The 57476-nt window shown below is 41.2% G+C and overlaps 3 protein-coding genes across 3 annotated transcripts; 2 read left to right on the top strand and 1 right to left on the bottom strand.

Moving 5' to 3' along the window:
• Positions 1-10891: 10891 nt before the first annotated feature.
• On the top strand, positions 10892-14173 carry ren (renin). The gene is made up of 9 exons (XM_086212636.1): positions 10892-10968; positions 11274-11421; positions 11785-11908; positions 12015-12133; positions 12222-12418; positions 13057-13179; positions 13269-13410; positions 13508-13606; positions 13687-14173. The coding sequence occupies exons 1-9, from the start codon at positions 10892-10894 to the stop codon at positions 13846-13848; spliced, it is 1191 nt and encodes a 396-aa protein (XP_086068762.1). The 3' UTR covers positions 13849-14173.
• Positions 14174-22501: 8328 nt separating this feature from the next.
• Positions 22502-36373, top strand: csf1b (colony stimulating factor 1b (macrophage)). Its single transcript, XM_086212637.1, has 9 exons — positions 22502-22696; positions 24311-24430; positions 24508-24570; positions 24666-24836; positions 24997-25186; positions 25278-25414; positions 32580-32623; positions 32721-32758; positions 35337-36373. The coding sequence occupies exons 1-8, from the start codon at positions 22667-22669 to the stop codon at positions 32755-32757; spliced, it is 792 nt and encodes a 263-aa protein (XP_086068763.1). The 5' UTR covers positions 22502-22666; the 3' UTR covers position 32758; positions 35337-36373.
• A 1469-nt stretch (positions 36374-37842) lies between these two features.
• Positions 37843-40943, bottom strand: LOC147255768 (fibromodulin-like). The gene is made up of 2 exons (XM_086213861.1): positions 40055-40943; positions 37843-37994 (listed from the first exon to the last, which is right to left on the bottom strand). Exons 1-2 carry the CDS (start codon positions 40941-40943, stop codon positions 37843-37845), a joined length of 1041 nt encoding a protein of 346 aa, XP_086069987.1.
• Positions 40944-57476: the final 16533 nt, after the last annotated feature.

Consider the following 57476-nt stretch of genomic DNA (forward strand, 5'->3'; position numbering starts at 1 on the left):
AGGAAGCACATTAAATCTATCATGGATACTTCTTTATACACAAATGGACAGTGTTTGGAGTTTACGTCATCATTTTGCTGTACAGTTTGATATAATGCACAAGATTAAACTTTCCAGAGGCTGAATGAATATGTAATAGATTTTATACAGTATTCCGCATAACGTCACAATCCTTTTTAAGATTTGGAGAACTCAAGTTTATTTGTTAAAAACCAGAGCATTCTGTGTGCGTGTGTTTATTTGTTCTCAGAAATGGGCCCCCTGCTGTTCCTCCCAAATAAATTTCAATCCAACCTGGAAGACTCCATCCATGCTACACCTGAATCCATCAATATTAGAGAATTCATTGAAAAGTCCATATTTAGATCATTGAATATGCTTGTCATAAGGATTCCACTTCTTATGCTGACTGTAGTTTTCAATTCAAGTCAAGTCAATATTATTTGCAAAGTGCCAAATCACAACAAAAGTTCTCTCATGAAACTATCGGTTAAATAGGTCAAGCACCATCCACTTTCTATTAATTAACACTCAATAATTCTCCATGAGCAAGCATATCTTGCGACAGGGGTGATGAAAACCTTCCCTTTAACAGGCAGTAACACTGAGCAGATCCAGGCTCAATGCAAACAGCTATCTGCTTTGGGGGAAAGTGTACAGGAAAAGGGAGCAGAGACAAAGGCAGATAAGGAAAAGGGACAGATACAGATAAGGAAAGAGAGGGATGGAGAGAAAAAGAGAGTGCTAGAAGGGGAGAGAGAATGACGGACAAAGGACGTGAACAAGAAGGAGGGAGGAAGATGTGCAGACAGGACAGGGAACAGAGAGAGTTAAGAAACACAACAGACTGTAACACCACTAGTATAATAGTAAACTAGCTGCCAAGAATAAAATCTACCAGCTACTTAAGCAATCAGCTTAAGCATTGTTGCATCTTTAATAAAAACCCAAGGTTCACCCACGTATAGTGGGTTACAACGGTCTTTTTTTTTTTTACCTGTCCTGTTCAGTAGCTGAGGCAAGCACCATCAGTGTTCCTGGTGCCTTGTTGTACTGAAGCAGTTTTATTCTGCATAGGAGGAATCTGATAAACTCCTCCTATTGCCATTTATGTTTAACTTTATTAGGAATGGTGTTGGTTCATTGATGAAGCTACTGGACTGAGGTTCAGGAGTGGACAGGAAGAGAGAACAGGGACAGGACAGTGAAGACAAGGGGGAGGGGGGAGACAAAAAAACAACAACAGCAATAGCAGAAAACAACAACAACAACAACAACAAAACACAAAAACAAACAAAGACAAACACACAAAAAACAAATAAACAAACAAAGAAAAAGTAACAACAACAAAAGAAAAAGAAAGAAAAAAAAAAACAATGGTTGCAGAATTTCCGGTGCAGGCTTACCATTTGGTTTAATATAATTTTAAAATAAATGTCTGAGTGTGTGTTTATGGGTCGGTTGTGCGCTCCATGCGTGTATGTGTGTATACGCATGTGTACGTGTATGTGTATGTGCTACGGTTTGTCTTGGATGCTGTGCGTAGCTGGCTGTAGCTGATGTGGGGGGCCAGGACATCGCACCCCCAGTCCAGGATGGCAGGTAGGTCAGGACCAGGTCACCAGAGCACCCCGAAACCCCCAGGACACGGGGAGCCCCAGGCCAACCCTCCCCCAGGAAACAGCCACAGGCCCAACCCATGCCAGGACCCATAGGAAAGCATAGGAGCAGCAACCCCCACCCAGAAGCAACCCACAGAGAGACGGGGCAGAGATGACCCCGGTCCCGCTGGGCACTCCCCCCCCCACAGCATGAGCAGAGCCCCCCTCAGCACAGGGCCCCCCCAGCCCGAGACCCGACCAGAGCCCCCCAAGGGGTCCGCCAGCGGCGAGGCCGACGCCCAACCACACCCCACACCCAGGCGGGGCAGCCACAGCCCACCACAACAACCAGGCCCACCTCCCCCGAACAGAGCTACCCCCCCCCCCCCAACCCTCTATCCCCATCCCCTCTACTCATCCCCTGTTCTCCCCCTCCCCCCAGAGCAGGAGGGCTTCAGGCTATAGGGCACCACCAGCCAGCCAGCCGGGACCCCCCACTCCCCGGAAAGGTCCAGCCCACCCGCCAGGGTGAGCCGAAGGCACGCACGCCCTGGACCGCCAACCCCGGACAAAACAATCATACTCTCATCTTCCTCCATACAGGGGCTGAGAACACCATAGATGCTGATACGGTCCAGGGCACCTCAGACTTAGTGAAACTGCCAGTGAGCGATCCACCGTACAACAGCAGGGCCCGTGACCAACCCCAGCCCAACCACCATGCCGGGAGGAGGACCCCCCCCGAAGAGCCCCAGCCAGGTTCCCAGGCCCGCAATGGTGCAGTTAGCAAAGGAGGCAGCACTGGACCCACTCCCTGCCCCAGCTGCCCCAGCTGCCCCCCCCCCATGGTTACAACGGTCTTTACTGAACACAGCATTCACTTTACATGCACTCTGCTTCCGTGCCGTCTCCGTCTGCTCCCTTCTCCAAGCTTTACCTTGACCGTATAACGCTGACAATTGCGGTTCGCCCTCTGCTGGCCTCTAAGGTACTGCACATAAAAACGGCGGGACTAATAACTCTTGGCAGATAATGTAATCCACAACTTCTATAATGTAAATATGTAAATAACTGTAAATATATAATTAACACAAATTATGATCCACTATACCACATCTCCTCCCCCTTAAGGTTACAACACGTTATAAACAATAATACAAATATAGGTATGCCAAATAATACACATGGGTTGAACATTATGATTATTATTTTTTTTAACTTTGTGACCTATCTTGGAAGGGACATCCTTCCAGTGAGATCCAGAGCGCATTGTTGCTCTATTCCTGGATAGATCTCACTCTTATCTAACAAAGTCCTTGAGACGCACAGGAGAAAGTCTCTCTCACTGTGAGCGGCGCACTTCTGGTGCAACTTGTGAGTCTGGTTGAGTCGGATGTCCAGGCGCCGGCTGCAGCTCTGGTTGGTCACTCGATGAAGGCTGAGGGGGTTGCAATGTTGTGTCCAGCACTGGAGTCAAGCAACTCTCGACGCCCCCTCCGGTGTCAGGCAGTAGCTCCGACTCGGTGTCAGCTTGGCTAGTTACAGTGTCTGTCATCCTGGCTCGAATCTGATCCACATACCGCTTCATGGTTTGACCACTTCCGATGGTGACGGTGTACGACATAGGTCCTGATGAGCTGGCGATGACAGCGGGAAACACTTAGAATGAGCATCTACAATGATCAGAAACATCTCACCAAGGAAGGGCCCTGCGTAGTCCACATGGATCCTGGACCATGGCAACTCTGGCCATTCCCAGGGGTGTAATGTTGCAGTGGGTGGTGACTTGGAGTGTTTCTGACATTCTTCACATGACTGCACTTCTCTTTCAATGTTTTCATCCATACCTGGCCACCATACATATGACCTTGCCAGACCTTTCATTTTTGACCTGCCCGTACGAGTCTGATGCAGCAGCTTCAGTATGTGGTCTCTGCCTTTTGTGGGAATGACTACTCTGGCTCCCCAGAGCACACATCCATCCCGCACACTCAGTTCCATTTTCCTCTGTCGGTAAGGTTTTAAGCAATCCTCTGTTTGTGCTGGCCAGCCCTTTAAGGTGTACTCATGTACTTGGGATAAGATGACATCCTTAGCTGTCCATCGTTTGATTGTGTGGTGTCAACTAGTGTGTCATCCAGTACATCCATCATTAAGACTTGTTCAGTCATTTCCTTTTCAGGCGCTGCTCCCGGCACAGGCAATCTGCTGAGCGCATCCGCATTTGCATGGTGTTTGCCTGGCTTGGACACAATGTTGTACTCATAAGCACTCAATGTCACAGCCCACCTTTGCACTCTCGGTGAACCCATCTGCGGTATGGGCTTCTTCATGTTGAAAAGGGAGATCAGCGGCTTATGGTCCGTGTAAATGGTGAAAACTCGACCATACAAGTATTTGTGAAATTTCTTGATACCACACATTACCGCTAAGCCTTCTTTGTCAAGCTGAGAGTACCTCTTTTCAGCAGGTGCGAGGGTGCCTGACATGAATCCAAGGGGTCTTTCACTGCCATCCTCCATCCTGTGCGACAGTACAGCTCCTACACCGTACGGTGACGCATCACAGAAGAGGAGTAACTCACGGTCGGCAGAGTAGTGAACTAACACATCAGCTGAGTTGAGGAGCATCTTTGATTTCTGAAACGCATCCTCTTGTTTCTGTCCCCATTTCCATTTCACATCCTGTCTCAAAAGTTCATGCAAGGGAGCCAATAGGGTTGCCAGGCTTGGGAGGAATTTGTTGTAGTAGTTTAATAACCCTAAATACGCTTTGAGTTCTGTGACATTTGTGGGAGTAGGGGCATCCAGAACAGCTTTAACTTTCTTCTCCACAGGGTGGAGCCCCTGTGCATCCACTCTGTGCCCCAAGTATTCCACCTCATTTTCCATGAAGGGGCACTTACTCCTCTTGAGTCACAGACCCGCCTCTTCCAACCGGCGCAACACCTCGCTTAAGTTTTGTAGATGATCTGCCTCATCCTTCCCGCTCACCAAAATGTCATCCAAGTACACTGCCACCAGAGGTATCCCTTTTAAAAGGCCTTCCATCGTCCTCTGGAATATGGCTGGTGCAGACGCCACTCCGAATGGCAGTCTATTGTATGTGAATAGACCCCGGTGCGTGTTAACTGTCACATACTTCTTGGATTCCTCGTCAAGGAGTATTTGTTGGTAAGCATGGCTCATATCAAGTTTGGAGAATTGCTTTCCTCCGGACAGCGCTGTGAACAGATCCTCCACTCTTAGTATTTGGTACTGTTCCAGGGAAGCCACTGTATTTACCATAAGCTTGTAGTTGCCGCACAGTCTAACAGTTCCTATAGGCTTAAGGAGGGGAACAACAGGAGCTGCCCATTCTGCGTACTTCACTGGCGAGATGATGTTTTCTTTTAGTAGGCGGCCTATTTCTTCATCCACTTTTGCTCGCATAGCAAAAGGAACAGAGTGGGGGCGAAAGAAACGTGGGGTGGCATCCTGTTTAACATGAATGGTAGCTTTGGTGCCTTTTAGTGTGCCCAACTCCTCTTTGAACACATCCATGTACTTGTTTAACACGTGCTGTAGTGTGTTTACGACTGTCTTGACTTGATTTACTTTTTCAGCTTTGCGTCTGTTTTTAATTTCTTTCCAGTCCAGATTTATATCCTCCAGCCAGCCTCGTCCGAGCAAGCTGGGGCCGTCCCCTTTGACCAGAATGAGGGGCAGTTTCTTTCTTTGCTGCTGATATTTGACTGTGACAAATGTGGCACCAATCACCTTAACAGGATCCCCCTGTATAAGTTTGCCGCTTGATTTTGATGGGCCTCAGTTTAGGGAGTTTGGTGTGTCCCCAAGTCTTTTGAAATGTCTTTTCATTCATGACGGTTAGGCAACATCCCGTGTCGATTTCAAAGGTTGCCTTGTGCTCATCAAGCTCCATATCCACAGTGTAGGGGTCTACTTTTCTCAGGTGCACTGCACTCCAACGCCCTAATTTGTACACTTTTCCTTGATGCTCTTGTTTACCTTTGATGCAGTTCAGAGTGAAGGAGTCCTGTTCAGAACTATCACTTTTACTTTCATCCTCTGTCTCCACTACTTTGTGAGAATGGTAGCGTTTCTTTTCTCTCTTTTCATTAGCATTTCCATGTTTTTTCTGGTTCAGTTTAGCTTTGCTTCTACACGCTCTTGCGAGATGTCCCACTTTTCCACAAGCATGACATTTTTCTTGTTTGTACTTACAGTCTGCTGCTGTATGCCATGTCCCTTTGCACCTGTAGCACTCTCTGTTGTCTCCTCTCACGGCGCGAGCCTCCCGCTGGCCATTGTTTAGGTTGAAACATTTTGCTGATGCCCCCCGTCTACAGGTCCTGTGCATTTTTATTAGCAGTTTCATGTGATACAGCGATCAAAAGGGCCTTTTCAAAAGTAAGGTCTGATTCTGACAGTAGACGCCTCTGAATCCTGTCATCATTAATTCCACAGACAATTCTGTCTCTCAGCATTTGTTGCAGGGTATTGCCATAGTTGCAATCTTGCGCAAGGCGGCGCAGCTCTGCCACATATTCCATGACAGTCTCGTTAGGTTTACGGTTGCGAGAGTCAAATTTGTACCTTTGTACAATTTCACTGGGCTTTGAGTCATGATGATTTTTCATGAGGAGTACTAACTTGGACCCTTGGAAGGATTTATCTTTAGGCTTGTCCGGGCTGAGAAGGTTGCGCATCAAACTGTAGGTGGATGCTCCTACCACACTTATCAGTATAGCTTTCTGTCTGTCCGCATTATCAATTTCATTGGCCGCAAAAAACTGCTCGAGTATTTCAGTATACTCATCCCACGTTTGACTCTTCGGAGAAAACGCTGCTAGCGTGCCAATTGTAGCCATACCTCTCTTCTTAGCCAAATGCTAACCACAGCTAGCCGCACTTCACCGGACTCTTGTGTAAGCTTTGCTTTTCTTTGCAGTCCCTCCGAAAGCTGTCCTCCCCCAGACTAGTCCTCGTCGCCAAAAAGAAGTTGCATCTTTAAAAAAAAACTCAAGGTTCACCCGCGTATAGTGGGTTACAACGGTCTTTACTGAACACAGCATTCACTTTACATGCACTCTGCTTCCGTGCCGTCTCCGTCTGCTCCTTTCTCCAAGCTTTACCTTGACCGCATAACGCTGACAATTGCGGTTCGCCCTCTGCTGGCCTCTAAGGTACTGCACATAAAAACGGCAGGACTAATAACTCTTGGCAGATAATGTAATCCACAACTTCTATAATGTAAATATATAAATAACTGTAAATGTATAATTAACACAAATTATGATCCACTATTCCACAAGCATAATATGAGCATTTAAGTGTTGGCACTGATACCAATACAATGCAGATGGAAATGTTAGGACAGTAATGAAAATACTGACATGAATTCTACTGTGCCTGTGCCTCCTCAGGTCTGTAGCCTCCAGCAACAACATCAGTCAGAGATCTAGTTTTAACATGTTTTCATTTCTTTACATTTCACTTTCTGCATTGATCACAAATTGAATTCATAAATCTGGAGAATTGTTAACCATATGGTGAGGGTCACAAAATAAACATTTTTGTGAAACAAGCTTACAATTCAAATTAGTATTCTAGAACTGTATTCCACAGACAGATACAAAAAAAAGTTCAAAATTAAGTTAAATCAAAACAAAAAGTAAGGTATCTTCCTCCCCTTACTGACTGAACATCTGAATTCTCCCTTTTGACACTGGGAGGCGCACTTCACCACTAATGCACCCACAGTACACTTACGCGACAATAATCATTTAAGAGCATTAAAAAAAAGTATATTTTCATGGCTCCAATTAGGGCACACAGCTTTCTTTTTAAATTTTAAATCATTTTTTATAATGATATTACAATTGTGATATGATTTGTAAGATTAGGGAGAATGGTGTGAATTTTGTGGGGACTTCTCTCCAGCACCACAACATTTAAACTAAAATGGAATTTTGACAAATAATTAACTTTGAACAAACTCTGTGCCTTCCTGCAATTTGAACTTTGCAGAAGTTCATATTGCCATTAACTCTGTAGACCTATCTCCAATCGTATTATGCATCCTGCACAAGCGCATGATTTCATTTGAGTGCATTTCCTGGTTGTTAATGGTTTGCACCATACTAATGTTTGAGCAGGGCACTGTCTGTGGGATTATTGAGAGAATCATAATTTGTTATACAGACGTAATCAGAAATATATCAGGTAAAATGTTTTTTTTATAATTCTGGAATGTACCGTAGGGATCAGGCTCTGAAATTACAACAGAAAGGCTGAAATGAAGAGAGGAGTGATCAAAAACTGGATTCCTAAAAATACCGGTTGATTTATACCATTTATAAAGATTGCCCATGTATCTACATGATTCTGAGTGCCATTATTGTCAAGTTGGGTAAACTACAGAGTAGAGGTAAGGTCTGTAATTTCCACTGCTGTTGAAACTGAGCTGTCATTTAAATACAAGCTAATAAAACAAGACAAAAAACAAACAAATAAAAAACACTATATGGAATGAATTGGAATACTAGAGCTGTGCTTTTCTGTTTGTAAATCCAATGCTGCATCCTGCTGGCCAGGAAAAATACAACACATGTTATCCCTCATAAAAAATCTGAGCAGACAGAACCATGTGAGAAAATAAAACCTTAATTCATCATAATAAATCAGTTTACGACAAAATGTAATACTTGGAGTGCTCTTGGGGATGGATATCATGTGGTCACACAAAATATTTTTCTCTTTCTATTCTTCTCTTTTGTGATTGTCCCGCATTTTTTCATGCATGTTGTCTCCAGATGGAGGTAATTTACTTCAAATTCAAAAACATAACTGTGTATAAAATCCCTGAAACCATTTCATTGTTTTTTTCCTGAACTTAATTGTGTGAAGCTGCTTAGCAACAAGTAACCCCCCCCCCCCCCCAAAAAAAACAAACGATACACTAAGCGTTTTATTGATCATGGCAGCTGTTCAGGATTTAAGTTTGAGTTTGTGTGGGTTTATATGTACGGCTTGTATTTTTCTCTCTTTTTTTGATGTTGTTTCATTTTTTTGAGTGATAACTTCCTCCAAGTCTTATTTCTTACAAACAAATGTTGCTCTGCTTCATATCGCTCTTATCATGATAGATAACTCAGAACATCTACAAGATCCAGTTACGTGTCTCTGATGTTGGCAGCAACTTGTTTCAGCTTTGGTCTGTAGTATCTTTTTCAACACCTTCATTGTCAAAAACAATTTTTTCACTTTATTTGCACATCAGGCACTAATCTAAATGGTTTTGCTAATGTTGGGCTAATCGAGGACATCCCAACAGCTGTTGAAATTTTCTCTTGATGTACAGGGCTCCAAGGGAATATGAATAACATGAAAAATCATATATGTCAAACAAATCATCTTAATTTTCCCATGTCCAGCCGTGGCATGGACTTACTAGAGAGGTGGGAGGCCAGCCAGAAGTGATGTATGAGTCTCTCTCAGCTGTGTGGGAAAGAGACCAGTAGGTATCAGTTTAGTGAGGCAGGAGGAGAAGGGCAAGAGTTAGATGTCTGTGAGATTTTCCCCAAATATCAAGTCAAAACCTATGTCTGCAGCCTGGTTGCAGGCAGGTAAAAGGTATATGGGCTTACTTTATATTATGAGATTTGAGGCTGCGGTGTTTTTTTTTTAAATAACAATGGCTGAAATGATTGAATGCTCTTCAAATCTATTTTATCACTTTGAATGTGCATTCCATCATTTGAGGCTGCAGTTTTCAGTGTTTTTTTTTTTTAAATGACTATGACTGAAATCATGGCGTGTGCATTAAAAGTGATAGCAAAAAGATTCTCTCCCTTGCAAGACAGTTTTAATTTTGCTACCCACCACTTGTCAGCTTTTCTTATTACTTTAGAGATTTCAAACAATAGCAGGCAGCTGTTTTCAGCCAAATAACTTTAATGAAATCTCTGCTCCACCAAAATTTAGCAAAGTAAACACTGGAGTATTGAGCGGCTCATAAACAGACATATCTCCATGAGTTTGTAGAGCCAAAGCCAGGAATGAAAGCACAGTGAATATTTGATTTACATTCATTGCATATCCAAAAAAACAATTACAAATAAGTCCGGATGTTTCTAGCTGTGACCGTGATGGTTTGCTAACATGTTTCAGACAGCAACTTCATAAGGTGATAATAAGATTCTGTTTCTAGCTTGTTCCGCTTCTCCCAGGTGGTCAAAAATAAGTTGTTACTGCTTTAACAGAGATGACAAATCATGACCAAATAGGACTTTTTTATTTGCTAATGTTGCACTCAAGTAAACAAATACAAAATTATTGCCACAATAAATTTGTTGTAAGTAAACTATGCCTGGATTACCCAAGAGTATCCATGCTATCATTTCCTTGAAACCCTACCCTCAGGGAGTGTATTTTCTTTGCAGCTGACCTCTAACCTCTGCTATGGCTGTCTGAGCTTGTGTCTGACATGGACCCTTGCGTATCTCTTCACTTGACTGGGTGGTCAGTACAGTACCACAACATGACCCTGTCCTGACAGCCCAGATACTGTGGGAATCCTCCCTGTGGTAAAAACTCAGTGAGAACAGAATGATTAGGTGTTAGGCATTGTTGAGTTTGAGCATCTCAGCAAGGTATAATACAAAAACGCTGACTGCTGCCAAACTCCTGCAAAATATAATACATTCTGATGATTGCCAATAAAGCTCTATCCTCAAATATGAACTGAATTTATATTGTGTATTGTCCTTTGCCTTTAGTCTGTCAATATGTTAATAATGGCCCACAAACTGTCTTGACCGTCTTCTGACTTGTAACTGAGTTTAGTAAGGGGCATGCAGCTAATCAGCCCTGGTAGTCTAGAGCATCTTTCAGTCTCTATGAAGCTTCTCACAGCCAATCAACGTCAGCAAGAGCTCTGCACCCCTGCTTTCTGTCTTTAATGTTTTGTAACAGGTCAAAGTTCAGACCTCTCGCTGGGGCCTGTTTATCACAGGAGGGGTTGTGTGACCAAGACCCAAGTGGGGTGGTGGTGGTGGATGGGTGGTTGGTGGTGGTGGTTGTGGTGGGGGTTGTGGTGGGGGTGGGGGGTAGACATCTCCAGGACAGCTCCCAGGCAGAGCCTGTGGCCCATGGGTGAGAGCACAGTGAAGAGGACATGGTATAAAAAGAGTTAGGGGAACAGAAGACACAGAGAGAGTGTCGGCTTTTATAAACTGACTCTCCATACTGCTTCCATCACAGCTCTACAGTTACTACCTGGAAGTCACAATGGCAGTCCTGATGTGCTATTGCATGTGTTTGGCATCTCTTTTGCTGACACTGCCTACGAGCCATGCTTTGAGAAGGTAAGAATTTAATTTATTACACCTGTCTATATTGCTAGAGGGTTATAGCACAGCTGTGAATTAATGTATAAAAGGAGGAAAAAACATGCTTAAGTGGTAACAGAATACAATAAAATAAATTAGGTAAGAAAACAAATGAGGCTCAACATGTGTTTTTATTCATTTTTGTGGTTTGGCACAAAGTCTGTACATAACCAAGCGCATGCATCCAATATGAAGACAATATAGTCCACAAACTTCCTTAGCCTTTCTGCTCATCACAGGTCATTGGGTTTGCCTCTGTCACTCTTGTGATCTGTTTTTAGAATAGCCCTGAAGAAGATGCCATCTATCAGACAGACTCTGCAGGAGATGGGTGTTTCTGTAGAGCAGGTGTTGACTGAGTTGGCCCAGAAGACCACAGATTACTCCAGCAACGGGACTGTTCCCACGCCTCTAACTAACTACTTGGATGTGAGATATGTTGTATAATATATTTATAGAACCATTTCCAGCACCTCGTGTTGAAAAGGTTCTGAGTTATGACAGTGAATCCGATGGACGAGGACAAAAACAGACATTAGTTTTGGAGACCATGTCAGCCACTTATCCAAGCTGTCACCAGTCTAGAATGAATGCCTCACTATTGTCAAGAGTCAAACGAGCAGTTATCTTTGAATTGTCACTGATAAAAATTCTCATTGTATGAATCATGCTATTGATATCCTGGTTTGTGCCCTCAAATTTCCTCACCACAAGGAAAAGTTATCAAGTTGTCAATTTGGGTAAGATTACTATTTGCATCATGAATATACTTTTTTTTCCTTCTTTCCAAAGACACAGTACTTTGGGGAAATTGGTATTGGCTCTCCGGCCCAGATGTTCAATGTTGTGTTTGACACAGGCTCAGCCAACCTGTGGGTGCCATCTCAAAGCTGCTCCCCTTTCTCCACTGCCTGCTGTGAGTGTTACATGCAGAAACAGCAGTGGATTATGATTGCTTTGACAAATAAAATAATCCAAACAAGAAGTTTTTTTTCTCACTCAAATGAATTGTGAACTTTTAGTTACTCACAACAGATACGATGCCTCCAGATCTCACACTTACATTGAAAACGGGACAGGATTTTCAATCCAGTATGCCTCTGGACATGTCAAGGGATTTCTGAGTGAGGATGTGGTTGTGGTGAGTTCAGTATCACTGACCCATTCTGAATTTCATTCAGCAAGTTGCACTCATAACTTTTGAACTTCAGCCTGTCTTATTCCTGCAGGTTGGCAGTATTCCTGTGGTCCAGGTGTTTGCTGAAGCCACCTCTCTCTCTGCCATGCCTTTCATCTTTGCCAAGTTTGATGGAGTCCTGGGGATGGGTTACCCTAATGTGGCCATTGATGGCATCACTCCGGTGTTTGACCGCATCATGTCTCAGCATGTCCTCAAGGAGGAGGTCTTCTCTGTCTACTACAGCAGGTGGGTTGATGTCAACTTGCTTCCATGTCATGTGGAATCTACAGAAAAGAAAATGAATCATTTTTATTTTCATCATGCACATGAATGGATAAGAACATTCAGGCCAGTGGTAAATGTGTCAAAGGTGATGCTTGGGCAAGAACAAATTTACAACAAAACACGATACATAACACCAACATATTTACAAAGGTTGGCTTTTATAAAGATAAATAATGTAACCTTATACATAAATTACAAATACTGATTATGTCATTCTCTGAATATGACAAATAATAACAAAAGAAGTACATCAATTATGGAAAAACATCAACCAAAAATCTGTTTTTTGATCTGGAGACATGAGAAGACATCACAACTAAATAGAGATAAAAAATGGTTGTCTAGCATTCTTTCCATGACACTTCTTCGTTTATTTGGCTCAGTTATGTCCAGAGGAAACCAAGCAGAAAACAGATGAGCGCTTCTTCTTTTTTCCTTTGAAGGACGTCATAAAAAGTAGAGATCATAGGATTTAGTTTCAGCTGAAAAGTATTTTATTGTGCAGCTAAAGAAAAACATGAAAAAGAGAAAAAAACACTAAGAGTCAGTACTGCAGTTATTCTTTAATCAACATTTTGAAAAGTGATTTATTGTTTCAGGGATCCAAAACATTCCCCAGGTGGAGAGCTGGTGCTTGGTGGCACAGACCCAAACTACTACACCGGAAACTTTAATTACATGGACACCAGAGAGATGGGCAAATGGGAGGTTACAATGAAAGGGTAGGTTTTTGTTCTTTGCTTCACACTTTCCACAGTATGTGAGCACTCACATTCAGTAACATGTTTTATTTTCCCTTTCTCTCTTTCAGTGTGTCTGTGGGGACAGAAATGTTTTTTTGTGCAGAGGGCTGCACAGCTGTGATAGACACCGGCTCCTCCTACATCACAGGGCCGGCCTCCTCCGTCTCTGTACTGATGAAAACCATTGGCGCACAGCTAGATGAAAGTGGAGTAAGTTTTTTTCTTTTACACAGGCAACATGGTTTGGTATGTGTATCTGTAAAGATGCTTTACACATCACCTTCCACTGCTTTTTGTTGTTAATCAGTACAAAGTCAACTGTGATACTGTGAAGACATTGCCAAGTATTGCTTTTCACCTGGGTGGCCAGGAATACTCACTGACTCAGGAGGATTATATCATATGGGTAAGCAGGATGACAAATGCTGAATCACTCTGCCATTAGTGTTACACTTCTGTTAATTAGATTGTTCATTGTGGCTCAAGCAATCACAGATTGAAGGGGACGTCTGCACTGTCACCTTCAGAGGCTTGGATGTGCCGCCTCCTACAGGCCCAATCTGGATTTTGGGAGCCAACTTCATCGCCCGCTACTACACAGAGTTTGACCGTCGCAATAATCGCATAGGTTTTGCTACAGCAGTCTGACAGTTACATAAAAGTCACTCTATTCTTCTCTGCCTCTGGCCCTACTGCCTTTTCCCCATATTTTTGTGGACACATTTTATCCTATCATTCTTCCAGTTGCTCTTTATGATCACTCAAGAAAAAATTTGGGATGTCTTAGACATAGTTTTGAAGCAGTTTTGAATATGCAGTATTAAAGAATATCCATTTCTGCTTTCTTTTTTGTAATATGTTGCACTGAACTTCTGATCTTTATTTATAAGCATTTACCAGTGTGCAGAATGGAGAATGTGTTTAACGCTGTTATTATTATACTATAATCATTAAAATGCATACTGTACTGACATGACAAGAATAAACTTGTTGACTAAGATCTCAATTGGATGTGATACTGATTGCATTAATGACCACAATGACTCCTCTTAGCCAAATTCATTTTTGCCCATGAAAATGTGGGGGCTTAATTCAAAACATATCACTGTAGTTTATTTATTGGTCAGAGGCTTGACATTGTTTATCATTGACTGCATTTAAACATTTCTGCTATTAGAGTAAAGTGTATACAATCAGATACACATTTTCCTCATGTGAGGGAGTCATGAGTGCTGCAAAGTGTGATTTGAAAAATTGTTCTCTCACTGAAGCTGCCTTTGTACAGTGGAGCCTAAGGCAAAACCAAGTGAGAGCGTGTGCCTGATAAAATGTGTCACAATCATATTTTCTAAATCAAATCTTCCATCTTCCAATTTTTTGTGGAGCTTGTGATCACTGTGGAAATCTGTTTTTCTATGGCAACAAAGTTGTTCTTATTTGATTTGGCGATAATCTTGAATTCCTGTTGTTGTTTTTCTTCTAGCAGAGTAAAAGCTCACTTTAAAAAGCCCTCCTTTTAAGCATGGAGTCATTTTAACTCTGACCCCATAAAGACAGTTATTTTTGCTTATGTGGCAAGCAGAAGAGACACAAAGATAACAAAAACAATGAAAGTACACACATTCATTAAGTGGTCTTGTCAGATCTTTTTGTCTATTTTTTCTTCTATATTGGTCAAAGAAGCCCTCACATGCTACAAAGTGACAGTGGGAATGTTATGCTTCCTTGATTTCATATCCATGAATTGTCTGTTCTGGACTTTATCGGTTGTCAGTGCGCAGTGAGGTTAAGGTGGATGTCTCTGCTCTCAGTCAGCAGTACAGCCAGACCAATTCACATTTGCAAACAGGCCTGGAACTTCTCAGTTAATTTTCAATTTCCAAAGGGATACAGACTGAAATGCCTCTGGACACAAATGAATAGATCTAAAACCAAATCAAAATGTGTGATGTAACACACAGCACTGGCAGACGCCGTTCTTATCAATAGCTTTAAAGTTCTCATGAAATCTAGTGTTAACTTTCTAAGAGATAGATCATCAATGAATACGCAGTAATCAACCTGGATTTGTGTTGATTTTCCGGATGTTCCAGCAGCTGTAAAAAAAAAAGAAAAAAAATTCTCACCGGCTATGATAAAAATGCAATTTTACACTCACACCATTTCTTCATAGTAGAACTAGGAAAACATATGAATGAAATGCATCCATCCATAAGGGACACGGGGGCAGCTGACATTTGGCGAGAGGTGAGGACAGGTGGCCAGTCCGTTGTAGGGCCATCAGGAACAATCAGGGGCTCAATGTTTTGTTCAATGATACTTCAACATGGTCACGAGTGAGAATCTATCCAGCAACCCTTGATTGCTGGACAACCACGCTACCTCCAAGCAACGCAACCCATGTGAATGAAATGCATTATATTATAAATCAGGTTGCATTAAACATAAAACATTTAACATTAAGCGATAACTGAGGGCAGACAGGCTAGATTGAGTTTGAACACTGAATAACTGCAGTGACAGGTCAGCTGAGGGTGCAGGAGTGAAGACAACAACTTTCAGCAAGCTCTATCACTGGACACAGCTTTTGAAATAAAAATAAAGGCAATGTAACAGCATGGGCTGCAGATATGATCATATATGCATTGTGTATTTTATCAGATGACAGTGCAATGATAAAATAATTATTTGTCGGCAGGCTGTCGGCCCTTCTCTTTATTAGTGCCTTTCCCAAAAGGGAATTTTGGAAGCACTTGATGTAACATAAACACAATACTTCAGGAATTAGGTAGGATCCTGTAGTCTGCCATATCATCCCTGCTGAAAGCTTCATGAAAGTCAACTCCAGCCATTTTATTTCTTCTCAAGTGTTGAGCAGAAAGTGAGAAAGAATGCAGGAATTAGCACAAGAAAGCTGGCACAGTCGGGTCTATGTTCTATGTATGTACAGGTGAAATTTTGTTGCATTATTTTCAACAGCAAATGTGCATGGCATGAAAATAGTCAATAGTTTGAGAATGGTAATTACCGTATGCTGTCGCTAGCTAGCTGATGTGTGCTTGTGTGCATGTGTGCTTAAATCAACATTACCACAAATGCTATCCTGAAAGTTTGTCTATAAAGATTTATGTAAAAGCAGCAACAAGAATTTAGTTAAATAGTTATGGCTGGGAAGGCCACTTTCAGGAGGAAAAGAGGGAGGGGACCAAGCCCATCTGTGAGACTAAATATCCAGATCGGTCTGGTTTTCATGCTATCAACACGATATTAATTGCAAAAACATCTCCCACAGTATGAGTCAACAAAGCTTTTCATGGTATGATACAAAAAGGAAAAAAAAATCCAGATGATAATTTTTCATACAGTTTAATGTATATTATTTCCATTAGATACACTGGATAGCTGGTGTTGAAATGGACATTTTCCTTCCCTCTTAAAAAACTGCCTGCATGTGATTAACAAGACCGCAGTCTGCAAACAGATGGAACACATTATATCCTACCATTTTCTTAATCATTTTTTCTTACGGTGGCACAGTGGTGCAGTGATTAGCACTGTTGCCTCACAGAAAGAAGGTTCTGGGTTTGAGCCCGGCTCGGGCAAGGGATCGTTCTGTGTGGAGTCTGCATGTTCTCCCTGTGTCTGCGTGGGTTCTCTCTGGGCACTCTGGCTTCCTCCCACAGTCCAAAGACATGCAAATGGGGACTAGGCTGATTGAATACTCGAAATTGACCATAGGTATGACTTTGAGTGTGAATGGTTGTTTGTTTATATATGTTGGCCCTGTAATAGACTGGCAACCTGTCCAGGGTGTAGGCCGCCTCTTGCCCAAAGGCTGCTGGGATAGGCTCCAGCCCCCCGCGATCATTAACAGGATAAGTGGTAGAAAATGGATGGATGGATATTTATCAATTTATTCATAAAACATCTTAAGAAATATGACCTAAATGTAATATTGGGTGAGTTTAATACAACACAATATCATTGAAAATAAGAATTATCTTAAAGCATTCTATCCTCAATGAATTCAAAATTGTTGTTTTTTTAGTGATAACGCATGGCGGTGTTGTTAATGGGGTCTTTTGAGGGTGCTCTGTTTGTGCGCCAAGCTCCAATGCTTTTTAATTTTCCTGCAGTACCAACAAATCCTGCTTTATTTCCATCATGCAAATGTGTCACTCATGACCGCTGAGCAGTGAACATAGTTGAGTATGTGGGTTAGTATACTTCCCCCTCTACCCTTAAAACTGTCAACCGGTAAGATGTAGTCATTCATAATCTGGCACTTCAGGACCGTCTGTCACTATTTTGTACTAATTAGGCAGATTCTCAGCACCTGGACATTTCCTATCGCTTCCTGGAAACCTGTCTTTAATTTCACTGATGTGGTTCACAGTGTGGTGAGTTTTTACAATGTCAGCTGTTTGTGGTGGCTGATACATCCCACCCATCAAAGAGGTAATGACTGATGAGTAGATAGGTAATATGACCAACAACGAGAGCTTAAGTTTTGAGAACAATCTCACTTTGTAGATCCTGGATCCTGAAGACTGTACTAAACCATTTGCAGGATATAACGTAGTGTTTTTTTGGATACGTCATAAACACCTTTATATGAAATTCCACAAGTCTACCCAAAATGTTTTAAATAACAACATTTCAGTGTCTGCATATCATCTTGATTATGTTCTGAATCTGTGAACAAGACGTCACAGTTTCAATATAACTTTCAGTATCAATATATTCAAGAAATCTGGTCATAACTCTTAATTGAAGGGATAAAAATTAAGCTTCTAGAGATAGTATCCAGGTAACACAATTTATTGTACAAATGCTTGGGTCACATATTGTTTCATTGGGGCCCAGTATCAGCTTTACATTCCAGTGTTGTGTACATCTGCAGCCCAGATCTCACTCTTATTCAGTTCAACATTATTGTGTGATCAAACTTAAATGATGTGGCTCAATATGTACAATAAATTGTCTTATGTTGGCACAGTAATATGATACCAAATTATTAGTATGCTTCTGTCACATCTGGACAATTATGGGTCATCACCTGGCTGGCTTTAAACTGCTATCAGGGGATTATGGTTTTGATCAGTTATCTGAAGGAACTATTTTTCGTAGTTGAACCCCCCCCCCAAAAAAAAAAATTATGAACAGGTCTTAATGATACTTTGTTCATATTTTGTATCTACACTGCCTTCTTGACAAAGGCATACACTTACTGAATGCTTTCTGATTTGGATACAATGTTCTCCCTGACCGGGCTCCCCTGTTGCTGTTACATAGCTTTTTTACAGCTTGTTGTGACATTCAGAGTGTGCGTTATTGGCATTATATCTGCCTCTGCTCCACGGCTTTGCAGCATAGTTGCTTTGTTGCCTGGCTGCAGAATTGGAATGAAGTTTCCACTTCAGGCTATTTGTAGTTCTGCTTCCTCAAGGTAAGCTGGCTCTTGTTATTCTGCAGCTGTTTTGGCCTCTAGCTAAATGTAACTCCTTTTCTTTCTTCGTCTCTGGTTTCCTGTTAATTGATTGAGCCACAACTTGTTGCTCTCACTCTCCCACTCTTTGGAAGCTCACTCTACAGTCTGTTTTTTCTTTGTATGTTTGCATTACTTTGTAGTTGAGCAATTCAATAGTAGTTCACAATTGCTAACTGTATTATTCACAGTTGCTAACTGTGTTATATTAGTGCACCTGCAGGCACACCCAGGCCTGTAGAGGTGGGTGGTCCTTTCCAAAGTTCTGGCCTGCACTGCTTGATAGATTGCTATTCAGTGTTTGCCAAGCTGTTTCAACATCGTGTGTATCAAGGTGGCCCCCACTGTGGTAACAGCACCACCTACAAAATAAAACTGGTCATCTAATGCTTTATCCAGTTGGTCCGGGACACAGGGGCAGCAGCCTTAGCAAGGAAGCCCAGACTGTCGTCTCCCCAGTCACTTCCACCAGCTCTTCCGAGGGAATCCTGAGGCGTTCCCAGGCCAGCCGAGAGATATAATCCCTCCAGCATGTCCTGGGTCAGCCCCAAGGCCTCCTCTCAGTCGGACCTGCCTCGAAAACCTCCTGAGGGAGGCATCGTCACCAGATGCCCGAACCACCTCAACTGACTCCTCTTGACATGGAGGAGGAGCAGCTCCACTCTGAGTCCCTCCCAAGCTTCTCACCTTATTTCAAAGGGAGAGCCCAGCCACCCTGCGGAGGAAAAATTTCGGACGCTTGTATTTGCAATCTTGTTCTTTCGGTCATTATCCACAGCTCATGACCATAGGTTAGGGTTGGAATGTAGATAAACCAGTAAATCGAGAGCTTCGCCTTTTGGCGAACCTCCCTCTTTACCACAACGGACTGGTTTAGCACCTGCATCACTGCGGATGCCGCCCCAATCCGCCTGTCGATCTACCTATCCTCACTCGTGAATAAGACCCCAAGATACTTAGACTCCTTCTCCTGAAGCAGGACCTCCCCCCCAACCTGGAGTGGGCAGGCCACCCTTTTCCGGGTGAGGACCATGGCCTCAGACATGGAGGTGCTGATTCTCATCCTCAGCCTTGGCGGAGTCCAACCCTCACCAGGAGCAGGTCAGACTTACTGCCGGCAACGCAGACCAGACACTCGCTCCTCCAGTAGAAAGACTGAACGGCCCTTTGTAAGGGGCCATCCACCCCATACACCTGGAGTAACACCCCCCCCCCCCCCCCCCAGGGTGCTCCTCGGAACACAGTCATAAGCCTTCTCCAACTGTCTGTGTAGGTTCTCATTCATCCAGGTCATCGTAGATCAAAGCAAAGTCAAATCTGGTCAACTGGACGTAAGTTTATCTTGAAGACGTTTCACCTCTCATCCGAGAGGCTTCTTCAGTTCTAGTGAAGAGTGTGGAAACTCCAGCTTATAAACCTATGTGGGAGTGGTCAGTGCTATTGTGGTGGAAACGACCCTCCCGAGACTCACCTGGCCTCCCCAAACGACAGTCGTTGTGCGGTGTCAGGGAGTTTCAGGGGTGGTCGTTAGGGAGTTTCACCGACCACTCAGATGCTAATGGGCTGTGCTGGCATCAGCCGTTCCACATGGGTCTTTCAGCTGAGCTCTTTGGGGAAGTTTTGAAAGGACTTGGTTGTAAATAGGTGAAAGGAAATGTCGCAGTCCACCTCCTCTGGAGGAGAGGAGGTGGACTGCGACATTAGCATCTGAGTGGTCGGTGAAACTCCCTAATGACCACCCCTGAAACTCCCTGACACCGCACAACGACTGTCGTTTGGGGAGGCCAGGTGAGTCTCGGGAGGGTCGTTTCCACCACAATAGCACTGACCACTCCCACATAGGTTTATAAGCTGGAGTTTCCACACTCTTCACTAGAACTGAAGAAGCCTCTCGGATGAGAGGTGAAACGTCTTCAAGATAAACTTACGTCCAGTTGACCAGATTTTTCTTCGCTTCGATCCTTCTCCAACTCCACAAAGCACATGTGGACTGGTTGATCCACGGTTCCAGAACAAAAACCACATTGCTCCTCCTCAAACTGAGGTTCCACTATCGCCCAGACCCTCCTCTCCAGTACCCTGGTGTAGACCTTTCCAGGGAGGCTGAGGAGTGTGATCCCCTGATAGTTGGAACACACCCTATGGTCCCCTTTCTTAAAGATGGGGACCACCACCCCAGTCTGCCACTCCAAAGGCACTGCCCTGATGTCCATGCATTGTTGCAGAGACATGTCAACCAAGACAGCCACACAACATCCTGAGCCTTGAGATACCCATGGCGGATCTCGTCCACCCCAGGAGCTCTGCCACCGCTTCACTGCCTCGGTGCCCTCTGCCCCGGAGATTGGACACGGAGATGTTTCCTCCATGGAATATATGCCAGATGATATCAAAGTGAAAAAGGACATTATCTGTAATATATCAGTAGCAGGGGCAGCACAGTGGTGCAGTGGTTTGCACTGTAGCCTCACAGCAAGAAGGTTCAGGGTTTGAGTCCCGGCTCAGGCATGAGATCTCTCTGTGTGGAGTTTGCATGTTCTCCCTGTGCCTGCGTGACCGTAGGTATGACTGTGAGTGTGAATGGTTGTCTGTCTATATGTGTTGGCCCTGCGATGAACTGGTGACCAGTCCAGGGTGTACCCTGCCTCTCGCCCAAAAGCCGCTGGGATAGGCTCCAGCCCCCCCGCAACCCTTAACAGGAATAAGCGGAAGGAAATTAATGGATGGATGGATATCAGTAGCAGTGAAATGTTGTGTCTTAAATGAAAATATGGTCAATGCAGGGAAAACTTTAAACTGAATTAAGTCAAAACATCTCCCAAATGTTGGCAGCATTGCAGCAACACAGAAAGTGAAGTCACATTTTAGCAGGTCTTTGATGCATTGACAACAAAATTTATAGAGACAGTCTTTTCTCACTGTACTGTATCAATATTCTGTTCTCTGATTTGGGGCTGGGTGATGCAGGAAACCACGCATGAATTTGAAGGGTTGAAGATGATGTGCAAAAAGGCTGAGGTAAATAAACCCCTTGTTTTGAATGTTTTGATGGCTTGATCATGCTTCAAATAAAAAAAAAAAGTGTGTCAAAAGCTTCAGAGAACAGAGTGTATATATACCGTATATAAATGAAATGTGTATATATATATGTGTGTTTGTGCGTGTGTGTTATGCGTATTTTTGTGTTTCTCTTGGGTTAAGTCGGCAAATCAAAGTACGCACCCACAGTCCTAGTCAATACAACTTTCTTTTATCGCAACATGACATTGATAATAAACAAAAAGTTGAGGATTCTACAAGCAGCATGGAACAATACCTGGCTCTGCCAGCTTCACAGACACCCACAGGGATCTGACTGTCTTGTCCACGTGTTGAGTTTATGTTATTTTCTTTCTAACTTTGTTTGCAACGTATCCACGCATGCAATAATACCATCACTTTCCTGGGGGAAAGCAAAGGTGTTTGGCCTTGTATCAAAACTGTTACTCTGGGAGTTCATATATGCATCAGGATTTTAATGAAAATTGCTTTCAAGGGAAACAGTTTTAAGAAAAAGAACAAAGTCACCTAAAGTTAAAAGTTTCCTGTTCTGCCCTCTTCAACATATGATTTACCTTTAGAATATAAAACTGGTTCAAACTGGACATGTGTCTGCCAAGTTAAAGAAAAATACATTATCCAGTCAATCTATTATATACTCACAAAAATGTCCTCATTGCACATCTGCAGACCCAGGACACTATAACTAAGAGGTGGGAGGTCTTTATAAGGGCTGTCTGTCAGCTGAGACAGTTAGTCTTGGTTTAAACTCAGTCAGTGCAGGAGGAGCACATCGGGCAATGCTTTTAAGAACAACGCCACATGACGAAGTGTAAAATTAGCTTCTGTGGAGTGAAACTGAGTATATGAAAAGAATCTCTTTGCTTCAATGTGTGTGACAGAGGAGTCTGGTGTTTTCCATTGTCAAACACGTACCAGATGCCAACCCTGATTCAGAGCAAAGCTAAGGTAGGTGAGAACTTGTCTTTAATCACCGCAGCAAAAATGCAGCATGGCTATGTTTGCATTGCATGAAAATGACAGAGCATGCTTGTAATAGTCTGTAAATGAAGTTTGATGCTTGATTGCTTTTGCTGACCTACATACAGATATCATGGGCAGCATGAAGAAAACAAATCATGTGATAGGTGACATTTGCATCATGTGCTCCTGCATTTGCCACATGCCAGTAACATCAGTAGTTAGATTAAATTACATTAATTTGATTTTGTTTCATCATCAGACATTAAGTGAGATCTCAGTAAAAGTCTCACGCTGACATAATGGTCCTTCATCTCACAAGCTAGGTTTTGCCCTGACTTTTCTTTGATGCTTCAAATGTCATGTTCACTCAATTATTAGTATTTTAATTAACTGTAAAAGTTACAAAGATATTGACAAGATTTTTATTTTCCTTCTTCAAAGCAAATGACTAGATGCACATAAAACTTAGATTAATGCTAAATCAAGACATGCAATCTTTGAAGTTTATGATAACAAAAAACTTTCAAAAAGTTCAATTGTAAAACTTCGCGATATATGAAGAACAGAAAACAAAATATGAAAAGAATACTTCTTGCCCCTTGTGACATTCAAAGAAATGTCTTTTATGTCTTAATACATCTCAGATGTCGGTGAGGCAACAAATAAATCACGATTTACTGTTTCAATTGAATGTTTGGCTGCCGTCCGTCTTGAGTGTTGCATTGATTTGTAGCGAAAGCTGTGTGAAACTTATAGGTCAAGTGTTTTTTGGGGACAGTTATCAATAAAAACTTCAAGTGCAAAGACATTGCCCACAGTTTGAGGAACATATGCTTATCACCATGTGAGTAGAAGATTAAGTCCATCTGGAGCTCATTTCACAGTTATAGTTGCCAAAAGCTGTTTGGTAGCAGGCATCATCAGCCATAGGAGGAGTGTAGGCATGTTGTTCTGTGAGGCTGTGCTTTTATGGTAGAGGGCACTATTTGATCACAACTGGAACTTATCTAGCACCAGGCCAGTTTGTTATGAGGTCAAGCACAGTAAAACATAAGTCAATGAAAGTCTCACAGCAAAACGGCGCCACACATATTATCCAAACTTGACCCTGAAACCTGATACTCCGTCAGGACACGAGTAGAGTAGCAGAGCCACATTAAACAGAGAACGAGCAAGAGTTGACAGAGTGCTTTTTTTTTCACAGTTGTTGAGCAATTATACCATATTGCTCACATTGTAAAGCTGATTCTGGGTGAAAGACAAACGTTTTTCAGACAGCCACTCCAAATACAAGGAATTCAAGACAAGTTTGATTTGGTTTAAAAAAAAAAGATTGCTGAGGATTTGAGGGGATCACTGACTTACAGAGAAGCCATGTAGAGAATTTCAGTTAAAATTGTTGAGATCAGAATCTGACACCAGATCTTCCACAGTGTCGTGGTTGAATTGACTTGGTGGTTAACTTTTTGTTCAACATAGTTGAAATTTGAAGTCAAAAATCTTGAAGGTTGTCGTGTTCTTTCTTTCTTCTGTGAATAAACATTTACATATTTATATGAGCAACTTCCTGACGGGTGAGGTTTACTTTGGTTATGTCAGTTGCAGGTAAAGTGTCTGTGTGTGCTTATGTCCCTGAGCTTCCTGCTGACTATGGCTGAGGTCCCTGGACCCTGCAGACACTCTATCACCAGGGAGCACCTGCTAACAGTCAGGCATCTGGTAGGTGTCAAAAGAATTCGTTTTAAACTTCAAGCTTCAAGGGCAGACCAGAAATCTCCCTTTTGTTGTTTCTGCAGATGGATAACCAGCTGAAAAGTGGGTGCTCAATTACCTACACATTTATAGAACAGAGAACATTAGTAAGTAACTTTTTTCGGAGCCCATTTCCTCCTTTGATTCAAACTTTCCGTATTTTACTTCAGTGTTTATTACCTTGTGATCTCATGTCCCACAGAGCAAATGTTGCTTCGTAAAAGCTGCTTTACCCTGGATCCTGGAACTGCTCACCACCCACTTCAAATATAACCGGGGCTCAGTCAACGACGGCTATGTTCAGTCCCTGCGAGCGCTTATCCTCAACATCTACTCCCAGAAATGTGTACCTCAGATTAATGAGGAGGTTGAGGTGCGTTTGAGAGCTGACTGTTTCACAGGACTAAAAGATGTCTTTAATATAAAACATGAATAAGAAGTATGTGGTATATGGAACTGCTTAGCACAAAGATATAAATCAGGAAATGTCTATGTGGAAATATTTAAGGTATGTTTTCATGAATCTACCACAGAATAAGCCAGAGAGTTTTGAGATGCTCTACAGAGGTTCTCCTACAGAAGCACTGCAGAGAGCTTCAGAGGTGCTGTCGGTTTACTGGGAGCTGGTGACAATGAGCGACACACCAGTAGACTGGAGATGCCAGCACGAATACACAGAAGTTTTCGACTCTACCACAGACTCACCCATGCCACGCTTTACAGGTGTGAATATCAAACTTTTGGAAAGTTCTTTGAGGAATTATTCACACACTTGGAGCTTCTGACATCAAAGATTTTGTGTCCTTTTCTACAGACAGTTATGGGAGGAGGTCAGTGCAGGCCCCTCAGAGAAGACCGGTACGAGACCTTTACAAGCTAGGCTTCATTGTGGCTTCCATCTGCGGAGGACTGCTGTTCATTCTTACTCTCTACTGCATAATTTCACAAAAGGTACAAGAGCTTCTATTTTGTTAATTTCAAAATCACATGTGCACAAACAAAAGTTTAACCATGTATTCCAGTCATTTTCCAATAAGTAGACCTTGGCAGCTCTGACTCTGCCTTGCTGGTAAATGCTGAGCATAAAAAGACAAGGCTGAAGTCATTGATGAAAGTAAAATGCACACATGGGTAAAAGCTAAAGACTACCTAATGAAGATTGCACTATTTTCTGTATTTGAGGCTATTATCACCATATCGTTTGATGTCATACATATGGCTTTGAAGTGCCTGAGGCTGAAGCCAATGCTTGTCCTCATTCATTAGGCATATGACCTTAACACGATATAAAATTTAAAGAACTCCTATGTTTTCTGCCACAGTAAAACATGAAACAGACAAAAACATGTAATAACAACTTAGGGAGCCAATAAAATAATTAAAAAAAAAAAACTAGATGGGTACCACCTGCAGTTCATTTGTGATAAAAACATTGGTTCTCCAGAGAGACATTATACAGGCATGCTAATAGGTTTGCAAACAACACATAATGGGTTAAAGATCTGAGAGTGAGTATTCTGATTTTCAAAAACTGAAAAAACAGAAACATCAGTTTCTAGAGTTCTGGAAGGAATCCAAGTTTCATGTGTACTCTATAAATAAATGTTTTTTTCCCCAAATTTTTTTTTATTGGAAATCATAAATGGCAGCATTGTGGTGCAGTGGTTAGCACTTTTGCCTCACAGCAGGAAGGTTCCGGGTTGGAGTCCCAGGATCTTTCTGCGCGGAGTCTGCATGTTCTCCCTGTGCCTACATGAGTTTCTCGCTACTCCGGCTTCCTTCCACAATCTAAAGACATGCAAAGGTGTGGCTGTGAGTGTGAATGGTTGTCTGTCTATATGTGTTGGCCCTGCGATGGACTGGCGACCCATCCAGGGTGAACCTCGACTCACGCCCAAAGGCTGCTGGGATAGGCTCCACCCCTTCCGCGACCCTTAACATGGATGGATGGATGGATTGATGGATGGAAATCATAAAATAAGCATAGGTCTTTGCTTCATATAATCAAGAGATTTATAATGATTTGGTGGAGTTAGGTTGTATAATAGCTGGTAATGTTTCTGAAAACTTTTTGGGTGATGAGAGGCAAGACTGCTCTGTGATTGTGCACAGCTTGTCAGGTTTTATTTGGAGGAATATGTGTTCTGTGTCTGTCTTCTGCATTGCACATAGATTTTTGAGACTGCTGGGCAAGAAAAGCTAAGAGCTTGGGGATCAATTCTGTTGTCAGTGTTTTGGCCAAGTAATGTAAAAAAAATATTGCTAATGCTGGATGAATACATATATGGTATCACATTAACAGGCAGATTGCATGTAAACTGCACACAGAAGGTCCCTGAAGCTGGATGACCATGCTATGTAGGTCAAAGTGCAATACTGAAGTATATTCAGATTTAAACAGACTATCCACTTTTGCAAATGTGTTCGGTTGAATGATCCTGATTTACCTTGCAAGGCAGCTGGATTCACAAGTTCATGTTGGCACAAGATTTTACCAGAAAACTTCTTATCAGGTTTCAAGTTTTGTGTTTGTGTCAGACCAGTCAGCATGCATTGGTGAGATGTGTCTGACCTATGTGTAATGAAAGCAGCAATTGACTGTTGTATCAAAACAGCAGTAGTGGCTCCTGAGGAGGTGCATGTAAATGCTGATATGGATCAGCTGCAGCGAAACTGTATTTCTGTAACTTTAAAAGGCAAGCTTTTCTCTGATGAAAAATGGTTTTGCTCTTCAATTAACTGGCTTCAGCAAGTGTTGATCTAATCTTTTCAACTTATTCTGCGATACGTGATGATGAACAGATTATTCTTGCAATCACCTGTCAAGTACCTTAATGTCTGCCCTTTTTCAAACAGTTTCTGCAGCTGACTTCTCAGCTAGTTACACATAGAAGGCAATGAATGGATTCTGAGATTTTGCATCACATTATGTGAACGAGAGAACCGAGTTATGCTAACGTCAGTGACATCTAACTTTTAATTACATGACCACTTTAAGGCCAACAAATTTCAGATTCTGATCAATTTAATTATCTTAAACAATATCCTCAATATCCGTAATGTTCTTTGAGTTAAAAAAAAACTGATTAAGTCCAATTAAATTTGAACAAGCAACAGTACGCTGCTACTTGCCAGTTACTAGCTTGTTTTGAGACAGCAGGGAATTTTTATCTATTTATACCCATGTCAGGGTATGCTACACTTGCACGTGGTGATAAAATACAAGCAGCACAATTGGAGGGATGCTGCGTGTCTGGCAATAATTGAGATTGAAAAATACAATAAAGTCCTTACTTTGAAGTGTAATTCCCTTATTTTTAGCCTGCTAGTCAGGCTCAGTTCTGTTGCTGTGTGGTTCATTACTAAGTACACAGTTTACAGTCTTTCTTGCTTTCTACCACGGTGTGAATAAATTTTGTCCTTCCAACTTCCAGTTCTGATGGCCAATACGATGAGTAATGAACATTTCCAGTCCTGAATTAACATCATGAGTGTGCACAGTGAAAATATGTTCGCAGGAGAGGGTGCATGGGTACAAAATACTGTGTAAGGAAGTGGACAACATCTTAGGAACTCACCCATTATATTCATGGCCGACGTAGCCTTTTCTGTGGATAGCTAAGTGTCAATCAGTTTGGCGCAGATTTTTCCCCTGAAAATTATGGACTAAAACTGCATCCATAAGTTTTTTCAGCTACTTTTTTTCTTTTTTCTAGTGATGCCTGAATTAACAAACCTTGCCATATCGTGTATGTTTTTTTTGCATTTATTATATTTTAAAAAGTCATGAATTAAAGATTCACATTTTTTTTTATTCTTTTAAAAACCATCCAATTTAAAGCTATAGTGCGTAACTTTTTTCTCCCTCTTCTGGAACTGGTGTTAGACAGTGTAAACTTGATTATTTTAGCTTGTGTAGAGTTTGTGTTGACTTTTTTGACAATGTGAGAGATTTAAAAATTACCTTTTTCTCAAAGTAGTGTCATGAAACCGCTAGCTTGCTGATCGATGAACAGCCCTAAAAAAAAAAACCTGGTTCATGTTAAAGAATAGCTAAAAACAGAACATCATCATTGGTAGAGTAAATGTAATGTCTGTGGAGGAATTGCATGTGATGAAAGAATTTGTTTACATCTGTATTCGATATAACCAGTAAAAAGCCTAGTGTAAGCCATCTCTGAGTCTCCAGCCTGTTTCTTGTGTCCAACAAATTCTTCAGTCACTTAAAATTCCTCTACACTCTTCAAGTGCAGTCATGTTATATCTGTATCTTCCCTTAATCCCTTCTTTAAACAAGGAAGAAAAGTTAGGTTAAACATTTGTTAATCCTTGTTGTAGCTTTTTGAATTAAATAATATCAAGTGTTACCACAGACAAAAAATGCTGAAACTCCATATAATGTAAAATGCATACAGATGTACCTGCCAGTGATAAGCATTGAGCATTGTGTGAATTTGCATGTACAAGTATTGCATTATCGTTAATAATTTAGCCACATCAACCCAGCATCTCAAAATTTCTTATGCACATGCCGCACAAAGGTATATGCTGTTCATACATACATACGTAAATACATACATAAATCCATGGTTATCATCCATCCATCCATCCATCCATCCATCTATTTTCTGCCACTTATCCTGCTAAGGGTCGTGGGGGGGGGGGGGGGGGGGGGGCTGGACCCTTCCCAGCAGCCTTCGGGCAAGAGGCGGGGTTCACCCTGGACAAGTCGCCAGTCCATCGCAGGGCCAACAAATATAGACAGGCAACCATTCACACTCACAGCCACACCTATGGTCAATTTAGAGTATTTCAGTTAGCCTAGTTTCCAATTGCATGTCTTTGGACTGTGGGAGGAAGCCAGAGAGTTGGTGGAGAGAACCCATACAGACACAGGGAGAACATGCAAACCCTACACACAAAGATTCCGTGCCTGAAGCTTCTTGCTGTGAGGCAACAGTGCCAACCACTGCACCACGTGTTGCTACATGGTCAATATGTTGGTTTTATTTTGGACATTACTAAAGCATTATTTACATTAATTATTAATTAATTATCATCTCTGTTATTAGTTGAAGCCAATCTGTCAACAATCTGTAAACCAGTAAAACTTTGAAGGATGTGGCCCTGTCTATTTGTGCACGATAAACTGAAACCCTACTTCAACTACAATAATACTGAAATGATACCTCTTGCTTGCAGTATGAATTCTATGTACAAGATTTGGCCTCTTACTTGTAAGGATTCTGGATTACTGGATTTTCTTTCACAAAAAAGATTCTCAATACCACCTTCCAAAAAGGCAGTACCTGGGGCAGTCTCAAAGAGCAAGGAGGAATGTGGCCATTTCATTCTTGCATTTTATTTATTGCCCTGGGATTCGACTATTTAAAACATGTTCAGAGGTGTAAAATAACATGAGCAATTTAAAACTTATTTCTCCCTTGTAGCCTGACCCACATTTGTGATCACATCCTGTCATAAGTCTTCCTCACAACCAAAATTTAGTACATGTACAATAGTACATATTAGACTTCACTGAATATTTTCCATTTCCCCTATAAAATAATGTGAGTAATAAATTAGAAACTCTTGATTATCCTTGCTTAGATAAGACAATTTCCACATGGCCACTTGGCTGTAAAAACCCCTGGAAATCTCCTCGTTGAACTCTAAGGTCTTTAAAGGACAGAAATATGTGATCTCCATCAGGATAATTGCCAACAACTGATCCCATAAAAATTCCCTTTTTCCTGTTCAGCTTTAGGGGTTAATACAAATCTTACAGTATGGCTTGTTTGGATGAAACTCCCCAAATCTTGTGAGGCTTGCCTATCGCTATTGGGAACGTAAAAGGAAGTGTCTCTCCTCTGTCTGCTTTGTGGTAATCATGTGTGTTAACACTCCCCCAACACCAGATGGAGCTGCATGAGCCCCCTGTGGAGCAGCCACCAACTTAAAGTAATATCTTTCCCCAAAAGGCAAGATGCATCAATTTTATCAATCCAATTCGGACTCAAACTATTCGGTGCGCTCAGCCACGAATAAGAGCATGACATGTCTGCAAAGTCTTGCAAAACTCAACTGCCTTTTCAAATCACTAATTTCAGTTTTATTTTATTTAATTTTTTATTCAAATTTAAATACTTTTTCGTGAATTACAAGAAAGTAAAATGATTTTTACACCTCAAAAAATATTTTCAGAAAATGAAAACTTTCACCGGCAGTTTACAAATTATGCAACTCCTTTCTCTTTGGATGCTTAATTACATTAATAAATCAGTTATGGTACATTTGGAAGCATGAGTTGCGTTGGGTGGGAAAGTCAAGGGACCTTGGATGGGTTTTCAGTTAAATTTCTGAAATAAGAGACTGTAGAGACTGTAGCAGAGATTTATTGTCAACCCAGCAGCAGAGGAAGCACAAAGCTAGCAGACGTCTCCATCTGTGGTAATGTTTGTTCTTAGCTTAATGTTAGCTTATTATAGGATGATCTTCAAACAATTGATCCATAATGGTGTTCACTTGTAATCTGTAAGTCTTCATAAGTGTTTGTTTGCAACAGAGTTTATTTTCTGTATTGATCAAAACTCAAAAGTGTAAATCCCATTGGCTCATATTCAAGCCAACATTCTACTTCTGCAACTTTGTTGGCGTGTATGTTGCCATGCAGTGCCACTGTCATGCTGTTTTTAAGGGTGCTGAAATGAGGTTTTTACAGTTATCAGCTAAATTATCTGAGTATTTACAGTATAAGATTTTTTTTCTGGTACACTTTAAAGAAGGCAGCATGGTGGTGTAGTGGTTAGCGCTGTCACCTCACAGCAAGAAGGTTCCAGGTTTGAGTCCCAGCTCAGGCACGGGATCTTTTTGTGTGAGGTTTGCATGTTCTCCCCGTGCCTGCATGGGTTCTCTCTGGGTACTCTGGCTTCCTTCCACAGTCCAAAGACATGCAAATGGGACTAGGCTGATTGGATACTCTAAATTGACTGTAGGTATGACTGTGAGTGTGAATGGTTGTCTGTCTATATATGTTGGCCCAGAGATGGACTGCACACTACCTCTTGCCCGAAAGCCGCTGAGATAGGCTCCAGCCCCCCCACGACCTTGAACAGGATATGTGGAAGAAAATGGATGGACACTTTCAAGTCAAAATCCTGCAAACCCAAATTAAATAGTCTTTTTAGTTAAACTGCAACACCCAGACCATAGTCTGTGCCATGAGATGCGCACTAATGTACAGTGAGACCTATGAACAAGTTTGCATCCATAACTAAGCCATTCGCAGCAGACTCTCTGACATGTCTTAGATCTGCCCATCTGCATACCTTTTGGGCAGTGTTGATATCAAAGCTTTACTAGCAGCAAGCCTATAACAGCACAAGGGTCTGAACATATGGCTGTTTTTAGTACCCAGAGCCAAATATCTCTCTCATAGTACTGCACAGTTTTCCTGCAAGCATAGTGTCACAGTCATGAAGTAAGTATTCCAGTGTTCAAGAAAAAATGTAAAAAATACATTAACACTTCAAGAGAATGGTTTATTTTGGCTAGGATCCTCTTGAAAATGACCTTGGTGACCCACCTTGGAAGCTATTGCTTTATTTACGTATTATAAAATTAATTATTCTTAATTACTTACAACATATTATCATGGACTTTAAAGTGATACTCTGGCCAAAAATCTTTTGACTGTATACAATTTGTCTGCTTTAAACCTAAAGCTGCCAATATAAACTTTGTACATTTTTCTGTAAAGGAGACTGTGAAGACTGTGGTTTAGCTTGGAGACAAAGAAATTATGATGGTTTCTGGTAATTACTATAATAAAATTTTCACAATGGAAAGATATTTAAATGCACATTTTCTATCCCTTGCAACTTATCTGCTGCATTCATGCTCATTATTTTCCAAATCTTTATGACTAAATACACCTTTGTAATAATTTTAATTTCAGTTTCCACACATGCAGAGTTCAGTTGCCTGGCCCTACATTTTTTCAGTCAAGGCTCTAGCTTATTGTTAGCAAACTACATTTGAACTGCTAGTAGTTGCTCACCACATGTGTTCTTTGGTTTTATAACTGGTTTTATGAATTCTTTTCATTCCTCGACAGAGGACTCACATCCCTCACAGATCAAGGACATATACAAACTCAAGGTAAGAAATTACTGAATGAAAGCTTTAAATGTTATTTGTAATTCCATATGTACTGATTTCATCCTCATATTCTTTATGTTTGGCATTTGACTTACAGCAGAGACCAGCAGGACATAGAGATGGAGCCACAATAATGTGAGTTATCCCTCTAATCTACAGTGTTGCTGCAAAGGAAAATGTAAATCATTTACAAAAAATACTAATATTAATTTACATCTTTCATGTAACTTCAAACAAGTTGAAATCAGTTTAATAAAATCCAAATTTTCCTGCACATATTTTTTTCAGTCCAGTTGATTGTTGAGATTGGGTTGGATTTTCAAAATTTTGCAGGTTGTTGTTCCAAGCATCTTCAGAACTTGCAACATTTCATCAGTGGAATTAGTTGTTTTTGTCTCAGACTGACTCAATGATTTTGGAAGTGGGACTCTGAGGGGGTCATTCCATCTGGTGCAAGGGGGGTCAGGATTCCTTCATGATGATAAATGCAATTTATGATTCTCTCATGGTGCAATTTATTCAGGATCAATCAGATGCCTCCTTCATTTATTGCATAATGAACAGGGATCTGGCACTCTTCAGCCTTGAGGAGACCACGGATTCTTTCCAAATACCCATCCATCCAAATGTGCCTCTTTTTTGCCTGCAGACACTCATATTTGTTGATCTTCGGTCTCTCTGAAAGCAACCTGCATTTTTTTTTTTACATATTTCTAAATTTTGACTTATAAGACCAAAGCACCTGCTGCTAATTTCCTGCACTCTGGTATTCGTGCATCTTTGCCTCTATATCAGAAGAATGTTTTCTTGGCTGCAAGTCACCTGTAAAAACTAATTCTGAGCAGACCTCTCTGGGTTGTAGATGAGTGTTTGCAGGGTCTCTGTTGATCTCTGCCAGCTCTGAGCTGATGGGACTACAGGACATCCTCTGATTTTTAAGGGAAGTCAGCTTGATGTGTCTTTTGTCTGCTGCACTCAGTTTTCTTGGCTGACCACAACATTTCTGCCATCCCAGTTCCTTTGTGCTTCTGCAGAGGAACAACACATCTGGAAATACCTCTCTGCCATGAAGTTAATGCCAGTGTGTCTGGTATCTATGGTCATCTTTGCTATAATGTTACATTTTACTTCAGTGACCTCACTTTTTTAGTATTTTATTTCCTCTACACATCTGTATGAAGACAGTTCTTGTAAAGCAGCAGTGGAGCCACTGTTCATCTATCAGAATCCTTTCTCAACCTCTCTTCCAGTAATAACAGTTAAAAGTGTTTGGACACCTCATATTTCATTTCATGATTTTGGTTCAGCCTTTATATTGTGCTGTTTTTCATCTGCATCTGTTTAATATATTTATTTTTTCATGCATTGGAGTCTTTTATTTAGAAAGTGAGCTGCTATCATATTCACACAACTTTTTTGTTATCTTACACAGGAATGTTTGGAGAAATTGAATATGGCACATTAATGCAGAAGGAAAAAAATCCTAAGACAGCTGTTTTTGCAAAACATCTTAAGTGCCTAGAACATTTGCCCAACATAGAACATGAACATGTTATGGAGATGAACAGCTGGAGCTGGCAAACAATGACTAATTTTTTTTCACTTTTTTCTTACCTATATACAAAAAGCGATGAGGAACGTAAGGGAATAAATGGAATTAATTAAATCTGTTTCATTTGATATGTGTGCCAGGCAATATATGATGAGCGCAAGGAAACACCCTAATACCATGTAGAAGTCATAAACCAATAAACAATTTGACTGGTAAAGTTAAAAAAACAAAACAAAACAAAGGAAAAGCCACCTCAAGTCAGCTAAAATAAACTGTTCATCTGTCATTTCTTTTCTGCCTTGAGTATATGCCCTGGGTATTTCACAATAAAACAAAGGTGATCTGAAAGAAATCAAAAAGTGAAATAAGGCTCTGTTGAGGCTCAATGGCATACCTTTGATCAGATGAATGATTGCGCAGAATGAAGCTGCTCAAGGTTATATTGCACTTTACAGATGTGTGTCAGAATAGACACATACCTTTCAATAATGTGCATCCATCTTAGCAAGTAGGCAACCAGTTTCTGGATGGAGCCCACATCATGCTGGGCCTGAAGGCTGCACAGTCTTGTACACTCTTAAGGCACAGAAGCCCATACTATTTGAATTAATAGTTAATCATACAACCATAATGGGCTTTTTGTAGTTATAAATATATCCCAGCACAAGTCATAAACCAGCTTTTGTGCATTTTGGATTGTGAGTGAGTCAAGAGGACCATACAATTTGATCATAGGTAAGAAGTAATGTGAGGTTTAAAAAAAAAAAAAAAGAGGCTCAATGAATGCCACAAAGGATCTGCCACAAATAATTTGGAATCCCAACTTGATCAAATCCTCTGAAGGTTTCATGCATGACGATGATACTATCTTATATCATAACATAAATATATCCCAGCACAAGTCATAAACCAGCTTTTGTGCATTTTGGATTATGAGTGAGTCAAGAGGACCATACAATTTGATCATAGGTAAGAAGTAATGTGAGGTTAAAAAAAAAAAAAAGAGGCTCATTGAATGCCACAAAGGATCTGCCACAAATAATTTGGAATCCCAACTTGATCAAATCTGCCCCTGAAGGTTTCATGCATGATGATGATACTATCTTATATCTTAATGATGACTGTGGTACAAATTTGTCTTCATATTCTTTGTATTTGCAGAATGGATCTCCTTCCAAAGAAGAAAAAGAGCAAAGCCCTGTGGCAACAGATGGAGCACTTGTGAAGCTGTACATTTTATCCATCATGAAAAAGTTTTCATATCATTCATGTGTAATGTATCATGCTGAATTATTTAATCAGAAGCTTCGCTTTGACTGAGAGCAAAGACGGAACTTTTTTGTAATAATATGCTATGTAAATTATGTTTATGCATTATCTATTGCAGATATCTATTCAAGTTAACTAAAAAAAATATTTTTACACTACATATGTATGTTGAATAATGTGTCTCAATTTGCTATCATTTAATCAGCTGTATTGTTGTTTGCCACATTTCCAGAAGTTATTTATTAGTTTGGCTCTATTCAATCGTCATATTGATAATAAAAGTTAACCATCTGTATCAAATCCAAACTATAATCATGTTTAGCTGTCCAGCTACCATTGCATCTCACATCACTTCTGAAGAGCAGGTTGTAACCTCATTAAAGGATTTAGGCCATTTTATAGCTTACTTCCTTTTTATATCGCACTTTATGAGGAGTCAAAAATCCATTCATTCTTGCAAAATTTGTCTTTGCCACTGCTCTGGAAAGCACTTTAGCTCCTTTCACTATTAGCCCATGTTGCTAATCAATACAAAGTCTTCATGGGGCCAAGCTGACCAAGGTTTGTATATCAAGTATAATTGCAAAACAGTATGAATCATTTCAACATGAACTCTGGAGAATATTCTGTTATTGGTCAAACACATTGAGCTGTTATTGCTGGCAGAGAGGTAGAGAAAAGATCCAGATGTAGATGCTCAACAATCTGCTGCAGCTTTAAAAGAACTGTCTTCACCTCACATGGTGTGTCAGGATTTGGTGGGAAAAAATGCGCTACTACAGTTAACTCATATGCAAGCCTCACATTTACTCACTGCTGCCTGGAAGTGGGTAATAACAGGATGATGCTGAATGTTGTCACACCTCTCATGTTTACACAGAAATAGTCCATCCTATTGTTTTATAATAATAAATTGCATAATGACTGAGTTGGAGAAGTATTGGACAAATCCCATGTGTGATTATGTGCATGTGTGCTGGACTCTATTTTGTTTTTGAAGAATCTGTGCAGGAAGCGGCAGTGGGAGTGGGGTTGGGTGGAAAACAGGACCTAACCCTGCAGTCTCTAAAGAACCATGTGCAGTCGGCTATATAATATGATCTACAACACAATTAATTTCACAGGCTACTGCTTATCAGTGAGAAAACCACTGTTACGTTGGCAACAATCCAGTCTCAATCCCAAGACACAGCTCCATTACAAAACAAGGAAAGTATTTATATAATTAAATTTAGTATTTCTCTGTAGAGGATTAAAGGCAGCTGTGGAAGTTGAAAAGGCAAGTTGTCAACAGTAAATATGTGAGAACTGCCCAAGACCAGTTAGAGTTGTCAAGAGGGCGGATGGCCCTTTTTTTTCTCTCTGCTTCTTTAACTTTCAAAGAGGAAATAGAACATGGTCTTATTACTAATAATTTTTATAACAGTACGGGCAGCAAACTCAGGTAACTGATTTTTTTCCCCTCAGTTTTAATAATAGCAAATACAAAATGATGGATCCCTCAATGAAATACTTAACTCTACTAAAAAATGTCATAGCTCGAGGGCTTAGAAGTCAAGTAAATTTGTCAGTACATGTGCATCAATTACTTACTTCATTTGCTTGCGCTCATTTTTGACATAAGCTTTGTCTCCGAATAACACCCTTTAAAGACTGAAACGTGGACTTTAATAAGCATCAACTAGTCCAGATTGCATTTAACAGTTTTCAAATCAATACATGATTAGCTTTGGAAGAGAAATACAGTACATATCTTTATTTTTTTTTATAGACACAAAAACTTTAAAACAGGTAAATTGAAGAAATATGAGGTTAAAGTCAAAGTTTATATCGCAGCTAATATGATGCAGATGTATGAGATAAAATAACAAAATATATTTTTTAGCAAATCATTGATTACATGTTGTTTTGCTTACAACGAGAACTTGCCATAATAGTATGTCATCGAGAGTGTCAAGAAATGCATTGATACCCTACGCACTTGCTAATTATTTTACCTCGTGCCACATGACGGAGGCAAAGATCCAAACCAACCTTAAACAAACATGGCAGTTGTTCACAGGTTACAGTTTGCCACAATTGGCATGTGTTGTCGTCAAAAAACTTATTCATACTCACACTATAAATTTGACACAATAATGTGGCTCATTAATCTGTTGCAAGAATGTCAGTCATCATAGTACGTTTCTCATTGCGCTTTGTAATCCTGTCATCTGGATACAAGATTATACAACTGTAGTATTTCCTGTTGCTGGATACACTAATGGTTTAATCATTTGGATTAACAAAAGTAGCTCTCAGTTCAAGGAAATATTAGCTCAAAATGCTCTGACTAAGAGGACCATGAGCCATGTAAGTGGTGGAGTGGTGACACATCAGTGAAACAGGTTAGCAAATGTTACACATCCATAAAGACCACGTGCCGCAAACAGTAGGCAGCTTCAGCAGGAATGTCTTTGGCTCTAATTTCATTGGCATCCAAACGCAGCATTCTCAGCTTCGAAAAGTTCATCATGTCTACTTTATTGCAGAAGCTTCTCAGGGAGAACTCTGAAAGACACATGAAGAAAGAAAGTGTGACAGGTATGAAAAGGGAAAAGTTATTTAATGAAACACTACAAGTCAAGTATAAAAAAGAGCACAGCAATTTCTTGATCCTGGGATTTATGTCAGAGTTGATTCCCATGTTGTAAATCACATCTTGTTTGATGAAACCTAAGTTAAGGTTATATTGTGTATAAACTGATACTTATTCTAGTCTCAAGGGCAACAGCAAATAATTTAAAACACAGACACAACACAAGAAAAAACATGTTTTTGCTGTCATCTAGTGGTTGAAAAGTTCACTTGTCTGCATTCTGTCTCCGCCCCACAGGTGAAGTGTAGCGTGACAGTGCATCACAGTTGGGCGTGGCAAAAAACACATGCATCTGATTTAAGGAGAGGGAGAAAAAAATACAAAACTGAAGGAAGTTGAAGTATGCTTAAGCTGGAAAATGTTGAACATCCAAAAGTTAAATGGTCCAGAAAAAACTAGGCCCTGGAGGATGGGCTCACTTGAAGGGGAACTCTGCAGATTCAACCAGCTTTGTTCTATTACACTGTGGTATTATAGGCAACTGAACAACATTTAACTTCCTTCCATGTTGCTCATTTGTTGGTTTGCCGAATCATTCAAAATACAGACTGCAATTCTGCATTCATGTATGCCTTTCTCAGTGGACAATTGGATTGGGAGAGGGGCAGCTGCTGTTCAAAATCAAAACAACCTGTCTGCAGTTTTGTCAACCAAAGCCAGCTGGAACAAACGGATGTCTGAGAATAGACTAATGCAATAGTCACAGTGTTTTGTTACTAAAACGCCAACATAAGAGCAGCATGGGAGTGGCCTTGGAGGGCAACAACTCCAGTGCATCATAGATGTTGCAGGTTTTCTATCATTTAGAGTGAAACAGATTACCACAATCCACCAAAATACATCTGTAAGTGCAACAAAGCAGACTATCTGTAGGAGATTAACAAATCTGAGATGGATTTTTGTCGTTGCTCCTGTTTGTCCTGCCTATTTGTTCTGGAAATAAATTCATCCAGTAGGTCAAAAAGGAAGGTGAAAGGTGCAAGACCACAAAAACTTTACATTATTCGGCCATTATTCATGTGTTGTTAACTACTTGCATAAATGAACAAAAATAAAAGAGACTTGCACTTTAACTGTGACACTTTATATATTCCACTGATTTCTGATATTCAAATTGCACAGTAAGGTGTGTAACACACAAAACACTATATACACATTAAATTCACCTTAAAGTTGCTCTAGAGTAAATTGGATTCATTTTTGGGATGTGGTTTCTGCCCTTACTTGTCAGCAGAAAGATGTTATTTGTGATTCAAATGTAGACATGTATTGACATGGGGACTTTTTTCAGTGAATTAATGGTTTTGCAATTTTTTCCTGTATTTTTGCAAATGATCCAAGATTGCATATCCATCACCATAGACTTGGAATCTGGATAACAATATTAAGGTATAGATGACAAAGCTGTGGTCAAATCCAAATGTAGAGCTTATAAAACAACCAACAACCAAGAAATATGTAAACTGGGAGTACATGTTTGCATGACTTTTATTTTTCTCAGCTGACACCAATGGGATTAGGGAATTCTTTCATAAATTAATGAGCAGTGTAAGGAATATGTGTCCCTATCATCAATTATAAATCAACCTACCAACCCATGTATCCTGTCCTTAAGTAACAAATTACCTTTTACAAAACAAATAACTGTTAGGAATCCACTATAGAAATCATGGCTGCAGTAAATGTACAGTATGTCCTCCAAGTTGCACAAGTATATATGTAACAAGTAACTGAACATCTGCTACACTTTTGGTTTCAAAAGCAAAAGAAGTAATTGTTGAAAATATCTAATGTTTTTTGTCCTTCAAAACAAGGATAAACTGTCTTTGTTATCACTTTACAATTCTTTTCAGTACTTACATATGTACCTTATCATAGAGCAATGGGACTAAAACCATTTTTAAAATGGGGTCAGTGTTGTACTTTTATGTCGGGTATTAAGTGACTAAAAGTAACAAAGATGTGTCCATACCTTTGATCTTATTGCCTTGTAAATAAAGGTTCTCCAGGTTCCCACTGACAATGGGGATCTTCTCCAGCTTATTGAAGGAAAGATCAAGCTCAATTAACGTGCTTGTATTAAAGACATTGGAGGGAAGTCCTTTATCATTCAGTTTGTTGTGAGCTAATCGGATAAACTTCAGGTTGGGATACATGGAAAGAAACCCTACCGGCAAACTCATTATGTCATTAAACTCCAAATACAACTGCTCCACACTTTCAGGCAGGTACTCAGGGACTTTTCTCAGTTTGTTCTTCCTCAAATCCAGCAAGGTCAAAGACTTCAATCCTTTGAATACACTTCCAACATCTTCAAGAGCATTTGCTTGGAGCTGAAGATTAATCAATCTGGTCATCCCTTCAAATGAGTTGGGGAGGATTTTGGAAACCTTGTTGTGTCCAAGTCGCAGGTCTGTAAGAGACTTTGGCAGGTGAGAAGGAACACGGGTAAGTTCATTGTGATCCAAGAGCAGCCGGTCCAGGTTCCTGAGCTTGCTAAAGACATTCTTGCCAATCTTGTCTGAGTTGAGCTGGTTGTGAAATAATACAACCCAGACCAAGTTGGTAGCATTGTCAAACACACCATCCTGGATGCCTGTGATCTGGTTACGCTGCAGATAAACATATTTAATATGTGAGGGAACATATGGAACATGCTGAAGGTTTCGGCTGTGACAGTACATAGCTGTGGGGTAGGCTGATGGGCAGTCGCACTCCAGGGGGCAATTCACATCCTCAGCTCGCCAGCTGATGTGATGTCGACGTCCTCGTAGATGGGACAACCACTGGATCTGACTGAGCTGCTGGCTGATGCTCAAAACCACTGCTCCCATGATTAGGAGGAGCACAGCCGTCCTCATGATTGCTGACTGAAAACCTAAATAAATATTTTGACACAAAGACAAAATAAGAATATGCCCTTATAACCAAATCCCCAATTATTTGCAATTAATGATAAGTCTAAAGCTCCAATGTTTAAATGTACAACATACCTGCTAGTTGGTTGAGGATGCCTCTGTCCTCACTCACGTTGCCTGTGTCTTCCTCAAACTGAGTGGAATATGTTGTTTGTATAGAGTAAATACTCCCTCCACAGCTGCAACCTCATCTCCCCCTACTCTCATTAAAGAACATACATTTTTTCCAGTTGCTTGTAGAAGCCACACTACATGTCACCTCTAGCCATGTCAGTATCAATTCCATCTGTTAGCTGCTACAAACATCTGTTTTTTAACTACCTTGTTTTCCCTTACTGTGTCATGCCTTATCATTAACATGGCCTCTCGAAGCCTGCCTTGCTTTTAATTGTGCTGTGGGGGTTATAGAAAAGGTAGGGGGTTGTGGTATAGAACATTTAATGAACCAGACCAGACACTATAATTAGAGGAGTGTTTGTTCAGATCAACCCGTGAGGCAAGTTATAGTTGAAAATCTAAGCACCAAGTTGCACTGCCCTTTTGACCGTTATATTCTGAATGTTTCAACATGTACAACCCAAACCCTGCTATTTGTTCACAATCATCCTCACATTTTTTTCTTTGCTTCTTCTGCCCACTCCAGGTACTCTCTACTTTGTCACTTACAGTCTTCAAGAGGTGGAGAAAGTTAACGTGTGTTTTTGCTGATGCCTTCAGACACAGAAGCACCATAATCATCTTACAAATTGTCCTAAGGGCCTCACGAATCATGTCTTCTACTGAACCAGAAAAATTAGAGGCAGACCTGTTTTATTTTTCCCTCCATGACCCCTTAGAGAAAGTGAAAGACAGCAAGCTGATTTGAAAATGGAAGTCATTCAGAAAGTAATCAGTAAGCAATTACATCCTATTTGAGAGTATAGGCAACCTGAGGATACATAGACAGGGTTCTTTTGAACAGAGGATTTGGCAAACACAGTAGAACATTCTTTAGACAAGACCATTAGTCTTCAATGACCAAATGTATAAGAGTAGCTGTATACTGTGCATTAAGATACTAAATTTTCTTTGATTTCTATATTATCCTATGTTTAAGAATTCAGTCCCATCACAGTTAGAGAATAAATATACTGTCAGTATTAAATATTAGGGTATATTACACTGAACATTCCTTTTTCTGTTGATTTGGGCTATTTGTTGAAGGTCCAATTACAGTCTTTTTGACCCTTTGTTTGGTGACGGCATTGTCACTATCTTCTATTGCTCTTTTGTTGGTTTTCTTTGATCAGTTTAGTTTCTGTTTTTCTTGGCTGATTGTTACGTGTAATGAGAGGAAGTGGGGAAGTGGACCCAAGCGCAGACAGTAGGACGGTGCACAAAAGGTTTTATTAAGGACGGGACACTGGAGACTTGAGACTGCCGGCTTGACTTGAGAATGACGACAGGAGACCGGGGACTGACAACTTGAGACAAGCAACTGGAGAACTAGTGACTGGACAACTCACGAAACTCGATTAGTGACATTGAACTTGCCATGACCACATGCACAACATGTAACACGCGACAATGGACCAACCCCTAACAGGGGAAAACATAGGGGTTAAATACATGAGGGAAAACAAGACACAGGTGGTGCAATCACCCAGGTGAGACACATAAGGTAAACACAGGAGGAAGTTCAGGAAGACAGGACATGACTACAAAATAAAACAGGAAGCACGAGACAGGGATTGTGACAGTACCCCAGATCACGGAAAGTCAGGGGGGAGGCCCGAGGTGCCGTGAAGAGCCACGGGAGCAAGAGAGGCATCCGCCTGGACCCTCTGAGCGGAGACGAGAGAGGCGTCCGCCTGGACCCTCTGAACGGAGACGAGAGAGGCGTCCGCCTGGACCCTCTGAGCGGGAGTAGTGCCCGCCAGGACCCTCAGCGCCAGGACAGGTGTGACATCTGCCAGGACCCTCGGCGGTGGGGAAGGTGTAGTAACCACCGGGATCGGGATGGTCCCCGCCAGAACCCTCAGCGCCGGGAAAGGAGTGGTGCCCGCCAGGACCCTCGGTGCCAGGACAGGAGTGGCGCCCACCAGGACCCTCGGCGCCGGGGAAGGTGTAGCAGCTGCTGGGATTGGAATGGTGCCCGCCGGGACCCTCGGCGAAGCAGGAGTGGCGCCCGCCAGAACCACCGACGCTGAGACAGGAGTGGCGTCCGCCGGAACCCCCGACGCTGAGACAGGAGTAGCGTCTGCCGGGACCCTGAAGCCGGGACAAAAGTGGTGTCGGTGGGTGGCCGTTGTGTAGCTGGGGTGAGGGCTGGATCTGACCGCCTTGGAGCACGAGGGCGGCCAGCCTTTTTATTGCCCTTAGGCTGGGAGCTCTTTGGTCTCCCAGATGGCGGCCGAGCTGACCCGAGGGCTCGCTGCACCGAGCGAGGACCCCCCAGGACCAGCCGGGTGCCCGAAAAGTCCTCCTCCTTTTTCAACTCCCTCTCTTCCATCATTCTGGCCATATAGGCGAAGTATTAGAGGAGGTTCATCTGTCGTGGGAGGGGAGCAGTCTGCTGGGTCTGCATTGGCTGGTCCATTCTGTTACGTGTAATGAGGGTAAGTGGGGAAGTAGACCCAAGCGCAGACAGTAGGACAGTGCACACAAGGTTTTATTTAGGATGGGACACTGGAGACGGGGAGACGGGGAGACTTGAGACGGGGAGACTGACGGGTTGATGACTCGCCTGGAGGTTTGACGACTGGAGACTGACGAGTGGAGGCTTGACGGCTGTAGGCTTGACGACTTGACTTGAGACTGGCGGCTTGACTTGAGACTGACGGCAGGAGACAGGAGACCGGGGACTGACAACTTGAGACAGGCAACTGGAGAACTCGTGAAACTCGATTAGTGACATTGAACTTGCCATGACCACATGCACAACACACGACAACATGTAACACACGACAATGGACCAACCCCTTCCAGGGGAAACACAGGGGTTAAATACATGAGGGAATACAAGACACAGGTGGTACATTCACCTAGGTGAAACACAGAAGGTAATCACAGGAGGAAGGTCAGGAAGACAGGACATGACTACAAAATGAAACAGGAAGCACGAGACAGGGATTATGACACTGATCTTGCCTAGGTATGAGTTATTACCACAAAATATAATATTAAAAAAAATTTCTGCAGAAAAAAAAAAACTCCCACTTCCCTATAACTGGTAAACATTCACCTTGAAACCTATGTACCTAGTTACATGTGGCCATATGCTCCTTCATTCTGTATGCTATGATTTGTTTCATTTGTTGTCACAGGAAGCTCGTGATATCAAGTGTGATGAGTATGGATTTGTCTGTTTTTAAAAAAATAATTCATCTGCTCTTAGCCTTGGCTCCCTGTCAAATTCAGAATAGAATTCAAAATTCTCCATCTAACATACATAGTCCTCAACAATCAGGCATCTTCCTATCTGACAGAGCTCATAGTCCCCTATTTTCCGGCTAGAACCCTTTGCTCCCAGCATGCAGGGTTACTTGTGGTCCCTAGAGTCTCTAAATTATAACTGGAATCAGATCCTTCCGCTATCAGGCTCCCCTCCTGTGGACATGCCTCCCAGTTTCAGTCTGTGATGCAGACACCCTCTCTAAGTTTAAGAGTAGACTTAAGAGCTTCCTTTCTGATAAAGCTTATAGTTAGGGCTGGCCTAGGCTAGGCCTTAGATATGCTGCTGTAGGCTCAGACTACTGTCCCCTGATGCATTGGATTTCTCTCTCTTCTACTCTGTCCTCCTGTACTCGTACATGTTACTAACTCAACCTATTCTGTGGAGCCTTTGTGCTTCACTACTTCCCAGATTCCTGGCTGATGCTGCTGGAGGAGGAGGCTACAGACCTGAAGAGGCTCAAGCTGCCACCCTTAGTATCAGTATGTGTCTTAGTACTTGTAGTATTTATATCCATATTCTCAATACTGTACTAGCATTAACATCAGCATTGTGTTTGTATTGTATTTGTTCAAAATGAAAAAAATGCAGCGCACATCTTACATGTGTGGTGCTGAGCCAAACCTTAAAAACGGGAACACTGGAAAAAAGATGAAGGCCCGCAACTCACTTTCAATGCTCCAAAATTTTTTATTTGGGACGACAGCAGCAAAAAAAAGACGACGATTCGACCCAGACGGTCTTTTTCAAGTAAAATACACAAAAGGAAGTGACATCCTTATATAATCAGGTAAGTTACAGGTAATCAGCCCCACCTGGTGACCAGGAGTAGTACCAGGGCATCCCTGTATGAGGATGTCACTTCCTTTTGTGTATTGTATTTGTTAGCACATAATTGCTCATATTGTGCTGAAATTGATTGCTTGAGTAATCTTCAGATTTTACAAATGGTAGCAAGTTGTTGTTGTTTGTCCCTCTGTCTTTCTCTTCGCTCATCTTTCTCCTTCTAGCCATTTCACATCTGTCTGAAATTCTCTCCCCCTTTCTCTCTCTCTTTATCTCTGTCCCTCTCTTTCCTCCTCTATGTCTTTTTCCATTATCTGTCTTTGCCCTGTCTCCCCCACAGCCAGTCAAAGCACATGGCCATTCCCATTGAGCCTGGATCTTCTCAATGTTCCTGCCCGTTAAAAAGGAAATTTTTCATCATCACTGTTGCAAGATGTGCTTATGGAGAATTGTTGGGTGTAAATTAATTGAAGGAGTGTGGTGCTAGACCTTCTCTACTTGTTAAGTGTCATAGGATAACTCTTGTTGTGACGGCACTATACAAATAAGATTGACTTGACATGACTTGAAGCAAAAAGTTGCTGCAGTAAGAGTGCACAGGAGTGTGAAAAAGTGATGAAATCTTGCTATCAGGTTTAAAAGCAGGGGAAGAAATTATGAATTTGAACATTTGCTTGAGGTTCATGCCATCAACAACTATCAGGCCAAATTTCACATAACCTGGGATACGTGCCAAGGAAGAGTCTTTTAAATACTAGTCTTTTTATACTAGTTACGAGGTACAAGTTACATTTTGCTAAAATTTTGCGAGAAGACTTTTGTTGCAATGTTTAGATGCTGGAATGGGTTACATGGCATCCAAACACACCACAAACAATAAGCCACCGCTCTTTTACATAAACAGTAGATCAGTCACTTCTCTAATACAGCTTATGGTTTGTTTGTTTTTTGTTTTTGAGTTTTGTTTTGTGCTCCTGCTGATCTTTCAAGTCTCTCACAAAAGTATAGTGAGCATTTTTTCTTTGCCAAAATAAGCCATCTCTTGCATAAGTATTCTTTACAATGGAGTCAATATATGGGTGAGCTGCCCATACAGGTACTGTAGGTAGGTAATGCAGCAGATGTGCCACGCCAAAAGAGAAGGTACAAAAGACATAAGACATTCAAATTTGACAAATAGCTGCAGTTATATATCTCCATTTTCAACAATAAACCAGCATTTTGGGGCCACAGCTAATCCACTGCATGCACACAGAACCTCTCATGACACCAGCTCAGGATCTGGACATTCTTCTGCTGCATCTGTGTGTGCACAGTATGATTTGAACAACAGGAGACTGAGACTGGCCGAGGGTCCTGGCAGACTGTCTAAAAGACAACCTCTGTGTATGCCTGTTGTCCCAACAGAGGCCTAGACTTAAATGCAATACAGCAAAGGAACACATCTCATTGTGCGAACACACATATTTGAAGGACTATTGAAGGTTGGAGAAGTGTTCTGTTAAGAGGAATAATTTTTTCACCTCTATCTTGCGGACAAGAAAGACGTGTGGCCATGGCCACCTCAACCTAAAGGTACTGTAAGCCCTAAGCAGAGAAGTTTTGTAGGTCCTGTTCCATCATTGCTGTTTGACTCTTCTCTCCCTCTCTGATGCTCATGGTATCCCCCTCCTCCTCCGCTCCACTTGTCTGGTCCAGGCCGTTACCTCCACCTGCAAGAGCCCCACCCCCACTTCATCTGCTGCCCCTGGGGGGTTAGATAGTGCATCCTGCTGTGGGCCCACCATCATCCGGTGATTTAAAGAATCCTGTGAGCTTTGAGATGCTCTTGAGTAACTCCTTTCCCTGATTTTGCTTTTCTAGAGATAATTTTCTTTTGTGGGCATCGCTCTCCAATTTCTTTTTTCCCATTATTTTGCAACACACTCGAGAAAAGTGTGAAAGCTTGACACATACGGGGGCTGGGCTGGGCTTAGCAAATGGTTAATTTGGATCAATCAGCAGCTTTGAATGTGGTATAAAGTCATTGGATGTTTTGAATGTGGCCTATTAACACAGCTATATTATTAATAAAGACACTGGAGAGATGAATTTAGTTAAATAGCTTTTTGCTTGTAGAATCCAAAATGAAACAGAACTGTATACAGATCAATGCACATAATGTCTTACTACAACGTAAAGTAGTCACTATTTATAATGGGCTATACAGTACACAGGAAAACTGACAAGTTACAAAACAATGTCCCTATTTCAGCTCATTGTGTCCCCAGAATGATAGGCCCTTAAACTTGGTGGCCCCTTGGTTTCAGCCCAGGTAAATCCATGCATTAAGGCAGCCTTGTGTGTGGCCAGCGTGGTAACACTGTGCAACAAGTAAAGAATGCTGACAACACCAATGGGGGAATTTCACCTAAGGACATACTAGTTAACAACCTGTAATAATGTTTTTCTAATAAGACAGATTTGTAACTGACCAGACAGATGTGTTTTTACTAAATGAAATCAACATATTTTATTGCAACTATCCAAAGTAAATATGAAGACTGAAGCTGCTGTAAAGGAAAGGAAAATTGTAGACCATTTAAAAAGGACATGACAAACATCCATCCATCGTCATCTTCCGCTTATTCCTACACATTAAGGGTCGCGGGGGGCTGGAGCCTATCCCACCATCAACAGGCAAGAGGCAGGGTACACCCTGGACAGGTCGCCAGTCCATCGCAGGGCCAACATAGAGAGACAAACAACCATTCACACTCACATTCATACCTACAGTCAATTTAGAGTATTCAATCAGCCTAGTCCCCAATTGCATGTTTTTGGACTGTGGGAGGAAGCCAGAGTACCCAGAGAGAACCCACGCAGACACGGGGAGAACATGCAAACTCCACACAGAAAGATCCTGTGCCCGAGCCGGGACTCGAACCCGGAACCTTCTTGCTGTGAGGCCACAGTGCTAACCACTGCACCACCGTGCAGCCCCATGACAAACATAAACTAAAAAATGGTTCTTATTAATAAATATTTAAAAACATCCCTGAACAACTCTTAAATGATGGATCCTTTAAAATAATGTTGCTAAAAGCTTTCAAATTAAACTAAAGAAAAGGAGGCTGGGGCCTTTCTATAGCAGAAAGGCAGATTACATTGACAAGCGTCCAGGGATGCAAACCTCACAGCAATCATCACAACAGAAATGGAGCTGTTTTTGTGATGTCCAGTGAGTCCCTGGTTAAAGAGGCGCAACAGAACCAACCTGACCCTGGTAATGGACCACCTCACTGCTTATTTGTTCCAGACTTTGCTCGTTCCCAAGTTCTCCAGTGGGTGCACACCTCTCGTTTTGCTTGTCATCCTGTTTTGTTACAGGATGACAAGCAAAACGACTCCACACTGTGCAAACTCCACACAGAAAGATCCCGTGTCCGAGCCGGGACTCGAACCCGGAACCTTCTTGCTGTGAGGCCACAGTGCTAACCACTGCACCACCGTGCAGCCCCCATTGGCCAGATTGAAAGGGCCAACTGAGATCTAGAGTCAGCTCTGCACTGTGTAACATCCACCAACCCCTCATCTTGGTGTACTCATCTCAACTGGGTTGAATATGCACACAACTCCTTGACCAGCTCTGCCACAGGTTTGTTTCCTTTCTAGGCTTCCATGGGTTATCTTCCACCTCTGTTTCCCTCCCAGGAAAGTGATCTCGTGGTTCCATCAGTTCAGTCACCTCCCAGTTCCCAGTTAAAGAATGTTGTCCAGTCCAGTCTTTGCCAGATCATTGTCTCTACAACAGTTTGCCTAATCAGTCCTCATGTGCTTTGTGGATTTGGAGAAGGCTTATGGAGCACCCTGTGGGAGGTAACCCTTACAAGGGGCCATTCAGTCTCTCTGAGAGTCTGGTTTGCATTGCCTGCAGTAAGTCAGACTTGTTCCCTGTGAGAGTTGGACTCTGCCAAGGCTGCCCTTTGTCACGGGTTCTGTTCATAACTCAGTTCATGCAGCCGAGTGGTGGAGGGTGTCAAGTTTGGTGGGGGGAGGATATCATGACTGCTTTTTGCGGACGATGTGGTCCTCTTAGTTCCATCAAGTCACGACCTCCAGCTCTTGCTGGGGTAGTTCACAGCTGAATGTGAAGTGGCTGGGATGAGAATCAGCACCTCCAAGTCTGAGGCCATGGTCCTCAGTCGGAAAAGGGTGGCATTCCCACTCCAGGTCAGGGGGGAGGTCCTGCCTCGGGTGGAGGACTTTAAGTGTCTTGGAGTCTTGTTTATGAGTGACAGTAGGATGGAGAGGGAGATTAACAGGCATATTGGGGCAGCGTCCACAGTGATGCAGGTGCTAAACCAGTCCGTTGTGGTGAAGAGCCAATAGGCAAAGCTCCAGATTTACCGGTCAATCTATGTTCAAATCCTCACCTATGGTCATGAGCACTAGGAAATGACTGAAAGAATGAAATCAGAGATTGTGAATACAAGCGGTCAAAATGAGTCTCCTCCGCAGGGTGACTGGGCTCTCCCTTAGAGATAAGGTGAGAAGCTTGGTCATTTGGAAGAGATTCAGAGTAGAGCCACTGCTCCTCCATGTCGAGAGGAGTCAGTTGAGGTGGTTTGGGCATCTGGCAAGGATGCCACCTGGACGTTTTCCGGCCATGTTCAATCAGGAGGAGGCCTCAGGGCCGACACAGGACACGCTGGAGGGATCATATCTTTTGGCTGGCCTGGGAACGACTCAGGATTCCCCCAGAAGAGCTGGTGGAAGTGGCTGGGGAGCGGGCGGTCTGGGTTTCCTTGCTGAGGCTGCTGCCCACGTGACCCGGACTCGGAGTGGAGGATGACGAAGATGAAGACAAAGACATAGAAGGCATTACCACTCCAATCTGCCCCCAAGTTTTTTAGTCATCACCCAATGATTGACTCTGCAGCAACAGTAGGGCACCTATTGCTCTACTCCCAGTTGCCTGCCTCCCAGCATTGATGTGGGGTGTTCTCCTCAAAATGCCTCCCTGTTAGCAGAGGGAAGATTACCAACTAGTCAACTGCCCTGGTGTTTCCTCAGAGGTGGTGATGTAAACTCTGGCTGGTACCTCAACGTGAGGTTGTGAGTCTGAGACTTTGAGCGTGAGGTTCTGTGAACCTTCTCATAAAAACTCTTCCATTGGACGACTCCATTGCTAGATATGGCTTTGTAGGGTGACAGTTAATTACATGATCCAGTTTACTTTTCTGTAGTCATCAATGGACATGTTTCACCTGCTGTGGTTTATCCACAGGTGCACTACACATACACGTACACTGATAACCCATATCTTTAACCACTGACTATATTCAAATTTCTGGCACCATTTTTTGGCGTCATGGTGCATCCCTGGCCAGTAGCACTGCTGATGGACCAAATCAGTAGTTTGTTTATCCCCTTTATATATATGCCCCTGATGCAGCTGATTCAAGACTTGACCCTTGAAGGACATAGGGGCAACACCAGCTGTAGAACCTCTTCTCCCTTGCGACAACGACCTCAATGAGAAGGGACTCCATTGCCTCATGCCCAAAGGCTGCTGGGATAGGCTCCAGCCCCCCCCCCCCCCACACACACACACACACAATCCCTTGACAGGATAAGTGGTAGAAAAGGATGGATGGATGGCTGTCATAATGGCCATAAGGCAACAATGAATACAGATCAAACGGAATGTGGACAGGTTGGTTGATAATACCCCTCAATTTCTTGACCACCTGTTACTCCTGTAGAGGGAACACACATCCCTTTATCTGATTCCAGGGATTTTGGAGCAAATTATTACAATACTCCAAAGGCTATACTTAAACTTAATGGGTAAACAATTGTACCAACAGATAAAGAAAATGTGAAAAGACTTTCAAAAAAGGAACAATATAAAGTACTTAAAATCTTCACACCTACCTTAGGGTATGATATTGACATCTTACAGATTTTGGGAATCTAACCAACCAATCTACATTTTGAATCAGGACAAGCAGCTTTCCTTACCTTAACCTTTTTAAATAATAATAATAGCTATGCTAGCTATTGCAAACTTTTATACATTGTTTTAGATAGCTAAGCTAGCTAAAAAAAAAACTAAAAAAAATTTCATGACTGTACAAATCACTGGTACAAGGTCATCTAAAAGGAGTTCCAAATAAAAATCTTGCCTGGGGCATCAAATTGCATAGGGTCACCATTGCATGAACCCTTACTGAGTATGTCAGTGTGTCCGTGTCCCTTGGAATATTCATAAATAATGAACTTATGTGGAAGTATCAGAGAACATTCTATGAATATAAAATCAATTATCTTACTGTAGCTGCAGAAACATATTTTACAGATAATGTTTTGTCCCTGTAACTGCCATCGCTACCAGCTGCTAACTGTGTCCTGTGTCAGCCATAATGGAATACTTTTGTTTACACAAATTCTAAATACTCATCAGTTCTTGAAATGAATGAATTTTGTTCATTTTTTTTCCTTCACTGGGTGAATAGGAATGGTTTAATGGTTTGAGGAGTACATTTGAAGCCAACTGATCACAGTGCATTTTATGTATCAGAAATGCTCTACATCATTTAAAATATTGAGTATTATGGAGACAGTATGTATAAGGCTACCTTTGAACACTGACACTGCAATTCTGTCTAAAACTGCATCCATAATGTACAGTATTGAAGCTCTTGGAGGTTAGGAAATATAGTAATACTCCGTTTCTCATTAGCACAGGGAGTATATATTTTAAACTTAAATATGCAGGAAATCAGCTGAACTTAACATGTAAGAATTGATTTAACCATCAGACTCTAGATTAGGTTTAGAATTGTTCTCTAGTATTTGCAAAATGTTACTCCTTCATGAACACCACATGTGCAAAGGGAAGTGAGAGCTTCAGAATGGTAGCCTGGTCTGGCATTACAAAAGGATGGATCATTTTAAACCTAACTGATGGCAATAGAAAATAAATGGACATAGGTAATAGGCAAATTGACTCTGAGAATACAACCTTATTGGAGGAAGCCCTATTTAAAAAAAAAAAGCATAGATGCCAAGGGTAGAAGTTGTTCTTCCCACATGGTTGGAGTTTGGAGTGGAGATACTTCATCCATAACTCTAGGCCCATCTAGGTTGGTGGAAATTTACTCAGAAATAGAGACTATAAGTGTACCAATTAGCATTGTTGTCTGTCCATTTGATGAACTTATTTCTCTGTGTCTCATGTGCCAGGCCAACACAGTCTGAGGTGCCCCTGATTCTTTGAGCTTCAACCCTCATCTGCTGCTGATTACTACATCCTTAAAAGATAAACTGTTGATCAGACTTGCCTTCAGAATTGGCTTAGTGGTTTTCTCACTGATCCCACTTAGTACTGCTTTTACACTGCAAAGCAGCTGGCTTGTAATACCTCAAATGCCCCTAAATAGTTGTCTTGCACAGTATAAGATAAAATCTGTGTGTATGCACGATTCATGCACGTGGTCCAATGGCCCTTTTGATGTTGGATTTAGCAGTGATTTATCATTGAGTTATGACCAAACATTGGCCAAATCAATATTACATGATAGATAATAGATTTCAAATCTGATAAGACAGCTTTGCATTCTTTGCGTCTCTGAATGTGAAGAAGTCTAAATTAAAACATGACACACAAACTGAAATTATTATCCTGTAATTAAAACATCATGCTGGATCTAGAACATTTTGTGTGGGTGCAGTTTATTCATTAATAAAACCACTGCCTGAAAAACCTAAATACCTATATTGTGCCAATTATATGACAGCATATAATTTATGCCTGGCCCGGAGATTTTCTTATAATGGGAGATTTAGATAGATTTTAAGAGAAACTACGGTTGGGATGGACAAGGAAATGTAATGCTAAACAAACTTAAGTACTAAGTATGTGCGTGTATCCAATTCAAAAAACTATTCTAATATTTAACATGGTTCAGCCCATTTACTTACAAATTAACAGATAATTTATCCATTTTCTTTCTATTTTTTGTTGGGGGGGTGCATGGCAACATAGACATGCAAGGTTTTAAGGGGAAATTTGTGCCACAGAATTGGATCCAGCTTTGCTGTCTTGCTTGTTTCTACCCAGAGACACTTCCATGCCCTTTGGCTAAATCCAAATTTGTCTCTGACTTCCAGCCTCTGGACCTGCAGATTTACTCACCCCATCATGTCAAGTCTACTACAGCAATGACATTGAACAGGAGCAGACATTTGGATAAAGCCTGTAGTTTTGTTCTGCTTTGTTTGTTTTTTTTTTGTTGCTATTGGCAAAAAAAAATTCTCCACATCCCTCCATGAAGTTGCAGTTTATAATGACTCATGTATTGTATTGTCAAGTCATAGATCCACATCCTCCCTTCAGACACAGCCATTTTATCCATCTGCTTTTAATTTTGTAAACTGGTTGGTTCAAAATAATAGAATAGGCTGTAAAGTGTTGCACACTTCACCCTGTAAATAGTCCTGGGAAGTTTTGATATTCAAATGGTGCCATTGCTTGTTGTTGAGGATTTTATCATTTTGCTGGAGGTAAAAAGGTATCATTTCATCATGTTCAATCATTTGTCTGTTTTTTTTTAAATGAGGAACTCTTTAACTTTGTGTCTAAAATTTCAAATAAATAATCTTGACATTAAAAGTGTCATTATAACTCACTGAGTTGATTTGTGATCATCATTTGACATTTTATTCCAAAAACAAATATCTGCAAAGGATTATTTACAGGTCAGAGAATAAACAGACGATGTCTAAATGCTATTAATCAAGTATCCTCAAGTCAAAATAAGCCTGCAAATCTTTGTTATGTTGATGTACGTAGAAATCGCTTTAACTTACAGATTTTTCAGATTCTTCCACTAATTGTTTAGTAACATCAGTGGTCAGATCAGATCTATTTCTAGGATATGATCAATCAGATATTTTCAGGTCATTTAGGGAACAATACAGTAGAACCCAGCTTTTGAATAAAGCTCTTTTGGTTGGTAATGTACAGCTAAGAACTTCTATCAATTTAAAGTGAAGCTTAAGCTAAAAATGGAATTTTGTCATTACTCACAAATAAGTACTCTTGATAACTTCAGCATAAATAGAGAGCCAACTAGATATATTTACATTGAAGCTAATGACAACTGATGACTAACTGGCCAAAAACATATGTTTACAATCTTTCAACTTCCAACATAATCCATGTCTTTTTTTATTACACGTGAATGAGTATGAGTAGCATGATACAAAAAGTGGACATATTGTAATTATTTTACAGCAGGGCATTTTCAGTATTTGGTTTCATGGCTTGGCTATGTAAAGTTTTAGTATCTTTCAATTTTCTTATGTCTCACTTTTTATATCTTATGTGAGCTAGACCCAAATGCAGAGACAGGAGCAGGCAGGACTTATCAACTTGCAATTCATAAAAACTTAAACTGAGAAACTAAATGTAGAACTCTAGGAGGCAAACCAGTAGGATTATAACAGGCAGGATAAGACAATAGACGAACTAACAAAGACAGACAAACTGAACTTAAATATGAACTCTACAAATGATGTAATGAGAAACAGGTGGGAGAGCACAACGACTGGGAAGGAGCTCATTGGTCAAGAAACCGATAAACTGACAAGACACAGGTGACTCAAGAAAGGTGGGAAACAGACAAAGACAGGAAGTGTAAAGCACACATAGACACATGAGGACAGTGAATACAGAAACAGACTAGACTAATCAAAACCAAACTATGAACAAGAAACACAACAAACAAAAACTACAAGGAAAACCAAGAAAAACCATCAAGACCAGAACTATATTACAGTCACGAATGTAGAATCCAAAAACTGAATTCTATAACTACAAGAGGACACGGTCCAATGGAGCTGACACTTTTTATAAGACTGCTATGAAGACAATTGCAATCAAAAGAGAGCAGCAATTTTTTTTCAATTGAACACACAAACACCTTTAATTCTGTTTCATACTTCATATAAATATTTTTTTGTAAATTGTCCAACATAAATTTTAATATTTATTTTAGTTTTTGTTATTTTCTTATTTCATAAATATTTTCTTTCTTTTAATTTATATTATCCTTTCTTCTTCTCTCTGTAAATGCTGCTGAAACTATTTAAATTTACCCTGTGTAGGATTAATAAGGTATTATTATTATTGTTATTATTATTATTAATAATAATAATAATAATAATAATAATATATCATCATCATAATACCTTTCCCATAGCCATGTAAGCACATTACATATGGTAACTTTTAGAAACAGTACCGCGCTTTCACAATATGGCAAAGAAATCTCCTAATCTATGGTGAGAAGGAGTACTTTTGACATCTTATTAGCATACAACACAAAAGATGTGGTTTCTGGTAATAGTCATTTAATGGAAAACTATGAAGAGTTCTCACCAAGTTTTTGAGAAACATCCTCAAGGCAAAAATTCTGTCTAATGGGTTTCCAAAAAACAGGCCACACTGACAGGCTAATAAAAATTCTACAAAAGAATCTCTGATTTGATGCCAACACAGCTCACTCAAATGTCTTGCTGTGAATGTTATCAAAATTATAAAAGCCACTAATTTACAACATGCACAGTAGATTTTTGTTTCCTGCATTGGTGGGATTTATGGAAAGCTCCTATACACATTAAGAGCAGAACACACGGCCAGTTCAAGACATAAGAATGAGGGTCATGGTACCACTTAAATGCTGTTCCATAGTCAACTGGACAGTTTCAGTTTTCTCAAAGATTTTTTGCCTTCTTCAACTGAAAAAGCCTTTTGAGAGCCATAAAAATTGCTTACTGATCTCTGAATTTGTGATGATGGAAGTGGAGAACTATAAAGTCTAAGAAGTGAGCCGACAGTAGGAAGGGAGCTGGACAACCAGAGAGACTGTGATTAGCAGGGCTGTAATGTGGGTGGGCTGCTTACATTACCCTTACCAGGCCACCTGCGTTATGGCACAAAGGAGAACTGCCAGTTCTGTGACTTCCAGAACAAAACCCTTTCTAGCTTGAAGGCAGCATTAATGCAGATCCAGAATGGATGGCGCCACTACTTGTGTAAGCCAGTCGGAGGCCTGGAGGGATGCAGGGTTGAACCAAAGAGTGTAAGCTTGGTAACATCACAGAGACTGATCCAATTTGTCATGCAAGGGGTTAGGCTTAGAGTAGCAGCATATGTGAGTGATCCCACCCGGAAGTGATTGGAACCATCTTGAGATGTTCTTGGATTTAAAGGCATGAAGCATCCGTGAAGGGTGGTTGCTGGCTGATGACCCTGCAGTCAGAAGTACATCACCATCAGGTGCCAAGCATATCTGCAGGTAGACCTGCGCTAATATGGTTTGAAGATTGACAAACTGATTTACAAAGACTTACCATTTTTTATTTTCATTGTGGTTCCTGCATACCACTGTCTGGCAACATCGTCAACACCACAGGGCCAAGAGTCATGTACCAGACCATCCGTCTCCCACAAATTAACAAATGTGAAGAGGGATAGTTGAGATGGAATGTTGTGTTCCTTTCTCCTAGGTTGTTCATCAGAAATGAAATTTCTTGAAGCATTTTGCGACTTGGTCATGGATGCATGTAGGTAAATGAGAGTGAAGTTGAGAATGACAATGATGGGCCTTGAGAAGATCCGGCCAAAGTGAGTGGTGTTGTGACTTGCTACAAATGGTTTTCTGGATTTGTTCCCAAATGCAGAGTAGAATTCATCAAATAAATTCATGGTCATCTGGTAAAATATAGCATTGCTTTAAAGGCACATAAAAAATGTCCATCAATGTATATGTTGTAGAAATTGAGGTTTCCTGTCTTCTCATGCTTAAGATAATTAATTGAATCAATATTTTTATTTTAAATTGAACATCATCCAGTCTCACAGTTGCAGAGCATTTGTATGTTTATATATTTCCTTTCTGCAGAAAAAATAACCCATTTATTAATGCTTACCTAGATAATGGTATGCATAAAATAGAAAAAAAATCACTTGTGCACACATCCATTTAACAGACATGGAGATTTTCTCTTTTTTTGATTAAAAATCTGTACTTAGAGAAAAGGAAACAAGAGCTAAAAACCACTAAAGCCTTTCCTGTCATCTGAAAAGGTTGCAACAAAATATTAATAATTATAATGTAGAGTCTATGGGCAAGAGGCGACATTTTCTTGGACCTGTTTCCATTATCCAGTATCTGAGTACAGTATTTAACCAACTGATTGGTTCA

This window comes from Aulostomus chinensis, chromosome 9 (assembly GCF_037954235.1).
Source record: "Aulostomus chinensis isolate RoL2024-O1b breed Wild chromosome 9, RoL_Achi_v1.0, whole genome shotgun sequence".
Classification (NCBI taxonomy): Eukaryota; Metazoa; Chordata; class Actinopteri; order Syngnathiformes; family Aulostomidae; genus Aulostomus; species Aulostomus chinensis.

Bases quoted from the DNA above. Each gene is read 5' to 3' on its own strand.
- ren (XM_086212636.1), top strand. From the start codon at position 10,892: ATGGCAGTCCTGATGTGCTATTGCATGTGTTTGGCATCTCTTTTGCTG. The intron at 11,909-12,014 runs GTGAGTGTTACA...GTGAACTTTTAG, and splicing joins CCCTTTCTCCACTGCCTGCT to TTACTCACAACAGATACGAT. The intron at 13,607-13,686 runs GTAAGCAGGATG...TTGTGGCTCAAG, and splicing joins AGGAGGATTATATCATATGG to CAATCACAGATTGAAGGGGA.
- csf1b (XM_086212637.1), top strand. From the start codon at position 22,667: ATGCCAACCCTGATTCAGAGCAAAGCTAAG. The intron at 24,571-24,665 runs GTAAGTAACTTT...CATGTCCCACAG, and splicing joins TTATAGAACAGAGAACATTA to AGCAAATGTTGCTTCGTAAA. The intron at 24,837-24,996 runs GTGCGTTTGAGA...AATCTACCACAG, and splicing joins AGATTAATGAGGAGGTTGAG to AATAAGCCAGAGAGTTTTGA.
- LOC147255768 (XM_086213861.1), bottom strand. From the start codon at position 40,943: ATGAGGACGGCTGTGCTCCTCCTAATCATGGGAGCAGTGGTTTTGAGC. The intron at 37,995-40,054 runs GTATGGACACAT...TGTGTCTTTCAG, and splicing joins ACAAGGCAATAAGATCAAAG to AGTTCTCCCTGAGAAGCTTC.